The 64,612-nt window shown below is 46.1% G+C and overlaps 2 protein-coding genes across 2 annotated transcripts; one reads left to right on the forward strand and one right to left on the reverse strand.

The window, feature by feature from the left end:
* Positions 1-38,515: 38,515 nt before the first annotated feature.
* On the reverse strand, positions 38,516-42,983 carry ZIC3 (Zic family member 3). Its single transcript, XM_005301037.4, has 3 exons — positions 41,569-42,983; positions 40,287-40,450; positions 38,516-39,544 (listed from the first exon to the last, which is right to left on the reverse strand). Exons 1-3 carry the CDS (start codon positions 42,971-42,973, stop codon positions 39,362-39,364), a joined length of 1,752 nt encoding a protein of 583 aa, XP_005301094.2. The 5' UTR covers positions 42,974-42,983; the 3' UTR covers positions 38,516-39,361.
* Positions 42,984-55,236: 12,253 nt separating this feature from the next.
* On the forward strand, positions 55,237-58,717 carry LOC122173838 (zinc finger protein ZIC 4-like). Its single transcript, XM_042851524.2, has 2 exons — positions 55,237-55,976; positions 57,349-58,717. The coding sequence occupies exons 1-2, from the start codon at positions 55,343-55,345 to the stop codon at positions 57,930-57,932; spliced, it is 1,218 nt and encodes a 405-aa protein (XP_042707458.2). The 5' UTR covers positions 55,237-55,342; the 3' UTR covers positions 57,933-58,717.
* Positions 58,718-64,612: the final 5,895 nt, after the last annotated feature.

Raw genomic sequence — 64,612 nt, forward strand, 5'->3', positions numbered from 1 at the left:
GAAGTTGAAAAAATTTGGGCCCCATTTCTAGATACATTTAGATAAACTTTTTTTAATCTAAAATCTAACCCTCCCCTGCCTGTCCCATTCCTTTCCTCTTCATTTATGTACATCTTTGCCTATTTTATTACTGTCACCCCCACCCTAACGTGGTATGTCTTTGTAGTATTGCCAGGTTTTGTATTGTCTGGTCTTGCCGCTTTGATAAGTTGGGTATCAATTGTATAATTACATAATGGTATTGGAGTTCCCATGAAGCATGCAGTGTTCAGAAACACATACAAGCTATATAGCATTCACCTTTTTGTACTTTTCATTATTTTTAATACCCCAAAAAAACCCAATAAAAACTCAATCACAAAAATACACTTATTTATGGAATGAAGAATATCATTAAATGACAGAACTGCATAAATGGATTATGTACAATCCATTCACTGATTTATTACAGATCCAAATTCCTACAGGAAGTGTCAAATGCACACTGGTCCCCCACCACTCGATTTTGTATATGGGTCTCTGATTTAGGTGAAAGCTTTGTGAAAACACATGTATCCAGACAGCTTTCCCTATTGGATACACATCTAAGCCACCTCAAGCATGTAAGACATAAGATATTCCAGTTAAGGTCAGAAGTAATTTATGAGCTAAAAGGAGCTTTGACACACATACCTGTTTCTGATGGTAGCATGAATCGGTGCTCCAGGCTTGATGCCAGAAGCCCATTTTTTATCATAAAAAAGCACCTTGGGGGGGATCTGCCGTCATATACATGGAAGATCTGTGGATGGCAAAATGTCGTGAGATCATGCATGAAGTGCAGGAACTGCTGACAGCCCCTCAACCATATAATTCATTCCATTTCTCAGAGATACACAGCGCTGATCTCAAGACCGAATATGGCCATTAGCATGATCTCCTTTCAAAATACAGTACTGGATAGTGCTGTCGCTGCTTAGAACAATTTACAAGAGAACTAGACATATTTGCAACATTACCAGTACTGACCCAAGTATCTGATGAATTATTAAGTATTATACATTAGAGTGAATAAGTTGCAATTAAGTTGATTTTGTCCTTTTTTGTGTGCGCTTGGGTATTATTCACAAGCAGAGATATCTGCAAAAATATTTGTTCTGCTGATATATTCAATTCACGTCGCTTAGGTTTTTGCTTTGGGATTTTTGTTTGTTTGTTTTTACTCCATGTGTTGATTATGAACATTTGCAATTCAGGCTTTTGCTTAGCTGCGATTAGTCAGAGAAGCCATGGGGTACTGCCTCTTTTCCTTGGCTGAGTGAGTTAACAGGCACCATTGGTACAAACAGATGCACTTATAAATTAATGTTCAGTTGCCTCATGCGTGTGACGTTGATATTTGCTTTCTGTGAACATTTTTGCCAGTAAAACTCAGTTGCACAAGCATTTGCACCTCCCTTCTCTTTAGGATGACCAGACAGCAAGAGTGAAAATATCAGGACAGGGGGTGGGGGTTAATAGCAGCCTATATAAGAAAAAGACCCAAAAATCGGGACTGTCCCTATAAAATTGGGACATCTGGTCACCCTACTTCTCTTTTCTCAGATAGGCATGCTGAAAGCCCGACCCTACTGAAGTCAGTAGCAAAATTCCCCTTGATTTCAGTGGAGCCAGGATTTCACCCTAATTTTATACACGTCTCGTTTTAATTCCTAAAGTGCAGAATACTTTCATCCCCTTTCCACACCAGACTTCAATAAAGTTAGATAAGCCCTATGCAACATCCTTGAACAAGTTCCTTCAATAGACACCAGGAGGATGTCAGATTCAGCAATTAGTTTTCTTCTCTCTCTCACACGCACACAAAAAAAGACTCATTTTTGAGGCAGAGCAGCTACAGTCTAATGTGAGAAATGGGTAGGGTGCATTCAAGTTGTGCATTCCATAGACCAAGGCCTTGTCTTCACTGCTTAAAATGGTGTATTTTTACCTCACGGTAACCCATGCACAGGAGCTATCCCAAGGCAAAAAACACAGTGAACACCTGTAGTTTTACCACAAGGTAGTCTCACAAAGATGAACCCCAGACAGTGGTATAGTGCTGACATCAGCAAGTTGACCTTGCAGCAAAACTCAAGTGTACCTTGTCTTCACTTTGCGTTTACCTCAGGCTAGCACACGTGTGTTAGCTTCTCTAAGATTAAAAAAATGCACCTTCTTTAGCAATGCAGACAAGGCCTACAACAAAGTACAGAATTTATACTAGGCAGGCTTGCGGGGGTGGTTCTTTTACCTGATATAAAAATACCTTCATGGCTGGAGATGGGACACCAGATCGGGAGGGCTCTGAGTTACTACAGAGAATTCTTTCCCCGGGGCCTCACCCACATGTTCAGGATCTAATTGATCACCATATTTGGGGTCAGGAAATATTTCCCCCCAGGTCAGACTGGCAGTGAACCTGGATTTTTTTCGCCTTCCCCTGTACTGTGGAGCATGGGTCACTTGCTAATTTGAACTACAGTAAATGAAGTCTTTAAATCAAGATGTGAGGACTTCAGTGACTCATCAAGAGGTTATGGGTGGGTGCGTGGGTGAGGTCCTGTGGCCTGCAGTGTGCAGGAGGTCAGACTAGATCATCATGATTGTCCCTTCTGGCCTTAAAGTCTATGAGTCTTATCTTCTATAGAACTATTCCTAACAAGCTGCAACATAAAAGAAGTCACAGGTGGGCTGTCAAGGGAAGCTTCCTCTCAGTCTTTATGTTAAAAAAACACCAGTTGCCAACAAACAGCCGCATGGGAATGACTTAGACAATGTCATGCCAAAAGGATTAGTGTTTCCTCTGCCTATCTGCAGACAGTTGTGATCCACTGTTCTTCTCAAGTCAGCACTCCTTTATTATGTAATGTATCAAAAAAGAACACCATTGTTTAGAATGTGCTTCTTACTAACACGGGAAGGGAAAATGATAGGAACACAGGGGCTCAAACTTTGTGAGATGAAAAGGAAAGCACAATAAAGACAGTCTTCTTTGAGCTTACCAGACTCTGACATATCATACAGCTATAAGCACAGAATCATCTCCCTAGTATACCTTGTGAACCACTTTCACTTCAAAAAAAATTTACAAAAAGCCGTGTTTCTCTGTATTTCTGACAAAATTTACAATGCATGGCATTGTGTGGCATTGAATTCCATTAAATTATTTCCCTTAAAGGTGACCTGCAAAGCATTTTTAGAAAATTGATGTGTGTCCCTTTTATGCTTCTTTATGATGCATAAAGGAAGCCTGAGAGTTTTTTATTTCCCCCCAAAAAAGGCTGTTTTTTCTTCTTTTTCTCTCCCTCTTCATTTCAGCAATATGAGGAATTTCATGTTTGGTCTCTGCCTAGTTTTGTGGAGTACTTTTTGAGAAGGTCTAAGATGTATGAGTTCTTGCAACTTAAATGAAAGACTAAGGATGTTGAATATTTAAAGATACCCTCTCTTTCAAGCATTTGTTAGGTCTTAGAATTAAATATAGGTTAATAAATTAAAAGGCCCACTTTAGACAGACTGATTAAAAATCCCCTCAGTTGTTCAGTTTTCAGCAATTTGTTGTGTACATTTCACTAGCTTTTGCAGTTGCCAGAGAACCTTCCAGGCCACACAAGACCTGACTTTCTAATATAAACTGCAGTTGTGAAGAAGAAAGTTTCCATTTATATACAAATACCTAGATGACTGCAACTATCACATTTGCTTCCCTCTGAGTCTCCCTTTGAATAGTAGCTGCAGCAATTAACACAAATCAGCAAAGAAAGCCTCATAGCTCAGGTTGCGTAAAACTGACTGGTCGCAGTCCAGCTGGCCTAGCAAACCCAAATCAGAAGCTCAAGACACAATGGTTTGCAGGTTTCATTTGGAGTTTTGGGTTCATATGGACCCCAAAACTTCGAACAAAACTGGAATGAATCCACCCAAAACTCAATGGCGTCTTTCCACCATTCCCTCCCCAGGCACTGGGAACTTGCCTACATCTCCCAGGCATCACCAGGATCCCATCCCCTTCCTACACAACCCCTCTTTTCTCTACTTGTGTTAAGGATAATAGGGAAAACCCACCCACTACCACAGGGTACTCTGGGACATCTCTGATCCCTGACTAAGCAGTAAAAAGCAATGGAAACAGTACCGTCTCCTGCCCCCTGGCTGCGGTATGGAGGGGAGGAGGAGCTGACAGCTCCCCAGAGGGCTCTTTCTTGGACTGGGGGAGAATCCAACCTATTTGTCAACCTTCCAGAAGCCAGGGACTGGGGGAATGGGCCACCCACCTGCTCTGCAAAGACTCCAGGAAGGTAGGAGATAAAGGCAACTCATACAGAAGATGATTACAGTTAAGGAGGGAGACCACATTAGTCCCCTTAGCGTTTTAGAAAAACATCCTCCAGATTAGTAGATTTTAAGGCCAGAAGAGACTATTGTGACCATGTACTCTGACCTCCTGTATAACACTAGCCACAGGATTTTCCTCGATTAATTCCTGTTCCACCTCCAATAGCTGTGGTTGAACTAGAGCACAGCTTTCAGAAAAAATCCCATTTTGATTTAAGAGTTTCTAGTGATAGAGAATCCATCATAGCCCTTGGTAAATTGCCCCAATGATTAATTATTCTCACGGTTAAAAATTTGCACCATATTTCTAGTCTGAATTTGTGTACTTTCAACTTCTAGCCACTGCTTTGTGTTACATCTTTGTCTGCTAGACTGAAGAGTTCACTATTATCACATTTCTGTTCCCCCTGTAGGTATTTACAGACAGATCGAGTTACCCCTTAACCGTCTCTTTGTTAAGATAAACAGATTAAGCCCCTTGAGTCTCATGGTAAGGCCTGTTTCCGAGTCCTTTAATCCTTCTTGTGCCTCTTCTCTGAACCCTGCCCAACTTTTCAGCATCCTTCTTGAGCAGTGGACATCAGAACTGGACACACTATTCCAGGAGCAGTCATACCACTCATGTGACCATCTACAGTCACACAGCCCCGTTCAGCATGTAGCAGTTAATGCCTGAATATACTCTAAATGCGAAGGACCCCTTAAAAAGATCTCTGTTGTGTAGGGCCAAATCTTAGTTTCTGCACATAACTCAATATAACATAGGAGGCACAGTCTGATCCGGCATCTAGGGAGTTCAGAGGTTCTAGGTTCTATTCCAAGCTCTGCTGCATGTCCTTGGCCAAGTCATGTCATCTCTCTGAGCTGCTATTTCCCCTTCCACACTGTGTCTGTTTAGATTATAAACTCTTTGGTACAGGGGCTGTCTCTCCCTATGTGTTTATACAGGACTTAATGGGCCCTGCTCTACGCTGGGGTCTCCAGGTGTTATTCCAACCCTAATAATCTACACAACAGTGTCGTGCACAGGGGATACCAACTGGAACCTGGGTACGGGATGGGGTGTACTCTTCTACCTGAGGTCATGGAGTAGCAAAAGCAGCTTTCCTCCTCAAGGTTGGTTTGCCCTGTCACTGCTCCACCTGCCCCAAAATACCCATCCAAGCAGAGGAGCTGGAGAGACACACACAGCTCCCAGAGACCTGTGTCAGCTCCCCACTGCACCCTCTCTACCACAGGCAAGTCACTAAGCTGGGGACACCCACAAAGCGAGGGGCAGAGCTTTTTCCTCTGTGACGGACTGCAGGAGTTACGAGAGTCTGCACAAAGCCCAAAGCACTATCTAACTGGTAATTACTTTCTGGGGAAGACTGAAAAATGGGTCATTAGAACCATAATAAGCCGTTTTCATTAATACAAAAACCTGATTTACATTTTTTCCCACAGAGCCATTATGTTCTAAGTGTGCTGCATGGATGATTTCTTTAAACACCCCCACATGGAATAGCAATTTTAAGACCTTGTGCTGATCACGTTTTAAACCAGGAAACCTGGCTCACAATAACGTCGTGCTTTCTGTTCACCATTCTTCCAACGCTGTCATCACAAACCCTCGCCTTTCTAAATGCACAGAGCTCTTAGTGGCACACTAAAGCAGCAAAATCCACTGGCACAGTTTTAACACTGCAGATGTAGGTCAATGTCAGTTCTATTAATTTTATCTCTTAAAGACTTGCACATTTTCTAAACAAATCTATCCCTTTGGGGGGTTAAATTGTAATTTGCAGTGTGGTTGTGAGTCCCTATCACATAATAGATCAATTAGGTTGAACACTCTGGTATATTAATCTTATTCACATGTAGTAAAGGCAAATATTGCTAATTACTATATTACAGTATTGCCTGCTTTTTCCAAACATGCACTAGGGAAAATGGGAATTGATTACAATGGAATATTGAATAAAATTATCTTCATGTTAAACTGGCAGCGAAGAAGAACATCTGCATTCATTCATCTTGTTTTAATCAATATCCGCTGGAAGATCTACTTATCTTTAGTGATGTTTTGAGTCTGCAAAACATGATCCTTGTCTTTAAAAGCAAGTTACGTGGTTTAAACCTAATGGTATTCTCCTCCATTAAATATGGCAAGGAGCATCCTTTCTATGCCTGGCAGTTTACATCATTCATATTTTTAGGATTGGACAGGAGGTCAGCCTGTTAACGTTAAATTTAGTCGCTAGGAAGCTTATATGTAACCCTTCTGTTCCCATTATTCTCCCTGTCTTCTGAATTTTGAGCTTTGATAATAAACGTATGATTGTTTTCACTATAATTATAGTCCGTGCTGCAGTACTGCGCCGGAGCTGATCCTGAGCTGAACCATTCAAGCTGAAAACAACAAGGAGTCTGGTGGCACCTTAAAGAAGAACAGATTTATTTGGGCATAAGCTTTCGTGGGTAAAAACCTCACTTCTTCAGATGCATAGAATGAAAGTTACACTCTATACAGCTGAAGCAGTGAGGTTTTTTACCCACGAAAGCTTATGCCCAAATAAATCGGTTAGTCTTTAAGGTGCCACCAGACTCCTTGTTGTTTTTGTAGATACAGACTAACATGGCTACCCCCTGATACTTGACATTCAAGCTGGTGTGTTCACTGTCCCTTTGGGGATAGCAGATCGGCTATTTCCTTGAGTGACCAGTGGATAAGGGGTGGAACTCTACTGGGGGAGGCTTCAAAGGGGCTCAGGGAAGGCACCTATTGTTTCTGGAAGGCACCTATTGTTAACCTGCAAGGCAAAGTAAAGGCTGGCCTAACCCAAAGGAGATTGTTTGGTTGCTTACAAGCTGGCAGTGTCAGGGAGTGGAGACCCGGTTAAGCACAACCAAGTCTCTCTCTCTCTCTCTCTCTCTCTCTCGCTGAAGGGGGGGAATACATAAGGTGATTCAGAGACCTGGGTGCCCTGAGAACCATCACTGTCTTGTCTATTGTAAGGAATTTGAAGGCAGGAACTGTGTGTGTGTGTGTGTGTGCGTGTTTGCACAGCTCCTAGCACAATAGGGTCCTGTGGGGACACACATACAGCTGACATCAATGCTTAGCACTTACAAAATACTTTGCATGTTCAAAGGCCTTTCAGCAACAGCTTCTGTAGCCAGAGCTCAATCTGTGAATTTGTTAAAGTGGAACACAGGCCAAGAAAATCTAGAAAGATGATGTAAAATAGGAATGCTGGCATTTGGCAGCTGCTACAATAGAAATCCCATATGAAACGCAGATATTCATGTGTAATATAATGGACAGTAAATTCTACAGAAATATGACTATTAAAAAGTGCTATTTCCTCCGTCCTACTACAACAGATGGAATGATTTCGATCTTTGTCTTCACTCTGTGGAGCACAGCTGGTGAAGAGTTGTTTATATTTTTTTAAAGTCTGAAAAATATCTGTATTGCGCACCGAAACATCCCACAAATCAGTCACTTTAAAGAGGATCTCTGCAACCATGTGAAACACAGTGGTTCATAATTGTAAGTACTGCTACATACATACCCCGCAGACAGGATGTAGAGACAGCCATGGAGGAATAAGGAGCCAAAGGGTGGATTTCCTGTCATTTATTGACTTCATTGGTTTACTATTTGCTATTGGAAACCACTTTGCCTATAAGCTTTAACCAGACCTCTTGTATCTCTTCTGTGCAAGCTTTGGGAAGACGTGCAATTCTCTGGTGATCCATAAAATAAAATGTTCCATCATTGATTCTGCTGAGAGCTTACACAGCTGTGTGCATTATAAATTATTATTTCTGCCTTGAAAAAAGTTATTACATAGTCTGGGGTCAGGCTTGGTCTTTTCTTTTTATGGCTATAGTTGTTTCTGGACTCAAATGCATTTATTCCATGGGCAAATCTCTCTTCCAAACTGGGTCATCTAGGGTAAGTTTTTTTTTCCTTGGGTCCATAACTTCAAATCCCCTTTAGAATATTTTTAAACCGTTACATTTAGGAAATTCATGGCCAGAGACATCTAGATGTTGGTGGTGCAAACATTCAAAATATGTATGATAATATACAAACCAATTTTCACTCTGGGATCCATTTCAATGTTTACCTTAACAGAAGTAATTGTTTGCTAGTAATGTGTGATCTGTTTCTATTAACCACAGTAATATCAGAAAAAATATCTTGGTTCTTATGAAATTTTGCAGAGAATTGCTCTCTCTATTAAACCAAACCTGACTTGAATTTTTGGGCAAACAGCTAACTTAATATAGTTTATGGATCCAAAAGTGATTTACAGATTTTTTAATCTTGTGACAGAAGCATGATCTGGCTGTCTACTATGGAAGACTACCTTGAGAACTCAGGTTAACCCTTTCTAGAGGAAATACCATGTTGGAGGATATCTGGTGAAAGGAGTTCCCAAGAATCCCACTGTGGAGTTCTCCAAGACAGCTCCCTGCCCCTAATCAGTGGTTCAGTCGGCTCCCTGCTGTTATGGCTCCATAGGGAATTGAATGCACCCCAAACTCTTAAGGGATCAAGGGTAAGTTCTCAACAAGGAGAGACGCCACAGAAGAGTTGATGTGGCCTGAGACCAAGGACTACAGAGGCGGCATTACATGGCCTAGGAGATCTACACGCAGGGGATCCTCCAAGCTCTTTCACTCGTTATCCTCAGCACAACAAAATCCATATTGGAGCCTAGTCACCTGCGGGTCCAGGAAGAAAAGACAGAGCAACTATAACCCACTAATGAGTGTGTCCCCTTCGGTGCCAATCTACTGAGGACATGAGTTCTTCAACAGCCCCCAGCGACAGAGCCTCAGCTCTTGAGCTCAAGCTGTAGCAGCTCATGCTTTTAACTCTGGAAGGCCCCAGTTCAAATCCTGGTGTGTCAGCCAGCATAGCCGCCATCACCGTCATGCTAGAGATTAATAACACCTCAACAGCAGCTGCACCCTCAAAGTGCCTGTCCACGCACAAGCTACGGCACTAAGTACTTCCCAGAATAGAAAGAGTTAAGCAGATCATCTGAGAAGGGCATTTTTGGTCAGTGATGTCCATTTTATACAGGAAACAAAAGTTAGGAGAAGACTAAAGCTATGGCTATAGGAATGGGGTTTCTAGAGTCACTGTTAAGAATCGAACACAGTTTGTGTGTGTTGTTTTCAATGATAAACGATGTTTTAGGTACTATCATAGGTACTCCTATCACCCCCTTACCCACAGTATCTGAGCACCTCAATCTTTGTAATGTATTTATCCTCATAACTCCAGAGCTATCATCCCTATTTCACAGATGGAGAACTGAGGCATGGAGGAGCCAAATGGGTCACACAGTCTATAACAGAGCAAGAAATTGACCACAGGTCTCCCATGGCCCCAGCTAGGGCCTGAACCATTGGCTCATCCTCTCTCTCTTGTAATTTAGCTGTCCCACTTACTCCCATTTCAAATTTGTCATCTTAGATCTCACACCAGAAGCTCATTTTAAAATAGTTTATTGTTATTAATTCGTATTACCATAGTGCCTATGGTGTGCTAGGCATGGCATAAGTATATAACCAAGCGATATATAACCCTGCCTCAAAGAGCTTACAATCCAAGTACCAGTCCCTGAGGACATACCCTTAGACTTTACAGTCTAAATACACCTGTTTGAAATTAGTCAGCTATTTTTCGAACAGCAAATATGGAGGGGGATTTAGATGACTTTCTGTGCTCCTACAATTAAAAAAAACCTCAACTTTGATGCAAACCACCACAATTTGAAGGCCATTTGCCTTTAATGTAGATTAATGCCTCCAAGCCTTTGCTGTCATTGGGATTTGGGGGTGGAGGGAGTGGACAGGGGGAGACTAAAGATAAAATAGGCAAAATAAGGCATTTAAAATGCTATTTCAAAGAAGCAGTTCACAGTATTTGTCTTTGTTCTGCATACATGCTGTGACACTCTGTGCCCCAAAGCAACACCCTGGCACCTCCACATTCACCACTGTCATAGGATTAGGATAAGTTTTGTACAAAGCATGCCTTGTGAGGTGTCATTCTAAAAGTCTTGATCTGTTGAACATTCATATCCTGTTGGATTGTATGTGCTGTATGTGAAGTTATGAAGTTTTGCTAGGAGTGTGTTACTGAAAGATGCTGGAAACACCCACAACTAGCCTTTCCGGTACAATAATGAAGAAGCTAGACAGTGCCAATGGCCCATCAGTGAAAACAATGGACCAATGAAGAGCTTATCCTCACCTGCAGATGCTTCAGTCAGTCTATGAACAATGGCTGCCATGAGTCACCGGGAGCATGCAAGGGCTTGTGATCAGATCACAGGATAGTGAACTCCATTTTGGTACCTGTATTTTTCCACAAACTGAGCTGGGAACTTTGCTCGGAACAAAGGGGTTCCCACCCTATAGAAGAAACTATATAAGGGGGAAGTGACATCACCACGGGGCTCACTCCCCCACACAAGGGAACACCTGGAAACACCTGAGGAACAAAGACTGAACAGGGGAAAGAGCTGGTCCTAGGCTAAAGGGATTTCTAGACTGTGTATGGAGTTTGATAGGCTGTTTGTACTATCTGACAGGGTGAGACACTGCTTGATTCAAATCCTATCTAGTCAATTTAAGACTTAGACTGCGATTTTGTTTATTTCTTAGGTAACCATCTTTGATCTGTTTGCTATTACTTATAATCACTTAAAATCTATCTATCTTTCTCTGGTCAACAAATCTGTTTTGTTTTATTTTTGTATCTAAAACAGTGTGGTTTGCTTGAAGGGTTTGGGAAAAATCTCAGCTCAGTCAACAAAGGTTTTGTGCATATTCCTCTCTACATCGAGGGAGAGGCGCAGTGGCGTATTATCACCTAGGCCAACAAGGCCTAGGCCTAGGGCGGCAAATTTGCAGGGGCGGCAAATTTATAATAGCAGTATTTTTGTAATCGCAGCATCACTGATGCCGTGATTCTACCACGCATAGGCGCCAACTTTTCCTGGCACCGGTGGGTGCTCACCCCTACCCTGCCCCCATTCCAACCCCTTCCCCAAAGTCCCCACCCCAACTCCGCCCCCTCCCTGCCCTTATTGGACTCCTTCTCCAAATCCCCGCCCCGGCCCCACCTCTCCCCAGAGCGCACCGCGTTTCCCCTCCTCCCCCCTCCCACCCAGTGCTTGCCACCGCGAAACAGCTGTTTCACAAAGCCAAGTGCTGGGAGTTAGGGGGAGAAACGAGGACGCAGCGCGCTCAGGGGAGGAGGCAGAACGGAGGTGAGCTGGGTCGGGGGTGGGGGGGTGGGAAGCTGCCAGTGGGTGCCCGGTGGTAATTGAAACCACCAATGACGGCGCGATGCCATTTAGTAAACATACGAGAATTTGTAAAAAAAAACGATAACAAATTGACATGGGGCCAGGGGCGGCAATTATTTCAGGGCCTGGGGATGGCAAAATCATTAATCCGCCACTGGAGAGGCGAACTGGGTAACTGTAATAAACTCTGCCTATCTGCTGCCTCGTGCCATGTTTCCTAGCTTCCACCCCTGCCTCTAGTCCCCATTGCAGTGTCACAGGCAGGGACCCTGCCATTCCCATCCTGCAGCATACCGGGAGTACACACTGCTCGGTGTAACAGCCCCCGTGTTGGCCAATGCACCAAGGTTTGAACGGGGACCCCTCAGAGCGGAGCATGAGTCTACAGCTGGGCCTAAAAACCTGGCTCTGTAGTTGTGGGCTGTAGCACTCACCTCTTCTGTGAATCAGCCACAGGGGTGTAATACCCACTGACAGGGGGTGCAGAGAGGCGGTTACTCCGGTTTTGCAGATACAGGACCTTGAATCACTGTGGGGAGGTAGTATTTACTCACACAAGTAATCCCATTAGAGTCGATGGGGATGACTCATGTGAGTAAGTATACTCAGCGTTGTAATGCCTAACTCATTCAGGAGCCTAAAGCTCATTGACAATGAATGTGCCCAAATCGCTTTTGAAAAGGAGATTTAGGCTCCTAAATCATTTAGGCACTGGAGCACTGAGCACAGCAATGCCTGAATGTGAGGTCAGCCCTCAGTCAGCACCTCCAAGGCCTCATCCGTCAACTAGAGCCTGAAATGACTCAGCCTCTCTCCAGGCATGCTGCAGCGACCAATCCATGAGCAAAGACCGGGTCAGCTGACGCCCAGGGAGAACTATTTAATCCCACAGGAAGAGCAGCCAGCCAGTCTGTGGAACATCACCACTCGGCTGGGAACTTTGTGCCTTGTGGTGTTACAGACTGGCCAGGCTTCCAGCCTGCTGTCACCAGCTAGCCCTGCTCTGGTATCCACCTGCACCTGCCTCACTGAGTCACCCAGAGACCCTCAGCACTAAATACCTTTAAAAATCTGTGTCATGCAGGAGCTACAGCACAACAGAGCACAAGAGTGGTGATCCCAGGAGGGAATGAGTCCAAGTGGCAGCCTGTCGTTCAGCAAGATGGCATCAAAGATAAGCACATCAGGCATAAAGTTGGAGGGTGGGAGGAAAGGATGGGCTAGCAGTTAAGGCACTGGACTGGGACACTCAAGACTTGGATCCTCCCAAAGCTTCCTGTGGGAACCTAAGCAAGTCACCACATCTTCTGACCCTAAGTTCCCCAGCTGCAAAATGGGGGTAATCCTGCCCTGCCTCCTCAAGGCATAAACGGTGTGAAGTGCAGAGATGCTACAGCGATCAGAAGGACGTACGTGTGTAGCTAGGGAGTCCCCCCCATCCCGCAAGCTGAATGAAAACTCAGAACCGGAACAACACTCCAGCAAGAGGCATTTTGAACTCCAAACCCTACAGCCCCCGCCTTGGATTCTTGTTTGGCATAAGTGGCCTATCCTCCGACCTTTCTCGCTGTCTGTAGGGAGTTCCCTAGGCTTTGATTAAACTAGAAAGTCACGTGGCATGTATCAGTTGGAAGATATCCCTGCTCTTATAGCATCTGAGAGCTGCTGAAGGATGTTGCCAGAGGTGGAATCTGTAACTGAAACAAGTGCTGAAAATGGACATAAAAGCAGGCATCTGACCGGTCTCTGTCTGCGCATTTTGCATGCCGCATACGAATGCAAAGCCCAGGTCTGCCTGAATGGAGATGCATGTCTATCAGGGTGCTGCGTGACTGAGAAACTCTAAGCAGCGCCGGGATTTTCACAGCAGGATGTTGACTTTTCAGAGTGAACGCCGTCCTGGCAAAGACAGCATGCTACTGCAGGCAAGCCACCACTCCAGATGGTCATGATTAATTAGCATTGTCTAGGTATGCCAGATGCCTGTGACTCACGACACTGCTCGCCCAGCACTGGGCTTCTCTACATATATACTCACTCTGCTTCATACATCATTGAGTTTAGTTGCACAGTAATGGCCAGGGGATGAGGAGTGGAACTCAGGCGACCTGGGTTCTAGTCCCACCTCTGCCACTGACCTGCACTATGACCTTGGTCAAATCACTTTGTTTTCCCGTGCCTCAGTTTCCCCTGTATAATAGAAATAATCCCACCTGCCCGTGCCCTTACAAAAGGCTCCAAGTCCCTTGGTGAAAGGGACTGACTCTCTACAAGTGCAAAAATTACCTTTAGTTTCAAAGAAAGTGAATGCAGGTTTCACTTTCCATTAGTTATTGCCTAAAAAAGCTGTCATTTTAAGGCAAACCCTGCCTCCAGGTGCCCACCCTCAGCCACCTCCCCTATGAGCACAGAAAGCACCTGGAAAGGGTTGGGAGGATGCAAGGAGAAGTCAATGCATCCTGTGTGTCTCCAGGGGCTCCCCACATGCACCCTGGGGGGGGACCCCATCGCACAGCATTCCAAACGGCTTCCGTAGTGCAGCAGGAGTCCACCCCCCACTGCACAGACACAGCACGGCCCGTTGAGGGCTAGAGACGAGAAGGTCTGGGCCTTTATTTGATGGCCACTCCTGCCCAAAGTAGAGGGAGTGCAGACGGCCTGTTAATCACATGTTTCTTTGTCACCATCATTATCCATTTTTCTGTTTGTCTATTCTGGGCCGGCATGATTAATAACAATAATATAAACCTCATGAAACCAGGACACCCATATAAATATCAGAGGAACACATACACAGCCAGCTATATCAGCTCCATTGTAGGGCCCTTCTTGTAATCCCACTGGCAAAGTGAACTATCACAATTAGGAAAAGAGAAATAAAGAGCATATTTAGTCATCTTCCATGTTACACATCACAGCTAAATTGTTTAAACAAGGAACTGCAGTTGTCTTTGGTAGTGTAATTGATCTAGTACCTTTTTCTCCCCACCCGTCCTTAAGTCTCTGCTTAATCTTGGTACACTTCAAAAGAATGAGGCTATTTTTAGTTATATATTATTGGCTAGCAGCAAGGCATTGGATTTCCACTCTATAGCACGAAATCCTGAGATGAGAGATAGCATGAGAGAAGTTGCATCTAATAAAAAAAAAAGGGAGCTCAGGTTTGGATGCCACCAGTATGAATCAACATACCAACTAACATGTGAACTCTTATTTCAGACGCACGTGTCACTCCCATTGAGTTCGGAGGAAGCAGCATATGACTGTCTGAAAGCAGAATTTCATCCTAAAGTTTTATTTGTCATCTTAGTTTGAATTGGGAGACAGGCTCTGATAACAAAGCAAAACACCCAGAACTCAACTGAGAAGTCAAAGGGAAAGGAGCAAAGCTTGTTACGACGAATGGAACACACACACACCTTTTCCTAAGAATATGAAAGAGTCATTGGGACTGATTGGTGTAATGGAGTAGACAATGTTATGCTGGTGTGACTCCATTTAAGACAATGGAGTCCCACTGGCGTAAATGAAATGGAGACGCAGGGCCAATGGTCCTGACTCACAATCACCCTGCAGCGACACAAACGCCACCTATCCCGACACCAAAGGGCTCCCCAAGCAGTGTGAAAGCAATCTCCACTGGCTCTGCACCTCCGCTCCTGCAAACTGAAACCTGCAGTCACTTTCCTTGAAGCTAAAGATAATATCTGCACTTATACAGAGCACAGGGCCCATTCTGGGGCATATTGAGGCAGAAGAGTCCTGGGAGTGAGTGTGGTCAGGGCAGTAGGGCCTGCAAGGCCCAAAGGTAGGGGAGTCCTAGGGGGATGAATCAGCCCAGACTCAGGGGCTGTGGGAGGGACACAAGCCTGCCTCCCTTGAGTTCCTGTGCCAGTCTCCTCAGCAGCACAGAGATGAATTATTTTTAAGGGATTACAAAGCCGCATCCCGACCTATGTAAAATGTGGTTCCCAAGACCAAATGCCTCCAAACCCTGCACTTAACACAGTGTTTCTCAAACTGGGGTCGCCGCTTGTGTAGGGAAAGCCCCTGGCGGTTTACCTGCCCCGTCCGCAGGTCGGGCCGATCATGGCTCCCACTGGCTGCGGTTCGCCGCTCCGGGCCAATGGGAGCTGCTGGAAGCAGTGGCCAGTACATCCCTCGGCCCGCGCCGCTTCCAGCAGCTCCCATTGGCCTGGAGCAGCGAACCGCGGCCAGTGGGAGCGGCGAACCGCGGCCAGTGGGAGCCGCAATCGGCCGGACCTGTGGACGGGGCAGGTAAACAAACCGGCACGGCCCGCCAGGGGCTTTCCCTGAACAAGCGGCGACCCCAGTTTGAGAAACACTGATTTAACAACTATGCAGCATGAGAGGCAGGTGGCTTTGCCTTGTGCTCAAGATTACCAGGCAGCTTGGCAGAACATTGCTGATTTTCAGCATGGAGACACACATCAGTAACCAGGTGGAGTCAACCCCGTGAAAATGAGGACAGAACTGAGCTCCTGGGTTTTCCACCTTTCTCCCTTTCAGCCATCATGTGGAAAGCCTCATGGCACTTGACAGATAGGAGCTCGTGCATAATTGACTAGCACTGAACAGCATGGTTGGCTTGACCCCTATGATTACGTCTTCGCTAACAGCATCTCCAAATCTACACAATTCCTTAGTTCCCATTTCCTCCTCTATTGTTGTTAATCTTTTTTAAATGCATCTGTATGGTTAACTATATGGTACAGCAATAGCACCTTAAGGCTCCAGTCAGGGATCGGGGGCTCCAGAAGACTGGGTGTTGTATGCGCATGAACTGAAATGACAATCTCTACCCAAAGGAGCTTACAGGATAAGTCTTAGGTGGGAGTCTACTCACAGTGCATAAAGTTAAGTATTTGCTTAAGTCTTTGCAGGATGGGGACCTAAATTTACATTCCAGCCTACTGTACATAGCAAATATACTTTGGATGTACAGATGCTCCCCGGGTTACGCAGGACCCGACTTACGCAACTTTGCACTTACAGAAAAAGTTCCATAAGGCAGAAATAGGATTTTCGAGTTGCAGAAATTTGTGGGTAACATACAGGTATACGTTTCCAACTTATGTAAAATTCGAGTTACGCAAGGCTTTCCGGAACAGAACGATTGCGTAAGTCAGGGGGCGTCTGTATCTGTTTCCACTACTGTCCAGAACATTTTTTTTTTTGTAAATATCATTGGCTAGCTCACTGTTTGCTTCTCTGTGCAGTACATAAGCATTCTTTAGTATGAGTATTTTACAGAAGTAATAATAGTTCTATAGGTTTATAGAACTACTGAGTCTAAGAGCTTCCTGCTCATTCCAACCTACTTCCTGTGATGAATAATACATAAATAATAAAGAACAGGATAAGATTTGTACTTCTATAGAGCCTTCCTTTCAAACCTGCCCAGCACCCATGGGATACAGCTATTGTTACCCCATTTAGAGACTGGTTTCCCCTGAGCAAACACAGGTAAAACGCATGGTCTAGGACCATACAGCAATCTATTGGCAACGCCAGGACTGGAGCCCACGTCCCCGAAGTTCCATGTTGTAACCACTAGGACACACCCCGTAGACTAAAATGCCTACAGTACAGGCTGTTTTTCCATTTATCTCAACAGCGGAAATTTATTTAACTACCCTTCCTTCCTCCCCACCCCACACACCCCCGAGGCTTACGGGAGAACGAGGCTTCTCTCTATTGCGCAACATATTACGAACGCAAGTCCTTTTGGGGTGAGCAGAGTAGAGCACCAGTGAAAAGTAGTTATTTAAAAATAACCATGCCCCCATGGACGGTCTGTGAGCCATGGTTAATTTAATAGCCGCACATGCTTATTAGAACCATTCATGCCCTCATTGCAATCAGCTTGTTTACCCGTTGATCAATGACAACTTTCAGATTATTATTTTAATTAAGAAACCCCTTCATTCAGTAGGATTCTATTGAGGAAACTCCTTCTCTTCCACTGGTGCAAACTAGTACTTACTGGAAGACGACATGCCATTTGGAACAGCTGCAAATTGTGATGTTGGGTTTGCACGAGAGAGAGAGAAAGACGGTAAGTTGCTTCAACTGGGAACAGTACGAGATAGTTTATCAAAATTCTAACGACTTAGCCATTCTGTTTGCCGTGAGCCAGACCCTGTGCCCAGGAAATTCCACAATCAGGAGCCTGTGGGGCTCAGTTTGCCTTCACAATCACATGCTAAGGGGAGAGCGCCCTGCAGAAGTGATTATAGAAGGCCCTAGACCTAGGGTGACCAGATAGCAAGTGTGAAAAATCGGGATGGGGGTGGGAAGTAATAGGTGCCTATATAAGAAAAAGACGCGGCAGGTAAACAAACCAGCCCGGCTTACCAGGGGCTTTCCCTGAACAAGCGGCGGCCCTAGTTTGAGAACCACTGCACTGAAGTCAAAGGGAGTTTTGCCATCAACTTCAATGGGAATAGGGTTCAGCCCTACATTAATATCTGAAGTGGAAATAAGAAAAAGCCACAAGAGACACATTGTAACCAAAACCACTGGAACCTCAAGACAGAAAACAATAGCACTGTTCCCACTGTCATTATTCAGTCCTAGTTTCCCTATCAAGAGGGCACGGAGTCTGTCAGCCCCAATGGCCACTAGTGGTGGCATGGTTTGGAGAGTAGGAGTTTGCTACCTCTTCTTTTGGGCCCTCATAGGTCTTACTCACATTAGCAACTCTCTATAGTCAGGGCTTGAATTTGGTTGAGGCCATCACTAGACATAATCTGGCTGATTAATATGCACTAGAACATGGTTTCTACTTAACAAGGGTCTATTATACTGTATCATAATCTACCATAGCACGGTAGAACCCTTGGCAGGGCCAAGTTTAAACAATTAAAGCATGACTGATAACATCGGTTGCAATGCTTGTGTACACAGGACTAAGAGAGGAGTGGCAAACTCTGGATATTAATAATCGTTTCGATAGTACCACTAAATGGACACGGCAGCATAAGGAGGCATCAGTGCCAGGCAGATAACAGGGTTGATACCATTCGAAGACATGAGTTGATGCAATGCAGAGCAAACACAGAGTGGGGTTTGGCCACTAGACCATGGATAGAGCAAAAGGAAGAAGCATCTCCCATCATTTGCTTTAGTCCTCCCATCCTCCCTCTTGTCCTTGTGCCTGGTTTCTCCAATTGTTCTTTGGAAGATGTTTGTCCCCTGGTGTTAATGACAATCTTCACAAAGAGTCATAGAAAAGGGAGGTGGGCAGAGCCTGCTTGGAACAGACATCCATGGCATCTCCTGAAAGCCCATGTCTGAGCTCTGCAGTATCACTGCAACAGGATTCCCAGCTCTTTGGAAGCCCATTTGTAGAGTCACAAAACCAAGCGTCGGGATAAATATACATTTACATAAAATTTCCCATTGTCTCTCTTTTACTCCCATTTCTTACCTTTCTCCCACTCTATCTGGAATGGCTTTGGGAACCCAAGAGACGCGCCTGGATTTCTGCCTGCTTTCATTCCAGTGCTGGTCCTTCCTTTTTCTTTTAAATACCTTCGAAGTGGATCGAGACAGCAGCTGCACTTTCATCAAAACACTACTGGGTTCCCCTGCCCTTTCCAGTATCCAGAACTAGGTGCATCTCCACCTGCCTCTCACTGCAAGAGAAATGGTGATGCCCAGAAAACTTCCTCCTTTACCCAGCTGCCTTACACTTGCACCTCTGGTCACTTTTCCTGGAGAATTCCCTCAGTCAGTGCCCTCCCATCCAGCACTCTCATTCCCCAGCACACTCATGCTCATTTGGGAGGGCTGTTTTCCCCCCTTATAATAATTTCTTTCTTCTTTACAGAGCCAAGAAACCGGCTGCTCCTCTGCCCTGCACACTCATTGACTAACTCAGCAGAGTAGCATTTCACACCGGAGGAATAACTACAGAAAGTGCAAGGGAGTGAAAAATCAGGCCCCGGCTGCTTTCTTGCATGAAAGCTTAACCTGCTAGCCGCCTGGCAGCACTCACCCACCCCTCTTTCCTTAGGAGCTGACCTGGCGGCCCACGCAGCAGGGGCCCTGTGCTGCAGGGGGAGAGCACACTGGCAGACCCGGGGGAACACACAGGGTTTCTGCACACGTATGCTGCCACCTTTCTGGTGTATTTTCCTGTAAAATCGTGTGTGAATGTAAATGGCATCCTGTCTCATTAAGGGCCAACGATACACAGGGCAATCTTCAACCAAACTCCAGAGGTAAGTTATGTGCCGCCTCGCTCAGCCCAAAGCAAAGGTCTGAACTGTGGGGTAAGCAGCACCTCTCAGTTCTAACCCTCTGCCTAGAGAGTCTTTCTCATTGCAAGACTCTTAGCTGCTGAAGGGGATTAATTGATTCCCCACAGCTGGCCCAGCCCTGCCATCCTGCAAGTCCCTCTGCTCAGAGCAGGCATTTGTGGTTCTGCCTCTAGCCAGAGGGAGGGGATTTATTAACCCCTTCCCTGCTAATCACTGGATGGCTCTGTCCATCTTGTCACAATCGCTTAAATTCAGTTCTTCCTCCCAGCGGTTTTCAGATGAAGGCAGCATTGTTCCAAAGCACTCTACACACACACACAGCTAATTTTTGTGGGGAGAAAGAGGTCCCAATCCCTCATTTGGACATTGACATTGGCACTCTGGCCCGTAAACACCCTTGTTTATATGCCTAATTGCAAACCTGAGCTTCCAAATGTAAGATCTGGGTGTCTGGTTAAGGTGCCCACATAAAACTGAGATTGCAGTGCGATGACTATTGGAGTCTCCCACCATCTGCAGCTGTTACTGTAAACTAAAGCCATCTACACCACTTCTTGCTTCAGTGCATAGAACATAAAGGAAGATTCATCCCTGGTGTAACTCCATTCCGTGACCTTTATTCCAGCTGAATCCAACTTCAGTGGAATTACACAGTGAATGGATCTGGCCCATAAATTTGTTTCCCACGAAGTACAGGTGAGACCCTCAACATATGGGTATTTCTTAAGGAAGTGATTTCCTGAGAACAGTGATTTGACTAGACTGAACATGTCTCTTTAGTGGTTTGGGTAGTAAAGAAGATACTAAGTATTCGGGGCTCAATTTCTGTCCCAGAAGAAGGCTTGTGAAATGAACTCTGAACCCTACCACTTCCTCTGCTTTGCTGGCTAACCCCACTGCTGTGTTTTCACTCATCCACATTCAGTTCAGCAGGAAAAGTTGATTCATTAATATAAAGAACTAGTCATAAAATTTACCTCTCCTCTTCTCTTTTATGGCTGAAACCTACTGTTTCGTACTCTAGTTTTATGTGTATTCTAATAAAAAACATGTGCAAATTCCCCTATTTTTAAAACAGTTGAGCATCAGTGTGGTTTGAATTAATGCTTTTGAAAATAGTCTCCCCACAATGCTATCTGAAAATGGAATCTGCCCACAGTTAAACTTCAATTCTTGAGATGCAGTATAATGGCATTTTATGATATAAGGAAATCTGTGTGCTCGGGGGGGGTTACCTGGTTCTCAGAAAACAATAAAAAGGAACAAACTTCTGAAAAGGCATAGTCAATGGCATTAAAGGGATCAATTCAATGCAGTCTCAGACAACACTGAGAAAGACTTTAATCTACCACTGCAAGCAGAGGCATAACTTACCGAGTATAAAACATACTAGCTGACTTGATTGGCTACAGTAAGTATATCAGCAAACATATGCCTTGCCAGATAGAGAAGAGCAAAGGACTTTCATACTACATACAGGTAAGAGCAATATTACCATTGCATGCAAGCACTAACGTATTGGAAATGTGTTACCACAGTACTGAAAAATAGCATGTGCCAATCTGTGTATTCTTGATCCATAATGAAGTCTGCAATTGTAGCAAGGTAATGATACAAACTTGCATTACAATTTAGCAGAGTCTATTTATTTACAGTGGGTTGACATTGACAGTAGAGAGAGATGAACAATATAGAAATCATATTTTTAAGGATGCCATCATAACACCAAATTCCAAGAGCAGGATGTTAGCCTCCTGCAAATAATGAAAAGGAGATGCGGGTAAATGAAGTTGTAAAGAGTGAGACGTGATACTAGCATTACTTATATTCTAAAGCAGGACACTCTTATCAAATGACTGGTATTTCTAACAGTTTGAATTTTCAAGTTCTCTACAATATTTTGGTTTACTTCTGGGAAGTGGAAAATAGGGCTTGCCAGAAAACAAGAATACTGTTTTGGAAAAAAAAAGTGTCAAGGCTTTGATATTTGTTTTCATTCTGACTCAGAAAAACAATTAAATCTTTCAAAAATTTAAATGATAAAACATGAAAGACAGAGCCCCTCCCCAGGATATCCTCATGGTTAGTGCACTCAACTGGCATGTGGGAAACCTGTGTTCAACTCCCTACACTGCCTGGTTCAGGGCAGGGACTTGAATCTGGATCTTCCCCATCCCAGGAAAGCATCTTAGTTCTGGAATGGGCCCCGGCTCTCTCATCTTGACCAGAAATACCTTCCTGCCACAATGTTCATTGAAATCAACACATTCCACTAAAAGTTTTGGTTTTAATGAATCAGGGGGCTTTGGTATAAAAATGTTTTGCTGAAAAATTCCTGACCAGCGTTAGTACTAATCCAGCAAGAAGCAGCTTTTAAACTCTCAGGCGGTCACTAGTAATTGCTGTAATATGGTTCTTTATTGCATCAGTCATAACAGGTGCTGTTGCATGGAATCTCCAGCAAAGGGCAAAGAGATCCTGGGCCGTGTTATGCCACCAGTTTTTAAAGCAGGTATTTTTAAGAAGAACCTCAGATGAGGAATTCTGCTTGAAATCAGTGCCACAATATGGCCTGTTGTCATCTCAGTCCATTAATTACCCATCCACCTTTCCATGTTAGAATAATACACCAGAAAAGCAAGCATACATACCCAAGTGACCTAACAGCCTAGAGTTGCAGAGAGGGCCAAGTTACCGCTGGTGTAGCTCTGCTGGTTTCAATAAAATTACACCATGGGCACATTTGGCCCAATCTTTCTCCTGTTGTAGAATTCCCCCAGTTTTCTTTGGTGTGCTGCTTTGTGATGAAGTCTCAATACTTGTCACATTCATCTGAATTTGCTCTCTCCTCTCCTCAAGACAAGTGACTTGCTTACATTAATTTGTTTGGCCAAAAGACTGAATTTCTGTTACCCACCATCCTGTGGAGTCATTGACGCTGGTGCAAAGTGGGTGTAAAATGCTATGAAATTGGAATGAAGGCATTTTTCACCCCACTTTGCAGTAGTGTAAATGGGTGCACAAAGTGCGGGTCACACCCTGTATGTGACAGGTTTTACTCTAGGCAACATTCTCTCAGCGGATGCACGTGTCCGCTGTTCCCATTTATGTCAGGGAATGCTGTGGGCCTGCAACTGAGTCCAGAATCCTGTGATTAAATAATCAGGGTAAGTAGCCTGACCATTTTAGTAATTAGCTCAATTTATTCTTGCCAAATACCATTGTATTGTTCCAGTATCCTCCAGCTTTGCAGCAGGCTTTTTTGCAATGTTCGCCTAACTCTGTCCCCGGTCTCACCCTCCACAACCTTCCAACCTGGGCAGCCAGTAGTGAAATAGGGGGGCATGTGCTTTATAGGAACAAATTCTGCACTCACATCTGCAGACTCACCTGCCAGTAAAGACATGGCTGGACTAAGCATAACAGGCAGGGCCTGGAACGCTGGCAGCGGGTGATGTCTGTGATGACATCACAGTGACATCACGCACAGCTGAAGGGCAAGCTGCCTCCAACCGGACATCCTCTGCACAAGGGAGTGCAGGATCTGATGGCCTCCCCTCGGCAGAGCCCAGATCCTTCCGCCCAGCACCCAGGTATATGGTGAGGGGGAAACAGGCAATTAACTGGGAGCCAGCCACCATCTCTGCCCTATGGGCAAACTGATGAGGAAGGGACCTCCAGCCACCGCTGCTCCTGCCCCAGCTGCTGGAAAGAGAGAACCCTGCGGCTCCTACTCATTCTCCAATTCAGATGGCGAGGGAGATGGGAGTCCTACTGTTCTACATCAGGGTGTGTATGGGCCTCACGACTGAAGTTATTAAATGTATAACCACGGAAGCCCAGGGGTGTTGAGTCTGGGTAGGGACTGCAGGTCAGCTAAGGTGCAGACTGCACTGCAAAGCTAGGGGCATATGGTGTCCTTGACTCCAATGAGCCAAGTTTTGCTTACAGTTGGTGGGCATGACACGACCCTCTGGCATGCCTCCGAATGAAGGGGCTTTTCGGGTTCCATAAACAAACAAGAACATTTGTTAGCACTTGCCCTGGAGGGATATTCTGCTCCTCCGGATGTTATGCTATTGAACACCATCGAAATATAAGGGGAAGTGTTCCCATTCTCAGATTTAGCACATCCGAACCATCTCGCAGTGCTTATAAACTCAGAACTAGGCACTGTCATTCATTTCGCTTTCATGTTTATGACGTTAGGCTTCTGGGAAGAGCTGGATGGTCATTGCCTCCAATTAGCACACAATGCAATGTCAAATAACAATAACAAAATTACCATGTCAGGGAAATTGCTTCCCCAAAATGTCAAAGGGGTCGCAGCATAGTGTAACAAGCCTTTAAAAGAGAAACACTTCTGAAAAATAAATTTCCCCTTCTGATGGTCCTCAGAAATGCTTAAGAGAATGGCCAGCTTAATGCAGAGATAATCTTTTCAAGGCTAGGATTTTTCCGCACTGCCTTTAATACGCTCCCTGCTGCGAAACATACATTATATACATACACTATTATTGGCAGTATCGGAAAGTATAAAACATGAATGATTGCGTAATAATAATAATAATAATAACAGCAATACTTTTTACTGGATAGTACCATTTAGGTAAGGATCTCAAGGATTTTTACAATCGTTAATTAATAAAGCCTCCCTACAGCCGTGTTATCATTGTCATTGTACAAAGGAATAAACTGAGACATAAAGACTCCCAGTTCAGCAGGCCATCCATATTCAGGAAAGCATTTAAGCACAGAATGTTGAGCCTCTGCTTAAAGTTAAGCACTTGCATAAATGCTACGCTGAACGGGGATGGACTTCAGCATGTGCTTAAACACTTTGCTGAACTGGGGCCAAGAGAATCCAGGCCTGGTCTATATTCAGATAATCTGCATTTGGTACAACCACATTGCATTGTAAATTACTCAATTGAGCAACGCTGGTAAAAACCCATTTTTGCAGTGGTGCAATCCCTGCCCAAAGTCCTTCAGGGGCAGAGTCAGGAATGGAATCCGGAGTCTCACATTCCCATTGTGTTCTAACCACTAGATCACAGTGCCCCTCTCAATCCCCTAAACTGACTGATGGAATTAAAGTCGTGGAGTGAACTCAGTTGCTTTTGATCTCTATTCAAGGTGCCATCAAGGGCTCTTAATAGGTGGTATCTTAGCAAATGCTTTAGCGACTCAAACCTTCTCTATAAAAACCCTACTGATTCTCACACTTGTCTGAAAGAATAGAGGCACAAGCTAGTTTCAAATGCCAGCTGACAGATGGGAACACAAATGGACTATAGGATTCCTGATCTAAAAAGTCACACCCGTGGTCAGGCTAAAGAAACATACATCTCTATTTTGATGTTGACCTCAAAGGGAAGAGGGATGAGTCAACAAAAAGGGCAAAGGGCAGAAAACATCACAAGTATGAGGCCAACGCTGCTTTGAACTTGAGGACAAATATACTAATGATATGAAGTTGACAAAAAAGCTTCTTGACACTCCGTGTCTACAAAGTTGGCAGCGTCTAACCCAAATGGCTCCTCGATTCATTCCCAGTAATGAGCAGAGTTAGGAACAGTAAATCTGACTGAATCCTCCATGGCACTGAAGACATTAGTTGTTTCTTCCAGCCTCGGTTATTTCTATAGCCCAGACATGAGAGATGTGGGTGAATGCGAGAGCAAAGAGCAGTCCATTTGAGAGCTGCATGGGAGCACTCTAGCAATGTCTATGTAAGTCATTTTGAGGGTCATAGCAGGAGAATACAGGCACATGCGTCTGACGAAGTGGGCATTCACCCACGAAAGCTTATGCTCCAACACGTCTGTTAGTCTTAAAGGTGCCACAGGACCCTCTGTTGCTTTTTACAGATCCAGACTAACACAGCTCCCCCTCTGATACATAGCAGGATAATATCACCAGCAATACGGGGCTTACCCACACACAGAGAGATCAGGGTCCCGCACAGATCATCTTTACTTTAGTTTTATCTTTGTTTCTAGGTTGGTTTTATATGGGAAAATATATCACGCCATCACTATTACTTTGCATACAGTATTTTGCATAAAACTCCCCAGAGGACACTTAACTCTACCATTCTCCACCATTGCAAAAATGCCAGTGATACAGGTTAGTAATTCAGTTTAAACTGCTCCTCCAGATAGCTAAAGAACAAAACAAAGGATGGATAGCTTATTGTTATTTGGGGGGGGGAGGGTGGAGAAGCCAGGGCTTTAGTTCACTGTTGTCCTTCACGCTGCTTTGTTATCACAAGTGTGGACTGATAAAACTGCTTTAATGCTGTCTGTTCCAAGAGATGAAACTGAATCTCTATGCAGAGTTTCAGCACTCAACAGTATAGCAAGGCAGTTTTGTTTCACATCTCTGGGATACTGGACAAGCATAAAAATAATTGCAGACTCAGAAAAGATCAAGGAATGTATCCCGGCTGCAACAGATGCCGTACTAGAAGGAAAGACAAAAGCTGAAATGCATAATTGATTTAAAAAAGATTTTTTCATCAAACATGTCATTTGTTTGAAGGACTGAATTGTTGGCATCAGATATGGTAGATCAGCTTGTTAGCAAAGTGAAACATGATGACTGCTATGTAATGGCAATTGATGAGTCAATTGAAATCACTGATGTTGCTCAAATGTGCATCTTCATTTAATATGTCAATGGTCAGAAGTTAACGAAAGACCTTCTGTTCTTGTGACTACAGAAGCAAACAAGAGGCCACAATTTACAGGCGGTAGCAGGCGTTTTAGGGCTGGAATCAAAGAGGTCATAATACCCTTAATAGCAGCTGACGCTCCAGCTATTATATGATTGGCTGTGAACAATAATATCTGACATACCACTAACAACTGAATTCAGATCGGTGAGCATCAGTGCATTGTCCATCAAGCAGTTCTCTGAGCTGAATTAAAAGCAAGATATTAAAATGGCACCATATTACCCAGAAATGTAGGCATCTGTCTCAGACTGACATCCATTCCTCATGCTGATTATTCCACAATTCTCTTGATGGGGTTGCTGTTGAAGATAATTTGCTGAGCACGATGATGTTTCTGATGACTTGATAAAAAAATAAAGATATTACTTGGTAGAAATGAAGAATGTTATTTTCAGAAGTAAAATAACAGATTTTTCCCCATTCTACATAAATATTTCAGAAGGGAAAACCCAGCCACATCTGGATTGTGGCATTATTTGTTTTTGGCATTGGTATAATGGCCCTGAACAATCTCAGAGAAAGAGAGCAAGAACAGAACTTCTTTTAAAACAGGAAGTAAAGTTCTAGATGTTTGAAATGAATCCATCACTTCACAAGAAGCTTACATTTTCTAGCAGGATCTTCATTAAAAAAAAAAAAAAGACAGAGAGTGAAAGAGAGGACCAATTTCTACAAAACAATTTGCAACTAAAGTCCAGGATGGTGCTTTTACTAGAAGAATTAACCAATTGACAGACTGTAAAAATCTATCTCAGGTCCTTTGGACCATATGCTGAAGATTGGTTTTGGAGAGGCAAGTCTTTGCTGAGTATGGTAAATAACCCTCCGGCTGAAACTCTCTTAACTAGTCAAGAGAAGCTTTTATCATAGATTTTGATAAGGGCTATACTGACGTGGCCTAATCTGAAGGCTCTTTTCAGACACAAGGCAAAATAATTTGAGCAATTTCCATGTTCCTCTTCAATCCCTGGGATGTACCGTACCGAGCAAAACTCTGGACTTTGTTCCAAATGGTGATGAGGCTTTTGGAATATGCTAAAGATGGCAGATCTAAAGTCATTCTACATTAAAATGGCACGTGCATTACTTCCTTGGAGTAAGCAGTAGCTAGCCAAAATAACTTGCCAGCTCCATTCTGTCCTGCCTGCCAAGGATTGGCTGAGCTCTGCTCGATACGAGGATCCCACTGGGACCGGTTATAGATCCACACCCCTTTTTAAACTCAGAAAGGCCATGATCTTACAGGGCCTGATGTAGCATTGATTGGAGTCAGTGGAAAGGTCCATAATACCTGCTGTGGAGGAAGAAGTGACAACTTCCTTGGCTGACTAGGAGCCTGGCCTGGTCCTGTAGTCAGTGAATGCTCCAAACTGCCATTGGAACTTTACCCGACTGGGCCCTAAAACCGGGCAGTATGAGTGGAAACCTAAGCTTGTTCCTGGGGCAAATCCTGAAGTCCTTATTCAAGCAAATCCCCAGTGAGAGTTTTTCCTGAGCAAACACTGAGAAAGGAGATCAGGACTTGGTTTTAGATACACACCTTCAAGGACATTCACAGCCTACATCCTTCCCACCTTTTCTCTCTGGTCTCCTATTACTGCCCCTGGTTTTCGCACCCCATGCCTCCTCTATGCTCCTTCCCAGAGTTGCCTCTGTGCCCTCTTTCATGTTACCCTTCTATATCTTGATCTCCCTTACTTACTCCTCAGGCTGTGCTCTCCAACGTCCCTTCCCAACAGTCACTTCTTCAACCTGTGGAACTCCTTGCCAGAGGATGTTGTGAAGGCCAAGACAACACCAGGATTCAAAAAGAACTAGATAAGTTCATGGAGGATAGGTCCATCAATGGCTATAAGCCAGAATGGGCAGGGATGGTGTCCCTAGCCTCTGTTTGCCAGAAGCTGGGAATGGGCCACAGAGGATGGATCACTTGATGATTCCCTGTTCTGTTCATTCCCTCGGCAGCATCTGGCATTGGCCCCTGTCGGAAGTCAGGATACTGGGCTAGATGGACCTTTGGGCTGACCCAGTGTGGCCACTCTTGTGTTCTTATGTTGAAGATTTTAATCTACAGTTCCCCAGGCAAAATCACTAAATAGAAACACGGGGCTCCATTCTCAATTGCCCTGCCCCTTCTGCAGTCACTCTCAGCTGCATGCTGAACAACACCAAACCAGAGTGGGAGCATTTCACGCTCACTTTGCCCAAGGGTCAATAATAATAAGGCAGGTGAGAATCAGGCCCCCAAAATACCCATGTAATGCCCCAGACAGATGTACACATTAGCTCCCGAATTTACTGAAGACTTTTTTTGGGCCTGATTTTCACTTACACTAAGATTGCTTTATATTGCTCTGGCTGTGCAAAGGGTCCGTAAGTCAGTGTACATATAATTTAGGCCCACTTAAAGCCCTTTTACACGACCAGAGCAAGCAACCTTAGTGCAACTGATAATTGGGTCCTTTGCCTTAAAAATAACCACCTTTGCTACCACCACTGATGGTAGCAACAATGGGAGAAATATGAGAGTATAAAGGGCATACAAGGAATGTAGGCTCAGAGTCAGAATCTTAATTATGTGATTAATGCAGAATGACATCATTTCCTGATGCATAAGAAAATGTGTGTGGTTCTGTTCTTTTTATACTATGAGCAGCACAGTAAAGTATAATGTTATTTTAATGCATTTGTAACAAAATGCATTGTAGCAAAAGTAACCACATAACACTAAAGCCCTGATCCTGCAGTCAAATGCCTGTGCCTTCACAAAACCCTATTAAAATCAGTGAAGTACAAAAGGGTTCCCTGTTGTCATCTTCATGCAGAGGATCAGTATCTAAACTATCATATACATTCCCATTTAAAGGCATGATCTCAAACCCATTGAAGTCAATGGGAGTCTTTCTCTTGACTAAGGGTATGTCTATACTTACCTCCGGGTCTGGCGGTAAGCAATCGATCTTCTGGGATCGATTTATCGTGTCTTGTCTAGATGCGATAAATCGATCCCAGATCAATCCCGGAAGTGCTCACCGTCGACGCCGGTACTCCTGCTCCGTGAGAGGAGTACGCGGAATCGACGGGGGAGCCTGCCTGCCGCGTCTGGACCCCCCCGTAAGTTCGAACTAAGGTACTTCGACTTCAGCTACGTTATTCACGTAGCTGAAGTTGCGTATCTTAGTTCGAAGTGGGGGGTTAGTGTGGACCAGGCCCAGGTCTCTTTCTCTTGACTTAGCGCTTGGGCTCTACGGACCAAGCGCTAAGCACTGCATCCTGTTTCTTGTAGACTATAAACTGTTCTTATCCAGACTGTAAATTCTTCAGTGCAGGGATCTGACTTTTGTGTTTCCCATGAAGCACCTAGCACACCTGTGGGCACTTTAAAATAACACATTAATAAATAATAATTAATAATATTATCATCTTGACTTCTGTGAGAATTTTGTCCAAAAGGGGATTACAGGATGGAGCCCCAAACATGCTGAAGTCATTTACATGTTCAAGTACTGTGCTTCAATTTTAGTATCATTTAACAACAAAGTTGCTGACAGATGCAAAAAGGTTCCGTTTTCACTCCAAGAACACTTCAGTTTAGAAGACAGTAGAGACACTTGTGCATTTTAATACATTTTCATATTACACATAAGTCATTTTTTGTGGTGTAATGGTATGGTGCCCACAGCTATTAATGTTTTCAGGAATTGAAAATATTCATTGAAAGATAATGGAAACCAGACATTTACTAACATTTTCATTTTGCATGTTTAAATATTCATAACTATGTTCATAAAACCAGGTTTGCTCTCCTAATGCTCTAGCGATTGTGTTTATGAAATGCAGTATTTCTTGAATGTCCCTTCTTTGCATCAATTTTTTTTGCAGAATGCTATTTCATCAGTTTGTGGCACTGACAATTAGCTTTTATGTAAAAGATTGGCCAAGATTAAGAGCAGAAAATTACAGGAAAGAAAACATTGTCAGAACCAATAAATGCTTCACTGATGCATCTGTGACTCTTAACTTTGTACAGGACATTTGTGATGGCTTAATTCTTACACCATGACAAAGTATTGTCAATCTGGAGGTATATATTTATTACTCTACTATAAAACAATGAAACCTAGAAATATGATACCAATAACAAAAAGTCAAGTGCTGGTAAGCTTTCAATAAAGTGTTCTCTTTACTATATATATTTTCTTTTAACTTTAAGTAAAATAAATTAACATGATAAGCTCAGAGTCACTTTAGTATTACAGTTGTTCTAGTCCCTTAACAGTGTTTTTAAAAGTTGATCAAGTAGCTTTAGGCTAGGTCTACACTACCCGCCTGAATCGGCGGGTAGAAATCGACCTCTCGGGGATCGATTTATCGCGTCCCGTTGGGACGTGACAATCGATCCCCGAATCGACGCTCTTACTCCACCAGCGGAGGTGGGAGTAAGCGCCGTCGACAGGAAGCCGCAGAGGTCGATTTTGCCACCGTCCTCACAGCAGGGTAAGTCGGCTGCGATACGTCGAATTCAGTTACGCTATTCACATAGCTGAATTTGCGTATCTTAAATCGACTCCCCCCTGTAGTGTAGATGTAGCCTTAGTCTGAAATTGGGACTATAATAGATGCAGACTTCATTGCAATGTCACCCTGATTAAAGACAGCATCACATGGACTCTACAGTAGAGTATGGTACGTTTAATAAATTAAAACTGCATAGAAATTAGGATATTCATAGTAACTAGTGTTTGCAGAAGTTATCTCGACAGCTTGGGCCCACTGAAATAAATGGAACGGTTTCCACTGAGTCAAGTGGATGCTGGATCAAGACCTTAACCCTCATTTGTTTGGCTTGTTTTTCTGGTGTCCAGCTTGAAACACCAAATGACACTGAGCTAAGCCTTGGTCTCACTGATGTCACTGAGAGTTCCCTGCATGGACCACTTGCAAGACTGGGAGTAAACATGAAGGCGGGGGATGGGGGGGAGAGGGAACAGGGAGGAACAGATGACACATTGTGACTTTTATTTTATTTTGCATCATGTTGATTACTTATCATATATCAATTGATAACGTTGAGCAAATAATAGAATCCTCTTGTGGGATTCATTTTAAAATAAATGTATAGCCAGAGATCAAAAATACAAAATATCTCTAAATACCATTATAACATCGCCAGCTCTGGCAATTTATATATATATGTATTGCAAACAATTTTTGTAGCCTAAAAATGCACACAGCCCTTAAGCTAGGTGAACCCAAGTATTGAGGGTTTATTCATAGATTCAGAGATTCTAGGACTGGAAGGGACCTCGAGAGGTCATCGAGTCCAGTCCCCTGCCCGCATGGCAGGACCAAATACTGTCTAGACCATCCCTGATATAGTTACTGACACAATACTACCAGCAAGGAGCCGTGTCCTGCACTGGGATACACAGAGCAGCACACCCATTGCTGATCCTGCAACATGATGAGCTCCCGCAACTCCCATTGAAACGAACAGGAGTTGAGAACGCCTGGCAGGATAAGGCTCTCGGCAAGTAGGCTACCCAATGGAACAGTGTTTATTCCACATAGTACACTGGGCTGTCGAGGACTGGTTCACCTTCCTGCTCCTGCCATACCAGCTGCAGCCCGTGTAACAGAAAAAGACACACTGGAAGCAGGGTGTGTCAGGAATCAAATGCAGTGAGGGCCTGATCCAAAGCCCATTGAAGTCAATGAAAAGATTACCATGGTCTTCAGTGGTCTTTGGGTCAGGGCCCTTATCTACGTGTTAAGTATCCAAAATGGCTGCATAACAGCCATTTTGTATCTCTGGAGTTACTGCAGATTCAAACCGGGAGCCTCTGCTCTCCTGAAAGTGTCCAAAGACATGGGAAGTAATGTATACACAGTACAACCACCCACATTTATCCTAAGGGTTTCTGGGCCATTAAAGCCTGCCTCGCACCGTCCTTAACTTCCCTCACAGCCAGATAGGTATGTGTCTCTTCTTGTTACTCAGGATGTAGAGCCTTTGTCTTTGCAAAGGAGTAAACCCTGAGATTTTAATGACAGTTACGTGATCAGGCCCTACAAAAAGGAACTTGTCCAACTTCACACATGGCCAGCTTCACGCGTAGCTCATTACACAGCCTCGTTTTGGCAATTCAAAAGCTGATGCTACTGAACAAGCTGCCAAAACAAAAGGGCTCAGCTAAATGCTTCTTTTTTATTAAACTTTCCTTGATTGCAAACTGATGGAACCAAGCCGCACGTATGTACTTAAACTATCTAAGTAGCAGAATACCTTGTTTGCTGAGCATCAAACTCAGCATCCCACAATTAAAATATATCTGCTCCTTCCTTGGACCACTCACATCCCAAAACGCTGCACACTGAGCTTCCACTGATGTCACAGAGCATGGAGAGCAGATAGCCTTCATCAGCCCTAGCTTCTGGAGCCAAATCTGCATAAAATAGGTCCCAATCTCTTGTGAGTATTCTCATTGGCTTTGACTACATGAATAAGTAAAGGTTCACACGGGTATGCATTTGCAGGAGACAGCCTATATTTTTCACCAATGCTAATGTTGTATCAAGGTTAAACAAGTGTCTTATTTCAACTGATGTGCAGATTAGCCAGTCTGAATCTAATTATTTGTTTTTACAGACCGCACAGTTTTAAGACTATTTTTCTGCAGAAAATGTAACACTATCTATCTCCTGAACTGTTCCTCTCCTAAAACAGTAATATATCTCTGCAGAGACATTTCCGCACCTAATTAGATTGACCATAGTAACAGCATTTGTGTTGGGGCCGTTCATCCGCACAGTTGGGAGAGTCAGTCTAGTCTAAAGAGCACTAGCCAATATGCAGTGTTTTTAGATTAGAAACACATTATCAAAAAGAAGGCTGGGAATGTGCAAAATAGGACAGCACTCAGCTCCAGAAACAAGAGAGATTTATAGCCAAAATAGTTACTATAGGAACTTAATTAATGGGGTAGTAGTACTAAGGCACTGGCGCACAACTTGTTCACATGCCTGCAACCACAAGCCACTTAAAGCGTACACAAACCTTTAAACAAAATATGATTTCCATAAGCTTGCACCTAAAGTATGCAAATATGCAAAAACAATCAGACCCGCAAAGGAGCCAGACTATTCATGGGTCATAAAGCATGGCAGAAAAGGAATGGGGATGGGCCGGTCAGCTGCTTTTGCTTAAGTTCTTTATTATGCAATGAAACCTTGTTACTGCTTTTAAAAAACTTCCTGGGGTCTGTATAGTTTGGGTAAAATCCTGCTAAGCTTAACCACTCTTGCAAATAAGTCCAGTGTCAGTGACTTCATTGGAGCCGTCAGCCTGAAATAGGCTGTGGCCCTTTTTTGGTCAATGCCGGGACTCTGCTTGGTTAATGCACTTGGATAAAAAAATGCAGATCCATTTAGGGTGACCAGATGTCCCGATTTTATAGGGACAGTCCCGATTTTTGGGTCTTTTTCTTATATAGGCTCCTATTACCCCCCACCCCGGCCGATTTTTCACACTTGCTGTCTGGTCATCCTAGATCCATTATTAATTATGATACATTGAAAGCTGAACTAACATGGCACCAGCAATACAGGAGACATCTTTTTAACCCCTCCCCATCTACAGACCAGCAAAAAAAATGTTGCACTGGCCATGCAAACCCAGGGAAGTGACTGGGACTCGGGGTGTGGTCAAGGCCTGCTCCGCTGAGCAGAATGGACACAACCCCAAGCATTGGGCAACCGTGAGTCAGCCCTTCCCAAAATCATCCCATTTCCTTAAACAAAATCGGGATTTTTTTTTAAATAAAAGGGAAATGTGAGGCTCTTTTCCTTTTGCCTGCTTGGTTTGTGAGCCAGCCCAGGAGGGTGCACTCACTTCCCCTGCCAGCCTTTCCTCTGCAAGCAGGGGGGCTAGCAACTCGCTCTTGTTTAATGAGCGCTGACAATCTCTGCACCGGGAGCTGGGGCTTGGAAGAGGGGGAAAATACCCCAGTCCGTAGCGCAGGATAAAAACCAGGAGTGTTGCCAGCCCGGCTTGTGCCCGGCTTGGCTGGAGAGGGACCCCTTTGCAGCTACCCCCGGGGACCAGGCAGCAGGCTAAGGAGGGGTGGGCCTGCCTGCCCCAAGCACATGGAGAAGGCTCAGGCTTCCCTGCACCCAATACCAGGGCAATGGGGGGGGGAGCTCCACTTCCCCCCCCCCCCGTTCCACTTTCTTCACCCCGCTGGTGCGGCTGTTTTAGGGGGGCGGCCCGCAGACACCCCCGGGAGCAGGTCCATGCGGCTCCCCCTTTGCACAGCGCTTGCGCGGGCGGCCCCGGGGAAGGAGCAGAGGGTCGCCGGCTCTTTCAAAGCGGCTTGAAAGGGAAGCGGCGGGGGATGGGGATGGGGATGGGGAAGGGGAAGGGAGGAGGGGCCGGTCCCGGTCCCCTCCGGGCGGCGCCAGGAGACCCACCCCGCAGCGGGGACTGCTGCGCCCCACGTCCCCTCCCCCCCGGCTGGGTTGGGGGGGGACGCTGCTGCTGCCAGTCCTTGCTCGCTACAACCGTGCGCCCCTCCCCCAGACAGCCCCCCCCCCCAGCCGACGGCTCCCAAGCCGGAGCGCCCCCCCACACACACACACACACTAATGGGGCGGGGAAGAGAGGTTGCAGCCCCCCCGGGCGGTGCCTCGCGTGCGGAAGGGCCGGTCCCATCGGGCCAGGGTTAAGCCCCGGCTATAAATAAACGGGGGCTTTGGTGCGTGACTCTCGGTGTAAATCAAAATCGGAGCCGATCCAGGCTGCCCGCCCTGGGGGCTGCGCTCCAGCCAGGGGGCGGGTCAGCGGGGCTGGAGTCCCCGAGCCTGCAACCCCGGCCGGGCCAGGAAACTTCTCCAGGGGGCGAGCCCCTGGAGCCCCCCCGCCAGGGGATCCTCCGGGCCGGGCCGGTTCCTTCTCCCACGGATTTAGCGATAGCGCCGCCCCCTTGCGATCCCCCCTTTCTTTTGGGGGGCAGCGACTTAGCGCCCCAACAAACACACCGCACTGGGGGGGGGGGGGCTTTCCTGCCCCTCCACTTGTTGGCATGTTCCCGCGCGGCCGCACCTGCCTTTCCAGCCCCGCACGCCCCGGCGCTCGGAGTCCTTCCCTCCCAAAGCGAGCCCGGCTCAAGCTCGTGGGCTCGGAAGACGGGGAAGGGCGAGCTTAGCAAGCATTGGGGAGGCTACCGGAGCTGCCACAAAAAGCGTCTGACAGCATTTAAAAGATTGGCAACGTCGGACATCCAGCCTGCAGCCCGGGCGAGCGACCCTGCCGCGTCTCCTTAACGCTTCAAAAGTTATTCCGAAATCTGATGGCTGCACATCTCAGTTAGCCCGAACCGATCTGCGGGGATAGATTGCTTTGACAAGTGCAGTATCAGGACGGTGAACACGCAAAACTCCTTCGCTTTCTATTAAGAAAACATTTTAAAAATGAACCTGGATTGTCTCGTGTGACATGAACATAACCGGGAAAGGTTCCGAAAATGTAACCATTTTCAGCCATGTTTTTACACTGCGAAAATCTATTGCATTTATTTCTTATTTTATTCGTAGTATATTCCAATACAAAACGCCTCACCTTGTGCTTTTTCTTTATTTTGCAGCGTGCCACAGGGCTATTTGCTTCAGGGTAAAGTTGATAACTTTAGTCGTACAGGGTTTCAAATCCATTGCCTTGGAGTTCAAGTCTGCTCTGTATATAGCAAAAGAAATATTTAGCTGCATAAAAGAAATCGAAATACATTTTTTAAAATCAAAGCTAATTCTTTCAAGTGGAAAAATTAGGACCCGGGAAAGAGAATTGTAGAAAGTGGCAAACTAGTCCTCATTGTGGAAGTGCAGTCATCATGTCAAAGAGATTGTTATCAGTCTGCGTGGTCTCAGGTTATTTCCGATCAACTTTTCCTCTTTTTTTTTTTTAAACGATTTGTGGATTTGATCTAAGTTGCATAAAATAAAAGAAATCCTAAAGCAAGAAGTAAACAAACAGTATTCTCAGTCCAGCCCTTCCCAGTGTCAAGTTCAAGATGGGTCTGTCTGGGTTTCCCCCAGACATGAAAGGTGCAGCAGAGCTCCCATCAAATTACTCACATCCTTAGAGCTAGGGGGGAAATGCTAACAGTTTACAGAGTAAATTGCTTTCTCTAGCTGAACTGTGTACACCTTCAAATGCTGCCTTCCATTCTATGTGTGGACACAGAAGTGGTGCTGTCAATAGCACATCATATATTGTTAAATCCTGTAGCTAAGATATTACTTTTAATCACAAGCTTAGGAAGACAAAATACAATCTATTTTTAATTCCCAATCCCAAAACTTCTGGGAAGATGGCATCTTTAATTGTTTTTATTAATTAAAAATAAGTGGGGCTGTATTTTAACTTTGAGAAAGTTAGCCAAAGCACAGGATGGTCCAAATGCAATTGGAAACAGCAGTCCACTCCAGTCTGTGCATATATTTTAAGAATTAATTGTTCACATCAACCGAGATCATCTGATACAGATGAAAAATCTTAAATATTTTGGAGGGGGAAGTGTGGAGGGAGGAGAAATTGTTTCGGTTTTTGTTTTTCACTAGTAATTTATCAAGTTAACATTTATCTCTAAAATTCCTCAATCTTTTCCCCATTTCCTGGCTTTTATTTCCTATTCATTTCTTAAATACAGTCCCTGTTCACACTCTGCCTTCATTGCTAACCTAAAATTAAAAACCAAAAATTAAATATAAAAACATACAATCCTAAATTCCACGTATAAAGTGAAAACTGATAAATCTTCCTAAATATTGGTTATTTTTTAAAACGTTTAATTACCAACCAACAGATATTAGTTTTCTAGAATTGTGTATATGCTCGGTTAGGATGTTCCTTTGGCCAAAGAAAATTAAAATCCAGGTTAGAGTTTTATTACAAAATAAAAATTGTATTTCATATGTTACTGATTTTAATGGAAACAATTCATCAGCATCTCTCTACAACTCATTAGGTTTGAAAAATATATTTGCCAAGGAATTTCTATAGTGTTTCTAAAAAACTACTGAAGTCATCATATGATTGGCTATATAGAATAATGTTGATAACTGTGTATTGGGTTATATACAGCAAAACAAATCAATTTTTCCCCCTTTCTGTAACTCGGATAAACTGTAATTCTTTTAAGAAGCACTTACTTTAATCTGAAGTAAACACATGGAACTGGCTGTTTTACTCACCCCCCAGCTGTTTCAGATTCATGCTAAACCTCTTAAAAGCATATATATAGATACAGAGATAGAGAGAGATGGGTGTGTATATCTATCCATCCATCTATGGAGACACATGCATGCCTTTCTGCATAAAGTAAAAAGGAGCCCCACACAAAGATAAAACTCATTGCATTTACCTTCGGATGTTAAATATGCAGCACTGGGAGGCCTAAATGCAGCTCTTCTTCTTTGAAGTGCAAGATAGAGACATGTCATGGTCACTCACAGGACAGATCAGTAATATTTGATTCACTCGCAGAAAGTGCAGTAACACACATATGAAGCTCGAGGTGAAAACAAACCAAAGAGATGTGGGGGCGGGGACAAGGAAAAACAACAACGACCCTCATTCCCCTATTGAAGGAAACACTGTAGATTGCTAGCCTGCAATAGGGAAAACAATTCCTATCAAGAATGGGGATGAGATACAAACACCTTGATATGTGGTTCCTCTGCCAGGGCTGGGTGGAAAGTAGTTGACAAAGCAATAAGGAAATACAAGACAGTGGTTCAAAAACTATTCGATTGTGTTCTTTCAAAAACAATAAACTTTTAATGCTAAAGCAGTTATAACCAAAAACTGTACAGACTTTTGTAATTTTTTTGTTTGTTTTTTGTTGGTTTTTTGTTTTGTTTTGTTAGAAAACACTTTCCCCCCCATAAATATTGTTCAGTTCCCGGCACTTCGTATCAATAATTAAATTACAAACGATAAATATGGCATCATGGATATGTATTTACAAAAAAAGTTATTACAAAAAGGCAACTGTTTTACTAAACGGTCACAATCTGGGTAGAATAACACCACAGCCTCATCTTGAAAAAATACTGGACGAACCCATCAGACGAGAATACATTCACAAGTATAATGCTTTGAGAGAGAGAGAGAGAGAGAGAGTGAGAGAGAAAGAAAGAGAGAGAGAGAGGTTCAAGACATAACAGGACTTTGGCACGGTTTAAGAATGTGAGTTTAAACAATCACCACTAAGGCGAAGGAGAATTTTCATCCTCATGTCAGCATCCCACCGAAGGAAGAAAAAGCCAAAAAAAAAAAAAAGACAATAAAAAAAATAAAAAACAGTGTTCAAATGAAGGGAGAAGGGGAGGCGATTGGAAGAGGGAAGAGAAAAAAAATCAAAGAAATTACTGCAAATGCCAAAACCAAACAAAAAAAATCCAATCCTGAGAAAAGGACATAGCTAGTCCAGCGTCTGGAGCTTGCAAAAAAATTAAAAACCCTTTCCTGGATAATTGCAATGAACTGGATGTAGCCCTGTACGGTTGTTTGCCTGAAAACTCCATTTCCGTGTGATTGATTTTCAGTTTTCCTTTGAATTCATTTGGTCCAGTCTATAGTTAGGTTGCTTGGTTTGTCCTTAGACGTACCATTCGTTAAAATTGGGTGGAAGTCCGGGGTTGTGGCTTGTGTTACTTTGAACTGCTGATGGCGGACTTTTAGTAGAGTCTTTACTGTTTGCAGAACTTAGAGCGGGCGGAGTGGACGATTCATAACCTGAACTGGCCGCTGGGGAGGAATCTGACCCTTGCGATTCATGAACCTAAAAATGAACAGGTAAAACATGATAAATATAATGTCACACTGATAATACTCGGTCAAAATAGCAGAGTTCCAACACTACAAAGAGCGCAGGTAAGGTAAATATTTACACTTCCTACGTGATAATACAGACAACAAATCATAAATTATTCGGGGAATGGAAAACTTATCCATGCAGCTGTGATACTGTACATTTTAAAGCAAGTTTTCTCCCTCCCCCTTCGTTACTGACAATCTGCAAAGATTTTTTCCCACCATTTATGCCAGCTAGTTCTCAGATTGTGATTGTGGAGATGCCAGGTATTGACTTGGACAGATCGTTTAAATATGTTCAGCGTGGGCTGTTGATGTCAACGTTTTAAAAACATGCCAATAATTTCTTGGCCAGTAATCGTTAGTAGCTACATGTCACTCACTGAAGAACTGTATAACATTTTTTTTCTATCCGGTCTGGGGAACAAGAAAATAAATAATGCAATTTACCCAAACGACTGTTATTACTGAAAGGGCCTAGCTATCAATTACAGCCTGAACCGTGAGATAAGGGCGAAAATACACAGTTCTGCTGATAATTTGTATCAATCGGAGACGAATGTAAAATGCTGTAACATAAATCTTTCAGAATGGGTGAATTGTGCCATCCTAAAGCAGCATCGATCCTCGTTCAAACGTAGGCTAACAGGGAGGAAAAACAGGCTCCGAGATGATATTTAGTAACAGTAAAGCGATCAAGAGTTAATTACCTTCATGTGTTTCCTAAGAGAGCTGGGGTGGGTGTAAGACTTGTCACACACTTTACAGATATAAGGCTTGTCTGAAGTGTGAACATGCATGTGCTTCTTTCTGTCACTACTGTTCGCAAAACGTCTATCACAGCCTTCAAATTCACACTTAAAAGGTTTTTCACCTGCAAAATTCAGAAAGGGTTAAAGGACGCTACAGAGGAAAGGTTCACTTTGATTCCCGCTAGCGGATCGATCACGTTGGCAACTCGCTTAAAACAATTAATTTGATGCCGAGTGGAAGACAGACACTCTCTTGGCTTTCGCCCGTAGTCTCACAAACCGTTTTCCTTCCATGGAAATACACCAAGCATCGACACTTTTATTTCTTTTTCCCTTAATTATTTAAGTTTTATTTCCCTTCAACCCTCCTTTCCCAAGCTTTACCCTTCAAACACCTCGGTGGAGGTAGTATGCACACACACATACACACAAAAAAAGGATCAGACAATAGGATTTGTTACGTTACAGTTAAATTCAATCCGTCCTTTGTTACTTTTAATTTGCCTCTTTCAAATGCAACGGTTGTGCTAAGCGAAGTGTTAAAGGCAGACTACCAGTACTTGATGTTAGAATCGGGCGAGGGGGGCGGATCTAGATAAATTCTGGAGCAACAGACAGTTTTACAAGATGTGCTCAACAAGAAGGAAAATGTGTGGGTTTCCTGCCTTTTCTAGTTTTACTTCACTTCTGTGGAGATCTGAATTGAAGACAGAGCTCCAAATAAAAATACTTTGACAAAAGTATCACTGATTTAATTAGGAGATGTGCCAATCAAGACTAAAAAAGAACGGAAGTAACCGAAAATTAGATGGAATTAGCATTTGTATGGTTTCCTTAACCGAATGTATGCAGACAGCTAAATCGTATGTAAAGCAATCCACACAAAACAATTTCTCTTTGCCTCGTATAAACCCCCAAACCGAGCCAACAAAAATCGGACGAAATCTTCTGTCTAGCGAGGCTATAAAGAAATAGGTAATTGCTCTTCTTGGACTGAAATTTACAAGCGCGTGGAACATGCGGATGTTAAACTGCCCGAACTCACAGAGTGCGAAGTTTTAAAGAACCGCGAACAAAATGTAACTTAGCTCCGAACTGGGGAAAGTAGCATTTTATTCCCACTCCCGCTTTTCGGTCTGGCGCGGTGGGATCGATGAGGGGAGCATTTGGATTTGAGGGGGTTTCTTTCATTCCCACCGTTTCATAATTCATGCACCCCGTTTTTCGTCCCCCTCCTTACCTGTGTGCGTCCTTTTGTGGATCTTCAGATTCTCGGACCTGGCAAAGATTTTCCCGCAGCCTGGGAACGGGCAAGGGAATGGCTTTTCCCCCGTGTGAACCCGAATGTGGTTCACCAGTTTGTATTTCGCCTTGAAGGACTTGCCTTCCCTCGGACACTCCTCCCAGTAGCAGATGTGGTTGTTCTGCTCAGGCCCCCCGACATGCTCCATCGTCACATGGGTGACCAGTTCGTGCATGGTGCTGAATGTCCGGTCGCAGCTCTTTTTGGGGCGGTTGATCTGGCTCTCCTCGACCCACTTGCAGGACAGCTCTTGCTTGATGGGCTGGCGCATGTAGCGGAAGAAAGCCCCCGGGCCGTGGTGGTGATGGGCCGCCACGTTCATGCCCATATTCATGTTCATGGGGTTGTAGTTGTGGAACTGGGCGCCGGCGTACGGGTCCGTGCGGGGGCTGGAGACGGCCCGGTAAGGGTCCGGCCGGCCGAAGAGATCCCCCCGCAGCCCCAGGTGCATCTGCCCGTTCTCCACGTGCCCGCCGGGGGAGGGGTGGCTGGAGCTCTGCTCGTGCAGCCCCGGGAAGAGCAGGTAGCCCGGGCTCTCCGCGATGCCCGGCGGCCCGTGCAGGCTGCCGGGGGAGCCGCCGAAGATGCCGTGCTGGGCGCCGCCGGAGGCGGGCTCCCCCAGGCCGGAGCCCCGCTGGCGGAAGAGAAAGTCCCGCGTGGAGTTGAAGGCGGCAGTCGCGCCCCCGTAGGCGGGCACCTGGCCGGCGTGGTGGTGGTGATGGTGGTGGTGGTGGTGCCCCAGCGCGTTGGCATAGCCCGAGCCCTGCGGGGTGAACGCCGAGCTCTGGCCGGACGAGAGCTCGTGGGCGGCCGGGCTGAGCTTAAAGGCCGCCGCGTGCGAGGCGTCCCCGAAGGGGCTCAGCCCCATCCCGGCGGCGGCGGCGGCGGGGTCGCGGCCGGGCCCCTCGTGGTGGCGAGGGGCCCCGAAGCCCCCGACTCCCAGGGCGGGGAACTGCGGGCCGCCGTCCAGCAGCATGGTCATGGGGGAGGGCGGGCGGGCGGGCGCCCGAGGGAGGGTCCCCCCAAAACAATGGGCCAGGCGCGGGGGGACGAGTTCATGCACCGCGGGCGGGCGGGCGAGACACAACCCCACGCGCGCCCGGCTGGGGGCTGCCAAGCGCCGCGCCCCCGCCCCCCCTCCCGGCCCAGCCCCGGGCAGCGCACCCCAGCCCGGCTCCCCGGCTCCGAGTCCGGCCCCTCCGCTCCCACCCGGCAGTGTCCTTGGACTGCTACACTCAACCGCGCACTCCCCGCACATAAACCAACTCGGGAGGCAGCCCGCGCCCAGCCAATGGGGAGCCGGCTGCCAAGGCGTCACCTGACCCCCGCCCGGCCAGCCCATTGGCCGCGCCGCGCGTGAGTGGCAGAGTGGCACATGGAGGCTGGCAGCTCGCGGCCCGGCCCGGCGCGCTGATTGGCCCGCGCGGGTTTAGTGACTCGCAGGTGAGGTTAAAGGGTGCCCGCGAGCCCACATGTTTTGTTTACTTGCCCTGCTCCGGGGGCGCGCGGGAGCGGCTGGGGCCGGGAGCGCATCAAACGGGTCCTGGGCTCGGTCCCTCCCGGCTTCTCCCCCATCCCGGGCTGGCCTCCCTTTCTCCTCCTCCAGCTCGATGTCCTTCCAGGCAATATTCCCCCCCAGCGCCCGCTCCCCATCGGTCCTCCCCGGCTGCGTCCACCCGGGTTTTAAATCCTCCCGGCTGTTGTTGTTTTTTAAAGAAACAAATAAAACAAAACAAAAAAACCTGGGGAGCCGCTAACGGGCCCAAGGAGAGATCAAAAGACACAGCGAGCCACGGGATACCCGCCTTTCGCGGCTGTAGCCCTTCGCTTGTGAGATCCATCTGCTGGAAAACGGCACCTTGATTGGAAGTCGTAAATCTTCCCTGCTATTAAAAAGAAAAGATTTAAAAACGAATAAAAATTAAGGCGGCATAAATCAGAGCTGCTCGCCAAACGTTCGCGTGGTTTCTTTTCCCGGGGGGGGGGGATCGACCAGCCTTTAAAGCGATGATATTTAGGTGCAACATTGGGTGGGCCTTGCTTATTTTAGCCGCCACACGCCGTTTCTTTTTCCCCACAAGAAGATGAAGGAAATAAAAAAAAAACTAGAGATTATTTCAAATCTGGGGCTGAACAAGATAAAGGGCATAAACCCCTCATGTTCCCAAGCTTAAATGCCGTGAGTTTTAGCTCCACGAATAGCGTAAATTATTCGCTTTTATCACTCTATAAATTGCTCTAGAGACGTGGACCAAAGTCTCAATCAAAGGTGCCTTTTTGGGTTGATTTTATTGTATTTGTTTATTGATGGATTGTATTATTATTTCGCAGTTGCAACGTTCTGCCTTGAAATAATTATCAGCTGCAGACAGCCCCATAAATCCGCTCATTTTCTGTTCTGGAAAGCATTTGCAAAGAACTATGGGGAGCAAGAGTGGGAATAAAAGGCAGAAAGAAAGATGGCTGTAATTGTAATATCCTGAGATTTGCTGAGCCCCAAAGTCTGTCTATTGAGCTAGTCTCACAGGATTGCCGCCGTCTCTCTGCAGGAAACATAAAATCTGATCAAGTTCAGAGACGCATTGAGAGACTGCTTCAAGCAGCGCTTTATAACTGCAGCCCTTTCACATCCTTCCCCCCAATCAGCCCCAGGAAAGACTTCACATTCTTTATTTTAGGGTTTGAAAAAAAAAACCACCGATATAAAATCTCCCTCAGTAGTAACACCATCTCCCATCAAACCAATCAAAATTCACACTCCACATCCATCAAGAACATTCCCAAAGTTGGAAGGTGAGTCACTTCTGTCTTAGATTATTGCATCTAGAAAAAAAACAAACAAACAATCAACCCCTCTTGCAATAGAAAAATAGTAGATTTAATGCAGATTTGGAGGGAGGAGAGACGGGGTTCTGGCTCGGAGGGGACCGTTTGCTTCGGGTTTTGTTTCACACACACAAACACTCTCACACAGACAACAACAGGGAGGAATTTGCCTAAACGGGGCAAATTAAACTCTGAGAATGAGTGTTAGGAAATAAAATGAACAAGGCAGGATTTCAAAGCTAGGAGACTAGGCAGTGGTTGTTCTTTGTTCGGTGTGGTGTGTGTGTATATCTGAGAATATGCTTGAGGACTCTGATGCGGTGGGGGGGTGAAAGGAAGTGTGCTAAACTCAGGCCCAAAGCAGTAACCTGCTCGCTGTTTTCTGATGGTCCATATCCCGTGCCCCGGGACTCCGACATCACTGCAGTGTCGCTCAAGTTTGTCTAACTCTCCCCTTTCCGTGTTTTATTGCACACTGCAAACCAAAGCGGGCTTTCCAAGTGCTGTACCTGGTCTGTGTGTCGGCCTAGCAAGGGCCCAGATCGGATAATTAATTACCTCCAGCACGTGTTGTGTTGTCTCTGTAACAAAAAGGCATAATTCAATTAGATCATCAACCGAGTGTTGGGTAGAGAAATGCCTGTGAAGTTCCCGACCTGGGGCAACCGAGGGCGAATGACCTTTGCTTTTGCAGAAGGCCTCACGTGTAGTTCTGTTCATTGTCTTTAGCCTGAATATGATGTAAAGCAACTTCCAGGCGCTCTGCGGCTCAAAACGCAAACCCAAGGCGATCTCTGTCATCGGAGGGGATTTGTTGTTTGTTTGTTGGTTTCTCTTTTGACCCAGGTGCTCTGAAAGGGTGCATGAGAAAATTTATCCGGATGTGAGCGGCTTGCTGGCCGCTTAACATTCATTAAATAAATAACTCAGCAAAGAAAGTGAAGTTCAGAGTCTAGTCCCTTTTGCCAGACAGCCAAGGGTTTTTTTCGGGAATCTTTCAACACGGTGGAGAAGGAGGGAAGCAAACTTGGATTTACACAGAAAAAGCTAGGGTGGGTGAGGGAGGTTTTGCATATAAAAATATTTGCTCTTTAGTGGTAAAAGCACCACTTTTTCTCAAGAGAAGCAACCCGAGCGGGAAAAGAAACCGTAGCTTTAAACGAGCTCCGATTCGCCATTCCTGAAACGACTTTATTGGGTAGCAGAAGGCAACATTAGCAGCACTGACATACTGGAGTCTACTTGTGGATCAGGCTACATAAATTAGCCTATAAATCTTTGTTTTATACGTTTACCAGGTCTACTCTGCCGGGTCTGTGCGTGTGTGTGGAATAATGTTTGTATATAAAAGATTGTAGAGGTGCTTGTTTTTATTTTGAATTAGGAAACTAAACAGTAATTGCATTCATGAAATAGGAAAGTGCATTCTCCTCTGTTTTTCCTTTTTGCATCATTCTAAACCAACATGACTGGGTCCCCTGTCCCCCCCAAGTTCACTACATCTTGGTTTTGATTCAGTGCAGTATATAACCAGTCCAAGATTCCTTGTGTTTATTTCGCAGAGACAGAGAGGTCAAACATCTCTCACCTTTAAATCCATTAAATATAAAACATGCAAAAAAATTATATAGCGTTGCTGAATCGTCGTCCGGCGGTTTTAGTCTGCCTGGATAGAGTAGGCGGAGATCCCTCTTCCAGTTTTACGTCAAACGCATACTTGTGCAATTTGCTTCTTTTTTAGTTTGTTTTATTTTAAAATCTGGATTGGGTTTGGAATTGGACACCCACAAAACCCGAAAGACCTTTTCAGGCAGCAAGCACCTTCCCTTCCTGCTTCATTTCAATACGGGATTCTTTGGTTAGCCAAAGAGGGAGGGGGGTTATAGAGTGAAGAAGCCATTTGCTGTGCCCAGGGCCTTTGCGAAACCCTCCTACCCTCGGACAAACCGCTCCCCTCGCTTTACAACGCACATCAGAGCCAGGATCATTTGTGTGTGCGTGAAACTGACAAAAAAGGGCGTTTTCTTGACTGTAAATCTCATTTTACCGCCCTTCCTCCAGCAAAACTCCCAGGCAAGTCTCTGGTCCTATTGCCAGAGTGAAAACTGCGAGACTGGGCCCTAGATACTCCCCACAGAAATGTCAGACAAGAGGCACATTTCCCAAAGTCATTTCTTTCCCATTAAAGATAATGTATCTATGGGGCTTTCCAGGTGAAATTTCTGTATTGATCTCCCATCTGCTCTGTGCCTGCTGAAAAGCGAATAGCTGGGTTGTACGGGAAGTTTTTTGATGGCCGTATAAAGAGTTTTTGTTTTCAAACTGCAGCCCAGATAGAAAGGCAAATATTTTATGAGCGCTAAATTCCTTTTACAAGTCAGTGTATCATAGACAAATGGATCTCACTAATAAGCGGAAAGGAATGTAGTTTTTCTTTTGCCATAACCATATTGCAATTCCAGTGTAATTAAATGCAAACCAGAAGCGAATGAGACATTTTCATTGTAACTGTCAATCAGTCGAGGGGTAATCACATGTACATTTGAACTTCAGAGATACCGGCTGAAGTAAACAGGTCTGAACTTCGACAAAGAAAGGGGTTCAGAAAATCAAAGTGCAGAGAGAGGCAGAAAGAAACACTTTAATGTATCGAAAATGGGGGTGAAAAACATGAGCTGTGTTTATAAAAAATAGCAATGTGTAGGACCTCGCCCGCTCTCTCCGCGTACCGTAATGAATGAATTAAATGTAACAAATGCATGGGATGAATTGTATGCTAGATCCTAGATAATCAAAAGCAATAAAAGGTAAGCAAATATCTCCAATAAGCACACAGAGCTCGCGAAACTGCCAGAGTGATGATTTGGAAGAATATCAGGGAAATACTGTAAATAAAAGGAGCGGAATTCTTGTTTGACTGCAATATCTTTTCCTGTATTTGGCTTCTGGGCGAAGTTTAGGTTCTGTTTTAATCCAGGCAGGAACAAAAACCAGGTTAAAATAACTGATGGTTCTGCTGGGTTGCAAAAACTGAGGGGCGTTTTTCAATTATTCTTAATACTAAAATAAATGCATAGATAAAACAAAGGGTTCTTCTCTTTCCAAAGCACAAACAATTCATGGCAGACAGTCAGAGAACCTTGGAGCGCAGTTTCTCTCTCCTAGCTACAGAGGCAAAACACCACTAAATGTGAGGTGGACGCATTTACCGTATTTGTGCTTACGGTGGAATATGCCAGGGGACCATAACATGGAGACGGTAATTAATTTCTGAATACAAAGTTGTTCGGGCCCACCATAGTCACTCCGTTCTGCAAGATGTGGTGCCCTCTGTGGATTCGCATCTTCCTTATACGTGTGTGTGTAAAAATGCAAATTAAAAACCTCTAAGCGGTTGATTCAGACAGCTTAGTGTTATGTGTGCATTACGTCTCTGACTTTAGGAACTTTCCCATCTGGGGAGCCCACATCCATTTATAAGGGGACAGCAAAAAAACAACAGCATCCCTCCCCCCCTTCGGATCACTGCCAGTGCCTTAATTCTACGTGTACCGCATCGATTTAAAAAATCACGTCTAGATTTGTCCTAAAAGCCCCACACTATTAGCTATAAATATTTTGCTTTTCCATCTACCCCTTTTCTTGATTATTTTTAGAGTACAACCGGCGTGTTATTATTATTTGAGACAGAGGCATTTGGGATTCAACGGAGTCATTTTTTTAATGAATACCCATTTCCACCGCCACCCCCGATTATGTTGTTTTACACTCTCTCTCTCTCTCTCTCTCTCTCTCTCTCTCTCTCTCTCTCTCTCTCTCTTACTTACTTCCAGGCAATGCAGTTAGTACAACATACATGCATGCTAGCGTTTCGCTTTTCAGAATATGAATGAAAAAAAAAAGTTACTTCTGCATTCTGGCTACTTGCTTAGCCTGCACTCTTCGCCGACTAACTGCTGGCATGAATGATTTGTTTTAAAGAAGGGACTATTACATCAAAGATGCCTACCCCGGGGAAGGAAATCAGGTCTCTTTCACTCTGCAAGGAGTTTGCAGGGGCAAGTGGGGGGAAAGTTTGCAGCTCCTGCGTGCCATGACAGCTGTGCGAGGTTTACTAAATCAAGGACTGTTTTGCTTAGTTTAAGATGCCTTTTGCTAGTTGCCGGAATCAAAAGCCCGTCTCCTTTTCAGGCTCCGGCTCCCTCCTCCCCCGCCCAGGCTAACTTTAGCTTTTCAGAAGTAGAAGGGGGAAAAAGTTGCGAATATCTCAATCAGTGACGAGGTGACCTGTGACCTGGAGGGTGGCTTTATTGTCTTTCTCCTTTTGCGGGGGACACACACTTTATTGACCCTTTCTGCGTGACTGAGCCCTGAGGGGCAACCGAAGCCACCAAACGGCTGGAAGGCATGTGAACTGGCGAGTCCCCAGTCCCCAGCCTGCCCACAGAACAGCTCCGCTCCTGGCTTGCCCCGAACTCACTTCCCGCACTGGGCTCGGCTCGGCTCGACTGCTTTCATCAGCAACAAAACCGCTGGCTAAAAGCAAGCTGGCCTCGGAGCAGGGTGGGTACCGGGCCCCACCCCGGAGATCTGAACCGGGGAGACCGGGCTGAGCCTGTGTGCGGAGGACGGGGAGGGAAGAGGCGATAGGGGAGAGTGGAGCAAAGGGGGTAATAACGACGTGCCGAATAAATAGCCACTTTTATTGGCCCCCCTTTTTGAGTCACGCCAAATATTGTACCGATCCGGTTATTTATTGTGTTCCTGGAAGTCACCTCCCCCGATCCCGGAATGAAACCAAGAACGATCGCTTCCCTGAAACTCCAGATTCTCCCCCTCTCGTAGCAAAGTCTGTGCTCCTTGGCGGGAGCTTTGCAGGGGAGATTTAAGGTGGAGACTTCAGATTTGGGCTAATAGTGAACAGCATCCCCGCTCTGGTCTCCCTGGGATGTACTGCGGCCGCTTCCCTGTTTGACTCGGGCAGAACTGGGAAGTCCAGCCAGCCAGCCGTGCTACTACGAAAGGGTGGCGAGAGGGGCTGAAAATCACCGCGGAGTTTGCAGGCGCGTGTGTCACGTTTTTGGCACAGCGCGAGCCCGTGTTTCTGAACTGGGGGAGCTGCACATTTCCTGCCCCCCAGGCCAGCCCATCAGAGCCCGTGCAGCCCAGTTCGCCGGGCTCGGTGCTAAGACAGGCGAGCCAGCGCCTCGTGCAAGCGCCCGGCCCAGCCGGCTGCAGCAGGAGCGGCGAAGTCGCTGGCGCTGGCTGGTCCAGGAAACAGGAGAAGGGCTGAGGTTTGGGTGGTGGTGGCCGCGGCCCAAACCCGTCCGCAGGCCCCACGGGACTCGGCGCATGCCAATGCCGCCGTCCAAACCGATAGCCGGGGTTGAGCAACAGCCCGGCAATACCCCAGCGACTGGCGAGCACGGGAGCGCAGCCTGGCACTAGGGGGAGCTCCAGAGCAGAGCAAATTGTACCCCGGCTGGGCCCGGGACCCCAGACTTTCAGAGTCACGCCTGGGGGCTTGCCAGCTCGCCCCGTCTTCTGAAGCTCCCAGGTTACCCTCGCAATCGGGGTCTCGCTCTGGACTTGACTGGAGCCACCCGGGCCTGGGATGGTGGCACTGAGCAACTGCGTTGGACAAGTGCAGCCTCTTGGTCTATTATTCTCTGACCTTTCAAATAGGATATATCCCCCCCCGTACCCCAGCCCCTTACCATCTCTCTCTCTCTCTCTCTCTCACTCACTCACACACACACATACCCCCACACACCCCCACACACCCCCTCTTAGAATAGCTCACACACACACACACACACACACACACACACACACACACCCTCTCTTAGAATAGCTCTCTCTCTCTCACACACACACACACACACACACACACCTCTCTTAGAATAGCTCTCACACACTGGCCCTTCGGAATCTAAAGACTACCAGGGGGGGAAAAAACCTAGAATTTGCCAAGAACGAGAAAATACTAGACCGAAAACAAGCAGAGCACGTTACAATGGAGAAAGGGGGAAATAAACGCATCAGGAATTTGGGAACTTACGTTCAATACCAAAAAAAAAAAAAGAAGAAAGAAATCCCCAGGCAGCCCTCTGATCCTGCCCGACACCACACTAGCTTTACCGGCCTTAGCCAAACCGTGATGTCCTCCCTCTCTTCCTTTTTCGCTAGAAGGCAGGAAGCAGATAGCCGTTTGGCAGGCTCGGGCCCCACCCGGCGGGGAGGAGTGAGTGGCCCCTGCAATGTCTCCCCTGTTCTCTCCGCCCGCCCAGACGTTCTCGTTCATACCAACAGGTGTAAATGTCAGTGTCACACCCCCCCGTTCTAAAGTCTCGCTCCCTGCTGACCTGTGTCCCATCCCGCGGGGTACCACGAGGGGCCGGAGGGCTCACCCCGGCCCCAAACCAGCCGAAACGATTTACAAGAGAGGTTCCCAGCCTTTATTGAGTAGGGCCCGATCCTGCTCCCAGCGAATTGCATATGGACAGCAGCAGTCCATTGCCTAAGGCAACTGGGGGGGGGGGGTATTTGTCTCGGATCTGGGGGTGACTCACGTGCAAAGGGCAGAGCCCCTTCTGCGGGCACAGGTGTAAAGGCCTGCCCAGCTTTATGAGGGCTCTGCGCAGACCCCGGAAGCTGGGCCCAGTCCCTAAGCCTCCCGGAAGACCCCGTTGTGTGAGGGGGGCTCCCGGAGTTTCTCCTGGCGGGGACACTCCAGAGAACCCGATTTGCTTTTCCAATGTCAGGGCAATGGGAGCCTAGTGCCGCAGGACCAGGCAGGCTGGCAATGGGAGAAGCCGAGGGATGGAGCTGACTCCGGGAGCACAGGGCAGGGGCAGGTTAAAGGCGAGGGACCCTGACATGAAAGAGAAGCGGCAAGAGGAATGCCTGGCCAGGCCCAGTGGGTGAACGCTGAACCAGCGCTGAGCCATGGGCCAGCCCGGGCAGAGGGGTCCGTGCTGCAGGCCTGTGGCTGGTAGCTCGGCAATCAGCCTGCATCCGACCAGAGGCTTCCGGCCCGCTCCCCAAGCCGGGCGGGATCCGCCTCCCCCCCCCGGGAAGCTGTTTATTTAACCGCAGGCTCCTGGCCCCGGACAGGTGCTCGGAGGACGCTGCTGCAAAGCAACCATTCGCCCGGCGCTCCGCCTGCCCAGGGCCGGGACTGGGCCCCCCCTTGGTGACAGCTCCGGGACGTGGGGGGGCATTGTTTTTACACACCGTGCGGTGGGGCTGGGGCTCCCCACATCCGGAAGTGATGTGCTCTGGGCAGCTTAGGGCCCCGGGGCAGGTGGTGTCTGGTGCCTGCCCTCCCACCTGATCCCCTCGCCAGCAGCTGCAGAGAGGGGACCCAGAGCAGGATGGATGGGGACCCAGCCCTTCTCCTTTGGGAGCCATGCCCTCTCCGGAGCTCGCTGTGTCCTTCCCTCCTGCAGGGCAGGAACCCCGCAGCCCTGTGCCTGCCCCTCCAGCCCTCCCTCCAGTTGCTGGTCTCCATTCCTGCAGGCAATGCTGCCAGCCCAGGAAACTTGTGGGGCGTGTGGGTTTGGAGCACGGAGGCAGATTTACGTTAACACCGAGTATTTGACATAACATGACACCTTATTACTCCGTTCCTGTTTGTTTTCGCGTTGTTTCCCCAAAGAACTGGGTTGAACTAGATGGTTTCCCCCCATCTCACTAGCTCTCAAGTACCAGCAAAATAATTTAGCACCCCCTAAGGAAACGAATGAGTTTCTAATGTCACGGGAGACATTTTTAAACAACGTGTTGAATATTTTAAGGTCTTACAAAAAAATCACAGAAGTATCGTTTTAATGTATTCAGTTTTCTCGGTTACATGCCTTAGTCACTCCGGATGTGTTGCTTCAATATTCAGTGACACTTAAAGGATACATTTAGATTTTTTTCCAAATTATATGAGGAGAATTAAGCCTTTTCTTCTGCTCTATTTGTAGCCTTTCCTGATAGATTTGAAACGGTTTCTTCATATTTTGCCGTTTGGGTTTCTGTGTCTAGGGCTTTATGTTGATCTGGGATTTATTTTTACCCCTTTATTCCTTTGCAAAGATATTTCTGAATGGCAATACGGAGTGAAATCAGATTATAATTCAGACTACGTCTTAATTGCCAGGCATGTGCTCCAAAAGCCATCCCTCGTGAGTTAATCAGACTCGAGAGCTAAGGAAAGTTTTCAACCACAGGGGTTAAAAGAGACAGAAAAGACGTGATAAATAAAAGGTTCCGTGTTTGTGTGGAGCAGGTTGTTACTGAATGTCAGTTTGCTTCTATTTATCGTTTGTGATTAGGAGTAATCACATCCGTGATAATTCGAGCAAGCCTGGGAAACCCTATAATATTATTGTGAATGCCTGAAATAACGGTTTTATTATTGCTACCAAATGAGCTATTTAGTGTTTGAACTATTCAGATATCTGGCTGTATTTTCAGCGAACTCGTCTGATTTGCCCGTACGGTAGAATGGAGACCTATTAGATATTCATTGGTGATATAACGTCTTTTTCAATATATATGTGTTAAGTAACAAAGGGCTAAGGCCAGGAACAACGTCCATGAAAGATAGACGCAATTACTTAATTTTATATTGACAGAAGCAAATGTAGTTTGAAAGCAATCTTCCTAGTTTACTAAGGAAGATGAATTACTTTCAGTGAAATGTCCCTCGCTCCCTCTGCATTTTGCCTACTGTTTAATTGAATTAGTGAACCACTTTCAATTGAAAATATTATTTTCAAAGCGCCTGTATTTATTCTTCAAAAATTCAAAATAGAACCAACTGGGGAGGGCAAAAGATTAGCAAAACATCATATTTTCCTTCTAGTAAACTGAGTAAGAAAAGCTCAAGGTTTACTACGATCGCTGCATTTATTTGTGAATTTCTGTAGACCTGTTTATTTTTACTTACACAAACTAATCAGTCCAGCGGGGTTATCATTAATTGCCCGTCAGCACTGTATTTAAAACGGAAATATTTATGTCAAGACAACTCAGAATCTGACTTTCATTTGATGGACCGTATCTATATTTATATTACAGCAAACTAGCCAATTCATTTACCAGCATTTCAATAACCCGCCCTTTGTTCTGCTATAATGTGTGGTATATTACATTTTTATAATCGCACGAATAAATCAAATCAGTTGTCTTTCGTTTAGAATCACCATGTCGTTGCCTCAGACTAGAGATCAACAAATGTCGGTTGCAAAAGGCATTAGAAGTTGTCAGGATAAAGTTTTAGGTCTTTTTTTGTTTGTTTGTTTGTTTGGTTGGTTGGTTGGTTGGTTGGCTGGTTTTTGCAGGTATACTAGCAGGAAAAGCAGGAATGCCTCAGCTAGAAAACAAATCCAATTATTTCAGTGTAGCTTTATCTCGGGTTCAGAGAAGTAAGGCAGAATACCTAACCTGCTTCTATGGCTAGAATTAAGCCACTATTCAACCAGTGTGTTTTTCACCGAGCGGATTCAATTCATATTGGGACATTTTTTCAAAGTGTCAGTTGTGCAATGAGAAACCTGTTTCCGAACAGAATGGACGTTATCACTGTAAGGGACACAAACAAGCAAACACGGGGAAAGTGATTGCCCAGTTGGGAGATACCGGGGCGCATTTAAACTTTGCTTGAATGCCATTTGCCACTAAAAAAAAAAAAAGTAACATTTCAAATGTAGATCCCAGATCAAGACAATTATATGTCTTTGTTCCATGTAAGCTCCCTTTGTAGGAGCTTCACAACATATTCTCCCGTTGTCCTGTAGATGTTGTGGAAGTTAATATTGATACTAGCAGAATTTCACATGTAATCTCACTTCTCCCCTTAAGTTTTCAGCAGCCCTCTCCCGATCCCTTCGCCCACTCCCGTCTAGCTGTAAAGGCGTCCAGGTTTATTTTCAAAATGCCTCTGCGAGTTGCAGTAAATTGCATTTGCTCGGAGCTACAAAGGGGGAAGTTAAGCATTTGTCTGCGCTGTTGTACAGGCAGGCCGTTGTTTTAATTAAAGGGTGGGGCTCCCTGATATAGACACCAGATAAAAGCAAAACGCACAGAATAAACTAATTAAAACATTGTGTTTGGAACACATTTTATTTCTTTTTTTGATCTGAGTTGTGTTTTAAAGAAATGTCAGCGCACTAGAAAGCAAGCCCGTGAAACCTTATTTCCTTTAGAGTGTGCGGCGCTTTTCAAAGGCGAGTGTGATATATTTTAGAAAAGAAATCCCGCTGTGAAAGCTTGCGTGTCTTCTCTTTACCAAACTAAGCTCTTGTCAATCACGCCAAGCCCTATCCAATCACCGAGCCCCTTTCTGGAGAGCAGCTCATCCCGCTGTGCTTTTATATATACACCGCAGCATGTTTAGATGCATTTTTACTATCACTTTAAGGGCTCTGAATGCTGAGGGCATAGTGACGGTACCGAGCTCCCCAAACGCTGGAGTTGCGAACAATTTGCCTGGCTATTGTGTGTGTCTTTCTCTCCCCTTTTCCTGGCTCACGTGGGCTGGGTTTGTTATGGACACTAAGTAGGCAAATATCGGGGGGAGGGGGGCTAATTAATTTTGGAGGTTCCCATCCACCTACCTAGCTCACACTATGACAGGCTGGTCGAGGTTCACTAGTTGCCCTACCCTGGGGATAGTTATACCGAGCGCAGCATGGCGCTGCCACCTTTGGTACTGGCGAATGGAGGGCACCCCACTGGCAAGTCCTTAAAACTCGGCTCCTCTCACAGTTTGCCAGTTCTGACACCGGGCTCGGTGTATGGCTGGAGAGCCCCAGTGTCTCCCCTCTCCGCTCTGCCTCTCACACCAGCTGGGACAGCTCGCTCATAAGCAGAGATTCCCCCAGGACCCACCATGCCCGGAGCTGCAGAGGAGAATTCCTCCAGAATCTCTTACCATGGCCTGTTCCGGATGTATCTAGACTCACCCAACCACAGGGGACGTGAAAACCAGGGTTTGCCAAAGCAGGCAGCTAGCACCCGAAACTCTAAGGAGCAGGGGGCACGAAGGCTGGCAAGGGATCTGAGACCCAGGTCCCACCATTGCAGCCCAGTAACTGGAGCTCAGGCGAAGCTGCCCTTTGCCTCTTCGATTCTAGAAGGGTATCCAGCGATGAACCGGGCAATCCATGGAGAGAGCGACGCTTGTCTCCCTTACCCTGGACGGCCCATTCCACAAGAACTGATCTGCAAGTGGACTGACAGCAAAGGACACCACTCCAGGCAGGCTTGCTCCAGAATATTCAGCACCATGTATGAGCTAGTTCACCATGTCACCATGGAGCACGTCGGAGGACCCGAGCAGACCAACCATATTTGTGACTGGGAGGGCTGCGCTAGGGAGAAAAAACCCTTTAAAGCCAAATACAAACTCATAAACCACATCAGAGTGCACACAGGGGAAAGGCCGTTTCTGTGCCCGTTTCCTGGGTGTGAGAAAGTGTTTGCAAGAGCTGAAAACCTGAAGATACATAAAAGAATCCACACAGGTTAGTTAGACTGCAAGTAGCAAGTAGCAATAGTAGTAAGTAGATTTTTGGGGTGGGGGGTGAAGGGAATCATTTGCTTCCTGAACTTGGAAGGGTTGAAATAGCAATAAAAACCAATCAGAATAAAATACAAATAAATAATACTTAGTATTAATTTTCCTTTCATTTTAATGGAAAAGCCCCCAGAGCGGTTGCATGTGCTATATATGTTTACCTCTATTTTATAACTGGGGAAATATTTTTGCTGTGTTTCTGGCTCATAATTGAAAACAAGGGACAATTGTTTTTACTAACATTTCCCCTCCCCTCCGCCTCAAACTCTGTGTTTACAGGCTACTGCCCCAAGGTAAACCCCCAACCCACCCACCCACACTTAATACTTCTTCAGTCAATAGTACACGAATATTGTCTGAAGGCAACAAGCACCCCTCCCCTTTCCACACTCCAGTTTCAGTGACAATATCTTCCCCTAGAACCTTACAGCGCTTGACAAAATGAGTCTTCTTTCATGTGATTATGTCATAGTAAACAAAAAGGGAAGTCATTTTTCTGTTAGAAGGACAGAACTAGCAGTGAAAGAAATGTCTCAACAGCGTCTGCTTTCCTCCAAGTTTTCCTGTAAAAATATACCTAACGTGCCCAAATTTTGCCCCAGCTTTTTGTCTAATTAGATTTCAGTGTCCCTCGTTTTAAGACCCCCTTCAAGTCTACTCCCCCACCCCCAAATACGGCCCTGTGCCCACAATTTTTTATTAAGATCTCTACCTAACCAAAAGAAAAATGCGAGGAAACGCTGTGCGGAAAGGATAACATGCTACCGAGGATTATTTGCATTAGATCCCAGTTTGGACAAATCGAAATGTTAAACAAATATTTAAAAAACAAGAATTTTAGAGGCATGCTGGGAAATTCTCTCTCTGTCTGACTGCATCTATCTATCCACCCAGACAAAGCCAGCAAATTCTGACACCAGAGAAATGAGTAAACATATGTTATGCTTCCTCTGAAGGCAGAGCGAGGACTTGCATTGGGGTAGTGATTTCAGGCGCTTTATTAATAATGATGATGATCGCCCAAACCTGAAGGATTCTAGGTATTATTTTATTTATTTATTTATTTGCGCCATCATTTAAGACATACGTTGTGATGGCTGATCTGCTAGCGACCTGCACCCCCCAGCCTGCAGATCACACTGAAATGGTGGGTAGCTGAAAGGTGTCACTGAAAAAGATAAAGTTACTGGTTCTGAAAACAGTAGGTTCTTTTGCTCCTGGAAATGACGCGTTGCCTAGCGCGGACACGTCCTTGTGCCCCGTCCACACGCGATCGCTCCGGTCCCGGCTTCGGGTGAGCATGTGGGTTTCTGTTCTAGGGGAGAAGCCGTTCGTGTGTGAATTCGCTGGGTGTGACAGGAGGTTTGCCAACAGCAGTGACAGGAAGAAGCACACCCACGTGCACTCGAGCGACAAGCCGTATCGCTGCAAAGTCAAAGGGTGCGAGAAATCCTACACCCACCCCAGCTCCCTGCGCAAGCACCTGAAAACGCACCGCAACCTCGAGCCAGCCCTCTCCACCGCCACCACCAAGCCCACGGGGGCGCAGGAGCCGGGGGCTGGCGCCTGCCAGTCATTGGCCCGCCTTGCCGCTTGTCTAGCCAGGTGTGGCCCCTCCAGGTGCCAGGGCAGAGAGAGGGACACTCCGGAGACGGAAAGCGGGGGCGCCCCCCACGCAACCTCCCGCAGTGGGCGTGAGGCCAGACGGACGCCTCTGCCGGCTCGCCCCCAGCTCTGGCGCAAGGTGCCCTCCGAGGGCTCCCGCAGGTCTCCCAGCCCACTCACACTCCCGGCCGGGCTCGGAAAGGGCTGGGAGCCAGGGCACAGCAGGGCCACGGGCGCTGCCCACAGCAGGCCCGAAAGAAACGCTCCCCCTTCCAGGAGAGGGCTCAGTGAGCTCTGACGGGTCACTTCCCCGGGGCCAAAGGGAGCCTTCTTCCCCCTGCCCGCGCCAAGCGCTGGGGAACTGCAGTTCCCTCTGGGAACTGGATCGTCCACGCCCACGTATGGTGGGTGGGAAACGCCTGCAACCTCCTTCGGACCTGGGGGTAGCAGCCAAAGGGACTCCCGAATGCTGGCCTAGGAATCCAAGCCCGGCTGGTCTCTGCTAAGATCAGCTCATTTCCCCACCGGGACGGCAACAACTGGAAATACATCGGTCATCCGCGTCATGAACCCGAACCTGCGTCTTTGGCAAGTGCTTCGCTAAAGGCCCGTCTCTCTCCCTCACACTCACACACGTGTTACTCAGCACACGTGTGTTCTGTGCTTACAGACGCTCAGCTAAGCTTGGGTCCTATCCGCCAGCCAGGAAACCGGCCCGCACCGATTTCAATCCTCTGTGTGCCAAACGGTTTCTTTCTGTGGAGAACACGTCTTCTTGGCTCTCACGGGCACGTTCTAGGCGAGCGAGGGTTTAGCCTGTCACAGTTACATTTGCAGCCTCATAGAGACGTGGCAGAAATAGGGTTGTAATTGTAAGCCTGTGCTTAGAGATAGAGCTTTACAGCGCTACAAGAGTGATTTGTTGTTTTACTGTTTAGCATTAATATTCGTTGGTTTATTGTGTCCGTTTCCTTGCTCTGCTCTGTTTATGTTCGAGATGTGCGAGTTTTGTATCGATGTTTGCCACACGATTTGAAATAAATCACCGAATGTGCTCCAGACTCGGGCACGTCTGGTCGTAGGGAGAGGTAGTGTTGCCAGTTATTGGTTGGGAATTCTCTAGATTACAGTCAACGAACTGATTCTGTGAGCTGGGCTGGCCAGTAGAGACCCAGATCTGTGGATTCTGCTTTCCGTGGATGGAGTCCAATGATCCAAGTCTAGCTTGTAATGTTGTCAGCATCTAGACAACGACAGCTCATTCTTTGACTGAAGTCGCTTCCTTGTAATTACTAACATAAGAACACAAGAACGGCCATACTGGGTCAGACCAAAGGTCCATCCAGCCCGGTATCCTGTCTGCAGACAGTGGCCAATGCCAGGTGTCCCAGAGGGAGTGAACCTAACAGGTAATGATCAAGTGATCTCTCTCCTGCCATCCATCTCCACCCTCTGACAAACAGAGGCTAGGGACACCATTCCTTACCCGTCCTGGCTAATAGCCATTAATGGACTTAACCTCCATGAATTTATCCAGTTCTCTTTTAAACGCTGTTATAGTCCTAGCCTTCACAACCTCCTCAGGCAAGGAGTTCCACAAGTTGACTGTGGTTTGTGTGAAACAGAACTTCCTTTTATCTGTTTTAAACCTGGTGCCCATTAATTTCCTTTGGTGGCCCTTAGTTCTTATATTATGAGTAAATAACTTTTCCTTATTCACTTTCTCCACACCACTCATGATTTTATAGACCTCTATCATATCTCCCTCCCCTTAGTCCCCTCTTTTCCAAGCTGAAAAGTCCTAGCCTCTTTAATCTTTCCTCATATGGGACCCGTTCCAAACCCCCAATCATGAATTAACCCCTCTTCTCCTTCCCCCAGCACAGTCGGGAAAATTGATATTAAATCATTTCCCCTAATGCAATTGATTATTGACAACCCCCATTTGTCTCTATGGTTTTTCCCTTTTTTGCCAGGTTTGTCCTCCTAGCTTAAAAGTATCCGTGCAAAGTCACACTTTGCGGGGGTTGGGGGGGTGAACCCTGGCATTTTTAACGATTTAATGCAGTTCTCAATGGCTTGTCTCACCCTAACGACAAGCAAAGCAAGGCAAAGGACGGCTTCTCTTTTCATATGCGCACAACATGCAAACGTGGAGTATTTTAATCTATATTATATATATAAAAATAATTCCTAATCAACTCTTGCCAGATTCCCCAGACTTTCAGTTATTAGCAATTCTCTTTGGAGGCCCTTGGCAATTTTACTGCATGTCAGACAGATAAAAGATTCTCCGGATCAAGCGTTATTAACACATTTTTGTGATCCTTTAACACTTGCGCCTGTAACTCTTTGGGCGTAAGCAGCGATTTGACTAGCGTCGGTGGGCATGTGCAATTCTGATACTTTGAAGCTCTTTGAGGGACCCGATCCTGAGGCCCTTCCTTGCCCAAGTACGGGGGTAGGGGATCAGCCCCTAATTACTACATTGCCTACCTATGTTCATCAAAAGCATTCAGAGACTGTTCAGATGTTCCAGTCTTCAAACCTCGAATGGACACAAAGAAAGCCACCGTCCCATTAACCTTCTACCCCAGATACCAGCAAACAGAGTCGGGGCAAACTCTCTTTCGCAGAGTTTGAGCGTCACGTGAGTTCTAGATCAGAACTAGCCCTGAAAACTAGAACTCAGGCAACCAGCTGCAAGTAGGCGGCGAGTAGACAGAGAACGCCATGCTCTGTCCTCAGGGCAGACACCGCATTGTCATCCTATCTTTGGATTTCTGTCTCCAAAGTAAACCGTGTTCCACAGCCTATTTCCCATAACCGAGCTCTGAATAATTAGTCTGGAAAAACCAGGAAGCCTTTACAAATACGCAATTCTCATAGAAAACTAGCGGAGAGTCTGTGCTTTAGATAGGTTAGATAGATTAGATAGAGAGAGGGGGGTGTATGGGGATAGATAGATAGATAGATAGATAGATAGATAGATAGATAGATAGATAGATAGATAGATAGATAGGGTGCATGAGGCTAGATCGATCGATCGGAGGGATGTATGGGGATAGATAGAACCCCCCAAACTATGCCCTTTATTTCACACACCAAATGCCCTACAACATTTTACCACCCGCTCGCTGAACTCACCCCGCCCCAGGCCCCCACAGCAATTGTGGCCGGCGGAACCCAGCGTTGGACACAAGCCGCTCCTCGGGGAGGCTAACCTCCCGGCTTGCTTTCTTCCCCCACCCCGGCCGCTGCTTGTGGTGGGCAAGCTCCTGGCAGGCTGGGGAGCCCGGAACCCCGGGGTCACCAAAGTGCCTTTCCCCGGGGAAGGGGACCAGTGTCCGTGTGTCGTTCCCAGCTCTCGGGGCTTGTGGTCAGAGCACAGAGCCGCGGGGAGTGGGGAGCGTGGGAATGGAGGGGGAGAGCCCCCTGCCAGCGCACCCCCAGCGTCCAGAGAGGAAACCCCCACCCCAGCCCATTGAGCCCAGGGGTCGGAGGGTGACCCAGGGCCCAGCCCTGGTCCATGGCTCTGGGGCGGGACCCCTCTGCGTTCGGGGTGCCCCCAAGGAGGGCTGGGCAGCTCGCACCCAGAGGCGCAAGGGCTGGAACCGCCGGAGCGTGGCCGCTTTCGCACTGGGGGTGGGGGGACAGGTGAAAGAACTGCCCCCCCCCGTCCCCAGCAGAGCGGCCGCGGAGCCCGGGGCAGCAGGCGCCCAGCCACGCCCGGCGCAGGGCTGCCGAGGCTGCGGCTGGAGGGAGCTCGGCCAGTGCTGAGGGAGGCCAGGGCAGGCCGGGGCTAAGCTGCTGCCCCGTCACTCACCCGCACTGGCGAGCAGGGCTGCACCGGGGCTCGCCCTGCTCTGCCACACGGCAGCCCGGCTGTTAGCCCCAGAGGCGCCCCCTCCGTGACACTGGCGAGGGGGCCGGACGCTGCCTCTCTGGGCACCCGCGGCGGCTCTAAAGGGAGCCGGAGTCCTCCGCACCCTCCCCAGGAGACTCCGAGATCACCCTTGACAAGCGCACTCCGGCTGTCTCCGTCCGAGCGTGCTCCGGGTACTGCCCTGGCCGCCGGGGAGTCACTCCGGATTTGCAGTGGTGTAAACGAGGCTGGAATCTGAAGTTTCAGGGGTGGATGCTGCCTCGGCCTCTGGTCGATTTCCCAGCCTAGGCAGAGGGCGGGATTGGTGATGAAAGACACATGATCACACTGGAGGGGTGAGCCCCGAAGTTACAAGCGGTGGGGTCACTACAAGAAGTCCTGCCCAGCTCCTGTATTTCTAACACGCTGCCCTGACCTCAGGGCGCAGGCTGGGGTGTGATTGGCGGCAGCAGCCCCTTGCTTTGTGGGGTTTGCTTGTGCAATTGACGCTAGATATTTAGGGCCAAACCTTGATACACAATCTTCCCTCGGGATCGCAGGTAGTGACCCGAGACTGTGCTTAGACTCCCAGAGACCGCTGTGATTTGGAAACAATCCAGGCGGAGCTCCAGGACACCAAGCGGGGACATGGGTAAGGGGCAGAGGAAGGGTGTATGAGAGGAAAGCCAGGACTCTCTGTGGGGCTGACGCAAAGCCCATTCAAGGGATTATTACCATGAATCACTTGTATCGTGGTAGCACCTAAAAGTCACAGCCAGACTAGGCTGCATTGTGCTAGGTGCGGCACAAGCATACAATAAATGGTGGCCCCTTCCATAAAGAGATTACAAGCTCAAAGAGAAGATGTAACAGGTGAATGAAAAACAAATAACAGGAGTGGGGTGAAGGAGATGAGAAAATAAATAAAATAGACTAGAAGGACTCCCGTTGGCTTCAAAAAGGTTTGATTCAGGCCCCCTATGAATGTTGCTTTATAGATATTTCTGGGGTCAGCAAATTACAATTAGCTCTTGGCAGCAGAAAATGGTCCCCTCTGCTGTCATAAGAACATAAGAACGGCCAGACCAAAGGTCCATCTAGCCCAGTATCCTGCCTTCAGACAGTGGCCAATGCCAGGTGCCCCAGAGGGAATGAACAGAACAGGTAATCATCAAGTGATCCATCCCCTGTCGCCTATTCCCAGCTTCCGGCAAACAGAGGCTTAGGGACACCATTCCTGCCCATCCTGGCTAATAGCTATTGATGAACCTAGCCTCCATTAATTTATCTAGTTCTTTTTTGAGACCTGTTTTGTTCTTGGCCTTCACAACATCCTCTGGCAAGGAGTTCCACAGGTTGACTATGCGTTGTGTGAAGAAATAATTCCTTTTGTTTTAAACCTGCTGCCTATTAATTTCATTTGGTGACCCCCTAGTTCTTATGTTATGAGAAGTAGTAAACAACACGTCCTTATCTACTTTCTCTATACTAGTCATGATTTTAGAGACCTCAATCATATCTCCTCTTAGCCATCTCTTTTCCAAGCGGAAAAGTCCTACTCTTATTAATCTCTCCTCATACGGAAGCCGTTCCATATCCTTAATCATTTTTGTTGCCTTTTCTGAACCTTTTCCAATTCCAATATATCTTTTTTGAGATGGGGCGACCACATCTGCACCTGCACGCAGTATTCAAGATGTGGGTGTACCATGGATTTATATAGAGGCAACATGATATTTTCTGTCCTATTATCTACCCCTTTCTTAATTATTCCCAGCATTCTGTTCGCTTTTTTGACTGCCACTGCACATGGAGTGGATGTTTTCAGAGAACTATCCACTATGTCATTTCTGATAAGCACCATGCAGGAAGGTGGGTGGGGCGATACCTACAGGAATACAGCTATAGGAGAGCTAGGTATTTTTAGTATGATTTAAACCTGCAACCATGTAAGTGACACATAACTAGACATATTTTATAAAATTATTTCCTATTGATTAATTTATTTATAGAGTTCATCACAGTATTGACAGGCCAAAATGTTCAAAAATCATGAGTCAGGCCCCCAAGATAATGAAATTGGCTTAAAATACATGCTGGGTTCTTTTTTTCTTTGGTTTCTGGTTTTTGAGCCTTTAGTATGCACTGGGGTTTTAAATTACTAAGCTTTTCTACACAATCATGACGGCTAGAAGTTTTAAAGAATGAAACCCTAGATTGTCACCTAATCACAGGAATCCAGGAGCTGGGGCTTTACAAAAAATGTCAGTGACCACAAAGACTCACAATAAAATGGTGAGAGCTAGCAACACTGTGTAAACTACTCAGATCCTACAGTCATGCATACTTACCTAACATATAAATAATTTTCACCAAATGCAAAAAAAATAAACAGACCAAATTAAAAAAAAATCCAAAATTGCAACCCTAAACCAGCCTCTAACACACCTAGTCAGCTGATCAGGGAACCAAATTCTCCTCTCAATTACAAGGGGGCAACTCCCCTTATATAAATGGGGGTGTCTTGTTTATGTGGGAGGTGAAGTTAGAGTAGTGATTGGTGGGGCAGTGAACATGTGCAGAAGGAGTGCAGATTTCTGCCTACTGCTAGATCCGCTGCAGAGTTTTTGTTTGGTTGTTTGCATTAGATAGATGCACACTGCATACATTCTGTACTACTGACCCCCATTGATCTCTATAAATGGTAGGATCCAGATTTAATTTGACCATGTCTACAGCAGTCTTACTTTCTCCACATGGCTGCATAGCGTCAATGGAAGCTGTGCGTGAATATATAAAGCAGAAGGGACCCCAGTTACTGCAGTCTGTCCTGCCAACTGCTATTTGTAATAAATGTGTCTAGGTGAAATTGACAGAAATGCAAGTTAGGCATAGGGCATCAACCGAACACAGACACATGGTTTCTGGTCATGGAAGAGTAAGGGAAACTGCATTTCTAACACAGACATGTTCTTAATACAAAAGAAGAAATGATGTTTCTGATGGATGCACACAAAGCCAAATTCAGCTCTTAGTTACTCCAGTGTAAATCGGGTGCAACTCCAAAAAAATCAGTGTAATAGAGCAACATCTGGCCCCTTGTTATGCATTGT

Source organism: Chrysemys picta, chromosome 9, assembly GCF_011386835.1.
Source record: "Chrysemys picta bellii isolate R12L10 chromosome 9, ASM1138683v2, whole genome shotgun sequence".
Lineage (NCBI taxonomy): Eukaryota > Metazoa > Chordata > Testudines > Emydidae > Chrysemys > Chrysemys picta.

Excerpts from the sequence above, each read along its gene's own strand:
- LOC122173838 (XM_042851524.2), top strand. The coding sequence starts at position 55,343 with ATGCCCGGAGCTGCAGAGGAGAATTCCTCCAGAATCTCTTACCATGGC. Across the intron at positions 55,977-57,348 it reads ACATAAAAGAATCCACACAG|GGGAGAAGCCGTTCGTGTGT; the intron begins GTTAGTTAGACT and ends TTTCTGTTCTAG.
- ZIC3 (XM_005301037.4), bottom strand. The coding sequence starts at position 42,973 with ATGGGCTGGCCGGGCGGGGGTCAGGTGACGCCTTGGCAGCCGGCTCCC. Across the intron at positions 40,451-41,568 it reads CCACAAAAGGACGCACACAG|GTGAAAAACCTTTTAAGTGT; the intron begins GTAAGGAGGGGG and ends TGAATTTTGCAG. Across the intron at positions 39,545-40,286 it reads CTCTTAGGAAACACATGAAG|GTTCATGAATCGCAAGGGTC; the intron begins GTAATTAACTCT and ends GTTCATTTTTAG.